This window comes from Coffea arabica, chromosome 11e (assembly GCF_036785885.1).
Source record: "Coffea arabica cultivar ET-39 chromosome 11e, Coffea Arabica ET-39 HiFi, whole genome shotgun sequence".
Classification (NCBI taxonomy): domain Eukaryota; kingdom Viridiplantae; phylum Streptophyta; class Magnoliopsida; order Gentianales; family Rubiaceae; genus Coffea; species Coffea arabica.
The window spans coordinates 47,730,883-47,802,971 of record NC_092331.1 but is presented as its reverse complement, the minus strand read 5'-3'; the positions used below and the strand labels follow the sequence as shown (position 1 = coordinate 47,802,971).

Sequence of the window (72,089 nt, the reverse complement as noted above, 5' to 3'; positions counted from 1 at the left end):
TATCTGGCATTTTAGCTGGAATCAGATTGATGACAAGAAGTCAACAAATAGTTCAGATTGATGACAAGACGTCAACAACTACTATAGTGAAATCATTCTTCTTATTATGTTTCCGGACAAGGTATCTGTTCATGTAGTTGGAACTGGAAACAGTATAATGTGATATAACAGCGCCCGGAGTTTTGCAGGAAATGGATTCTTCATGCTAGGATGTGGTATCGGACTGGGAAACTTTGCTGTGTAAACAAGGACAATCTGGGATTGGATAATTGTTGATCCAGTTATTCTGAACCACGTACAATGTTGTTAATAAATTGTAACTTATCATGGATAACTTATGGAACTTTGTAACTGTAAGGTGCAAATCATGTATGTTTACGATGAATAGTATTTGCTGAGTCTAGATTTACACTATGAGATTCCAACTCCATATGAAATGGATTTTGTAATTTTGTTTTCTATGTTTTGATCTTATCATTTGTGAAGATGAAAGAACAAGAAGCAAAATAGAAAGCTAATATGGAAGCAAAGGAGAAAAAGATATTGTGGTGTGGAATACGAAGAAGGTTTTAGTCGGAGCAGGGGCATGGGCTTTATTTTATCGAACTTCGCTGTATAATGTTGTTAGGAATAAAGTCCAGGCCGAATTTTGGCAGTGGGATTGGATTGATGAGGTATACTATATGCAAATTTTTGTAGAATTATTTTCTATCATTTTATTTATTACGTTTATAGCTTTGATTGTTTGTTTTGAATGTTGTCACCAGCTAGTCTCCAATGGGTATTTTAGCACTGGCAATTTGCATATCTAGGGGTTGAAATGTTTTTGCTGTTTATAATGTGTAAATGACCAAAAAATAGGGAATATTCAAGCATTGCATTGTTCTGGAAATTTGGGAAGATTATTTTGAGGGATAACTAACCATGTATTTGAACCACGAGTGATAAAGCTGGTTCGGGACAAGTTTACAAAAAGCTGGTTAGATAGGAAATTCATGTTATTGGCGTATGCTGTTTTGTTAATAATCTGATCATCAACAGCTTGTCATGACTCTTAACGGTGCCGAATTGCTAGACTGGCCGTGGTCTCTGAGTTAAAGAGTATGATTTTTTTTTTTCCTCAACCAAGCAATGATAGATATTAGTATCCTGTTAATTTGACATAGAATGGATGCTATACTGGGATGCCTTTTAATGAATGTTGTGAAAAGTATAATTTCTGTTTAGCAAACTGAAGTCCTTTTATTTTAGTTTGTCTTGTTAGCTGCAGTTCCATTCAGGTCTGATGTCAGTCAGCTAAAGGATCTTGGCGTTGGTGCAGTTTTCACTCTTAATGAGCCATACGAAACTCTGGTCCCAACATCTCTGTCTCAGGTATGTTCCTGTAGACTTCCTACATAGAGTCTGCATCTTGACTTTGTTTTCATTTCAATTAAATGGTAGTGAATTAGAATCGTTCTTCCAAGCCGACGACCATTTTGTTTTGTTTGCTAGCTTGATTCTTGATGGATTCACACTAGTGTTTTTAGACTTCTGACATGTTCCGGAAGAATTTTACTCTCTGCACTTACTTTCATGCTGTTGCTGTTGTCCTCTTCTAGGCACTTGACTTTATGTTACTGAATTTAAAATAAGTGGCTATAGATTGGGTCACAGTTTTTAGTCGATATATTTTCAGTTCTAAGAATGAAACACTAGTTTGCTAAGCCTTTGAAAGCTGCTTCTACAGTTCTAAGGGTTTAAGTGCCTTTGTTTTTTACTTGTTTCTTCCCCCTCTTGTGTCTGTGTCAAGGAGTCTCAGCTTTGAAGTCTAGTTGAGTATTACTAGTTCTGTTGATTTTCTCGAGTGAATGGTGGTACTATTACTCGGGTGCATTATGCATCACTGCTTGCAGTATCCCTGTCCTCATGAGGTTTTGGTCTTTTGATGATTGTGTATTTTGCAGGCTCATGGAATTCACCATTTTGGTCTTTCTACATGAGATTACCTCTTTGCGCCATCACTCAATGACATTTGCTGAGCTGTAGATTTTGTTCATGGCGAGTGTTTTGTCATAATAGGATGCGTATTTGACCAAGTGTAAGCAAACTTCCCAAATTCTTTTAAGTGCATATTTCATTATTGGATTAATCAGATTATTGGTGTTGTTTCAACTGGGAAGACATACTTGCAATTTTATTCACGTCCTTAATCTTAATTACGGTGTTTCTGATAGTGTTTAATTAGCTCGCATTTATTCATTTCATGCCCAGGATATCTAATGGACCTTCTTCACCTTTGGTCCTCTATAGCAATTGGGTGTGGAGAAAGAATCACTGGACATGTGAAAAACAGAACAAACTTGTCAACCTTGTATTTAAAATGACTATTTTACACTAATTCTGTCCTTGTTATGAGACATGACTGACTGCTTTATACAACTCAAATATTGTCATCTAATCCTTCTTTTCTTGCTTTTAATTGGTGAAAATGCATCGTGTGGATAAAGCACTTGTGTCCATTGTAAGGCTGGTCAAGGTCACAGCACAACCATCGTTATTTGATAATGTGACTTTTCTGGTCACTGCTGATTACATATATTCTTACTTCTCTTCCCCATTATGCTTGGTATTTTGTATTTTAGGTTAAGTTTAAGCAGATGATGTGCCTGATGTTGCCTATAATTATGTGAAGTCAATACGGCCGACGGTACTCTTAACCTCCCAGTGGCAGGTTTGTCAAGATCATAATGGATTTACTTACAATCCAAATTGTGGACTAATCATGTAAATTACTCTAGTTAACTTTGTTTGCTGCTGATTGCAGGCTGTTCAGGAATTTCAGTATAGGCAGGTCAGGAATTCCTGTGCCTCAAGCCCCCTGACAAGTCTGGTTTTGACAAGCTCTAAGTTGTTTTCTGTCTGAGATCTTTTAGCATTTTATGATGGTTCTGTAGTTGTAATAACCAGAGCTGATCTGATCTTGATGGATATGATCCAAGCCAAGAGCCTACTGCTGTAAGAAATGAGATTTGGGTAGATGTGAGTTTCATCTATAGAGTTAAAGTGGCTGGTGAGATAGCTTTGACGAAACTTTCTTGATTGTGGCTTAGATGTGTCACGCTCGACAGAGAGTTTTAGATGAGGAGTTGAGAGGAGAGAGCAGCTGCTTGCTTAAAGCAAAACCATTGGGAGACATTACTGTGGACATCCATGTCTACTCTTCATAGATTCATCAAACTTTGCACATATTTTTCAATCGTGTAGAAAATGTCTGTCTTTCTTTAGTGATCAGTTAAAGCAAAACCATTGGGAGACGTTAGGATTTGTCTTTCTTTGGTGGTTAGTAGTCAATTCGAATTTGAAACCTTTGGTTAATTAGGACAAGTGATCCCCAACTCATAATTGCACCTCACAAACTCTAAAACAGCAGGCAAATCCATATGGATTGTGAAATTAGTACCATATATTTCAAGGTTGCGGAAAAGAACTTTTGGTCTTTTGCTTCTCCAAGGATATGATAAACATGCATACGGGAACCTGCTGACCTGAAGTCCTGAGGGCACAAGAAGAATGGAATCAAGAGTAAAATGGGGCTCTATCCCTGGTATCACTACGATACCTAAGTTAGCTCCTAAGGCTCCTAAGATGTTAAGGAGTCCGGTAGTAAAGGAGGTGAGGATTTTTCTAGTTACCCGTCATAGGAAAGAAGAAAGATGAAGTTACTACTCATGGGGGTACGAGTCTCTATGTTGATCTCATAGGATACTGTAATTCGGCGCTACTTATTATCCTAGTGTGTCAGACTGAATCAAGTCACATCAATCTTGTCATTTTTATTTGATCGCCTTGGATCCACCTCCGGTGATTCCTATTAGGCTTGCTGCCTAGACTGTTCCGAGTGCTGAGCCGAGGTCAAGGTTATTGCCAAGATCGCAGCTCGGGTCCCACAATAAGTCTCAAAATTGCTTCTCATACCTGATGCTTTTATCATTGGTAGAATGGTTGTATTATGCAAAGAATCATTTGTATCTCTGGTTCAAGTTAGTTCCAGGGACTTTGTACGGCAAGATTTTGCTATACATATCTTGCTATTATCTTCTCTTCTATATATACCTGCTTTATCATTTATGTATCTACATTAAGATAAAACACCATGTGTAACCAAATCAACCTATAAAAATTCACATTGAAATGCGACCTCTTCGTATAAGGTTTTGTCTCGGTCTTTGGTTATACAGAGAAAGTTGGCCAACTGAAGTATCATAGTAAATAATGAATTTGTATAATAAATAATGAATCGGCCAACTAAAATGTCATAGCAAAACAATGAATCGTGGAACCCACTAGATTCATGTGTAACAATAGATAGGTCGACTAAAGTTTGGTTACATGTGTAATCAAAACAATGAAACAACGGTGTGACTTGACCGAAAACATAAAGACAACATTGAGCATCCACATCAATGTATAATGGGGGGATAATTCCCCCCATTACACCGCTCCATGACATGGTCTCCCATTAGAGTCGTGTCATGGAGATTACACGCATAATACTGATGATGCGCGTCATGGAAGATGTGTGGGATTCAAATGGCATGACAACACCAGAAAACATCCAAATAGCCAAAATGAGACAGCATAATGGGAGACCGTATCATGGAAATTACACGCACAATACTGATGATGCGTGTCATGGAAGATGCTGTGGGACTCAAACGGCATGACAACACCAGCAAACGTCCAAATAGCCAAAATGAGACAGCATTTTACTTGGTCAATTTTTGAAACATTTTACAACGGTCATTTTTGGAACCAACCATTTTACAACTGCTATATTTTAGAAACGGATAATTTAATTTACTTCCTATAAATACACAAAGTAATTTTTTTATTTCACCTCACAATATTCTACTCCATTATCTCTCCTACTCCCTTATGTCGTGGAGTTAAATTCAGTAGATAGGGTATTATTAATTAATAATGGGGATTATTATGATATTTTCACATTTGAGGTGTCTCATCAATAATTTATTTTTAAAAATAACCATTTTTAAAATAATAAATTTATTTATTTATGGGTTATGAGTTGTGCATTATTAAAATAAAAGAGGGGAAAGAGTATAATAAAAGAGAAGATAGTGGAAAGCTGATGTGCCATGTGGACCCATATTATTATACTCTGTGAGTGTAATCCATTATGCATGAGTGTAATAAAAAGAGGAAATAGTGGAATGCTGATGTGGGATAGTGAAATGCTGATATGACATGTGGATTACACCCTGAAGGGTGTAAACCACTGTGGATGCTCTTAGAACCACAATTCATGAATTTCACATATTCACATAACAATCATATATTTAAGAAAACAATGAGTCTGCTGCCAGCGACCGTGAAAACAAAATCAAAAGTAATTGCAGTTCTTCATTAAAAGCTTGAAAACTACGAATTACTAAATCTAAATTATTTTCCAATAATCAACTATAACCTGCTCTGAAACCACTTGTTAGTGTTTGTTTATATTAACTCTTGGTAAAAACAATCACCTATTAACCCAGAATATTTTGGATTCATATTGATTGACTGATACTTGAATTTCTAGAGATTCATGATTTTTTGCGAACATTGTCTATTATATTATGACAAGAATTATCTCTTAGGCAAGATTGTCTATTTTGTCTCATGTTATCTCCTCCTTACTGATTATTTGTTACTCTTTTAAGCAACAATGAGGTGCTCATGTAACATTCAAAATAAACAGAAGGTAGCACAATATTGACTAACTAAGATTTAAACTTTTTTTAAAGAGAAAAAGAGGCTTAATAAGTGTCAAAGTAAACAGAAGGTAGCACAATATTGACTAAGATTTAAACTTTTTTTAAAAGAGAAAAAGAGGCTTAATAAGTGATAAGATATTTGTTTCTATCTAATAAATGAATATTTAATGTATTGGCTTCTATCTAAAATAATTTTTGCTTGTTTTCATCTTAATAGAAACTTAAGCTGCCACCTTGGATCTGTTTGATAGCCTCTCCTTGCTGGTAATGCTTAGTAAGACGGAATCCTAAGAACTTCGAAGAGCCGTAGAATAACTTGATGATTACCGTAACGGAACATCTGTTGTAGTATATCAGAATTGTGCTAAAAAAAAATCTATATGCCATTGGGTAGACTTGATAGGTCGAAATTTTGTCATTTATTTTACATTTAATTCCCTCTTAATATCTTACCAAATGTGCGTTAATTAGTGGATTTTATTCACTTCTGGATTTTTATGTTAATCACAGGGAATTGGAACAAAGAATGATAAAAATGTGTAAATTCCTCGCTACATTTGCTGTTTGGCGTGGTCACGTCAACTTAGGGGTTAGTCTGTCCAGGCAACTCGAGAATAACGCGTGATGTCCAACTGACAATTAAAACTACGTGGGACCCCGAATATTCCATTATTGTTTGATTTGAATTGACAAAAGTAGTTTAGCGAGAATAGGAAACTTACCAATTAGTAGATTCCTTTCTTTTTGGTTGTGGCTGATTAGTATAGGTAGAAGTCGACTGAGACTAGGACCCTTGTTTTTCTTCTGGACTTAACCTTTAGAAAAGCCAGCCGCAGGAGTTTTTGGAAAGAGGGAGGACGTTGGACGACTTGGCTTTTGTCTTCTTCTTTTCTTATTTCCATCGATTTCATCATCCCAAATAGAGGATGATGTATGCATTCAATAATTGTTCCTGCAATTTTGCGTGAAATTATTTCAATGGAGATGAACTAAATCTCTTTTTCTAATCAAGGAACAACGGAGGATTTGGTTCAATTTAAATTGTGAGATCGAACTAATATTTCTTTTTCCTATTATTTTTTGGTATTCGTATAATTCCTGTTTTATGTTCTTATGGTTGTTATATTATTCAATTATCCTGGACCCAGATTTTAGATTAATCCGATAACCTAAAACCAATTAAAATAATTAAATACGTAATTATTTAATCATTCTAAATTAGTGGTAACTAGCATGATTGGGTTCGTGTCAGGGAAATATACGGACTAATTTGAAACAATCCTCGTAGCATGTTGTTTGGTTAGAACAGGATTTCTCTAATTCGTAAGGCAATTGGGAAATTGAACTCTACGGTCGTACCTAGAATTATTTCGCAATTAGGGTAATAACTAACGGTCGTACCTTGGCTATCAATAATTAAGGAGAAATTGACTGTCATCGCTTGTTTGGCAGTTATAACTTATTTATCAGTTTATAAGTAGAATTATTCTTGCATCGATAATCAATTAGGAGAACCATTTCCGAAGTTGCTTTTTGGCTAGAGCTTGTCTAATATTATTTGAGTCTTTATAATTTGTCATTTAATTTTTATCTATTTGTTACATTCAAGTAGCATAGTTTATTGTCAGTTTTTATAAAACCCCCATATCTTGAACTCTAGAAGAAATTAATTTCACCCAGTTCTTGAGGATTGGACCCTGCTTACCAATAGACACAAAATTTGTATTTAATTTGAGCAGGAATTTATTATTGCACAGACTCGACACCTGTCAAGAGCCTAAGCTATAAGCACTAAATCCATATCCATCGCCACTAAGGCAGAAACCCAGAGCCTGATACAAACCTTAATGATTTTGGACGAAATAGGATACTTGGCATAAACATAGAAGTGGCATTGAGTTGTCATCGGAAAAGTATCACTCAACATCTCATGTGATGTTTACAATTTTTTGAATAAACTTTGAAAATTAACTAAACTTCTCGCCGCTGCAGGTTGAATCATTCCAATCCTCATTTGCTGTTACGTGCTTTGGCTTAATGACATTATCATGCGTATGTCTCAAAATCGATGCATTCTTGTTGACTTGAGAGGCTGCTCTAGGAAACATCTTCCTACTTAGCCGTGTAGGGTCGATCTTTTTCTCTTGTTTATGGTGATTTCTTGTTGATAGCAGTTGTTATTTGCATCACTTGATAGTGCTCTTATTTTTTCTACTTTGCTGCATTGGTGGCTTCAGATACTGTTACTACGTTTTGTCTATAGGTCTACAGTTTTTTAATGTTGCTCCAAATTTTACAATATGGTTACACTAGTGCAACTTTAGGACAGTTTTGAGGTTCTGTTCTACATTTCAATAAAAAAGTTGTTACCCTAGAAAATCAGCTCCTGAATTTCGTATGCAATGTCATGAAACATGTAATACATCTGTATAGATGTTTGATTATGTTAGTGTTGTGTACTAGATACAGTTGTGCGGTTTAATAAACTTGGAAATGTATAATACATCTGTGTAGATGTTTGATTATGATAGTGTTTTAAGATATGAGATTTTCCTTGAATGCTATGAGTTTCTATCTTGGCCTTTTGTGTATATTTTGACGAATTTACTCAGCATTTGTTGCATATTGGTGGTTATTTACTTCTTTTATAACTTACTTCTTATACACATTTGATTCTGGAATTCTCAACAAGTCTTTGCTAGTCCCTTGATAGAGCCTTTTTTTATGACGATTTTTTTTGTTGTCTACAATAATATTTTTTTATTTCATTGCAACAAATAATAAATTCCTCTTACATACGTCTAATTTTCCGAACAGAAGGCATTCCTAATCTATCCAGTCTAATTGCCCCGCGAACCAGCCTCGAGAACATATGAAAGCAGTCATAGACCTTGACCTGCTGCTCAGGATGAGATATGCCCACATTGGACAATAAATCAGCAACTTTATTAGCCTCCCTGAAGCAATGTGAGAATCGAGCAGGATCCTTGACTAACTGCCAAATCTACCGGACTTCTCTTCGGATCTGCCACGGGCATTGAATGCACCGCTGAGAACCCCAACTAAGACCAATGAGTCCGATTGCGCCCATAGATTACTAAAGCCCCGATGAACACACGTTTGAAGGCCAGTCAGAAGGGCCAACGTCTCCGCACGAAGACAAGTAGTTTTCCCAAAGAAAGCTGAAAACGCAACCAGAGACAGCTCAGTTGAATCCCAAAGAACCCCACCGCCTCCACCCACTCCTGGATTACCTTTAGAACAACCATCCGTATTAAGCACCAGCCTCCCCATCTCCTTCACCTCCCAGCGAACAAGTTTAAAGTCAAAGACACTGGTAGTCAAATTTGACCAATTAAACAACTGACAGATTGTGTGCACCCCAAGCTTTTGTCTGAAATGGATCTCCACAATGGGTTTGATTTCCGAGAAGATGGATTGACAAATGACAGTAGACCGCATCTGTTCACCCTCAAACATTGTTTTTTTATAGCCTTCCAAATATGCCAACAGATAAAATTTGGAAGGATAAGGCAAATAAAACGCCGAGTCGTAGGCTCTTATGGCCGCAACCACCAGTCAACTATGCGAGCTCGCAGTGAAGAGCCTGAGGAATTCAAACCGCACAAACCTACAAAATAAGACCAGACCTCCGTCGCTATGTGACCACTGGCAAACACATGCTTAATAGATTCCTCAGACGCACCTTGACAGCAAAAACATTTAGAAGGCAAATGGAACCCAAGTCTACATAAAGTATCCGGCAGCGGCAGCCTTCCCATCAATAGCCGCAACATAAAGAATGACACTTTCAAAGGGAGCCGAGGATGCCAAACCTTAGAGAAAACAACCAACGTGTTACGGGCCTGTCGAACGTCCCGAAAAGCAGATGCTAATGTGAATGTTCCAAACGTCGATGGCAACCAAATGACTTCATCTGCACACCCCCCGTCAGGGACCGGGTGCTGTAAGATGGAGGGAACAATATCCCCTGGCAAGGTTCGAAACAAAAGATTTGCGTCCCAGTGCCCATTGGTAATAAAATTACAAAACGAGAGAGACGGATCAACTGGTGCTCTAAGAAATAAAGCGCCACTGCCTAGCCAGTTGTCGTACCAGAAGTGACATGACCCGTCATTGACTAACCATACCATAGAAAGTTCCACGTGTCGGCTCACGTTCAACATATGCCTCCAGACTGTCGAAACCGTCAATCTCATTTCTGCTTGACAAGGGTGGATCAGTCTGCAATACTTAGCATGCATGAAAGCAGCCCACAGTGACGTTTCCGTTCGGAAACTCCACCATAGTTTACACGAGAAGGCTGTGTAGACGTCCCTTAACCTCCAAAACCCCACTTCACCCTCCTTAACCGGGTAGCACAGTTGAGTCCACCGTATCCAGTGAAACTTCGACTCTTCGGGCGTTGACCCCCACAGAAAATTCAAACAAACCTGCTCTATAGTGTTAAACACCGAGCTAGGGATCACAGCAGCGGACAACAAATGTACTGGCATAGACGACAACACATGCTTGATTAATACCATCTTGCTCCCCGCAGACAAAAACTTTGATTTCCATGACAAGACCCGTCCAAGAATAGACTGACACACTTCACCATAATATGAAGATTTACACCTCCCGAAGTAAAGCGGAAACCCTAGATAGCGGGTAGGGAAAGGCTGCCAGGTAAATCTCGTGACATGTTCAATCACCCTTCTTCTAGCCGGGGACAATGACGGGTGAACCAAGTAGCCACTTTTTTGAGCACTTATCAGCTGGCCCGAGCACAGTTGATACATCTCCAACACCTGCATAATGTCCTTCAGAGAGGAGGAGGACCCATTCGCAAATATAAGCACATCATTCGCGAACGCCAAATGAGTTATAGAGGGGCAGCCATATGGGACTTTAAACCCCAAGAAACCAGATTGCACCATGAGGGCGTTTAAGCCTCTCGACAAGACCTCGGCCCCTATAATAAATAATGCCGGCGACAATGGGTCACCCTGACGTAACCCTCTCATAGATTTAAAAAATCCGTGCGAAGACCCATAGATAATTACCGAGAACCAAACATTAGACAATAACCGCCATACCAGATCTATGAAACGCTCCCCGAAGCCAAACCTCCGCAAGACACCAATAATATGCAACCAAGATACCCTGTCATAAGCCTTGGACATGCCTAACTTCAAAATAACATTGCCACCCCTAGCTTTTTTTCCAATACCCGACACCACTTCCTGAGCTAGGAGGTAATTCTCCGATATATTGCGGCGCTTAACAAACCCTGACTGCTGGGGGGAAATAATCCTTGGCAAGACACCAGCCACTCTATCAGCCAAGATTCTGGATAACAATTTGTTAAAGAAGTTACACAGGCTAATCGGTCTAAATTGAGAGAGATCCTGTGGATTCGAGACCTTAGGAAGCAGCATGATCGAAGTAGATGTGATGAAGCGAGGAAGTTCTGCCCCACAGAAAAAGCTGAGTACCGCATTATAAACATCTTGAGCAATAACCTCCCATGTAGGAATGGCAATGGGGGCTAATGGGGAGGGGGTTGGGGCGGGGACGGAGGGAATTTTTTTCCCCCCGCTTAGAAACGATGCCCCCGCCCCGCCACCCACTTTAAAAAAATAAATATATAAAATATATATGTATATAATTATATATAATATATAATTTAATTAGTTACAAACTTATGATAATGATATTATTAGTTATATGTATTATATAATGTCTATTAGTATATATAATATAATTGATATTATTAATTATACTAATAATTATATATGTGTACTAATACAAATTATTAATTGGTTATACTAAATTTACTAATACATTTATACTAAATCCCTAATTACACTTAATACAATAACATTTTTTTCTTAAAAAAAGCACAAGCACAATAATGAATTAGTGATTGTATTTGTGCCAAAAGTGAAAACTTGACTACTTTAGTTATATTTATTTCTTCATGTTGGATTGTATTCAAATAATTTTTATTTGATTGTTTTTATAAGTTTCAATTGTAAAATTACAATGAATAATAATTTGATGATGTGTTTATATTTTAGTACTTGATTATTTGCTAAAATTTAACCATAATAAAATTATATAACAATTTTTTATTAGCCCCGTAGGGACACCCGCGGGCAGGGCGGGGCGGGGCGGGGGACGGGGGATGGGGCGGGAACGGGGGGAGTTTGTAGGCAGCGGGGCGGGGGATGGGGGAGGGGTCCCCCGCCCCATTGCCATCCCTACTCCCATGCAAAGGTGTAAAATTTACTCGTGAATCGATCGGGGCCAGCTGCACTGTCCCCATCCATTGCCCTTACCACTTGATGAACCTCCTCTATAGAAGGAACCGCCTCAAACATGCGATTGTCCTCCCCTGTAATCAAGGGTGGAATGAGGTGCAACATATCGAAAGCAGACTCCAACGGTCCAGCAAAAAGATCAGAAAAGTACGTTATTGCCTCACTTGCTATCTCAGCATCCGTATCCACCCAATCTGAGCACTCCAATTGATTGCATCTCAATAATATTGGTAATTATAATTAAAAATTGCCCATTAAAAACTATTTCCTATCCTTGGACTTCATCTCCAATTATTATATGTATCAAAATTTCTTAATCGAAGCATGAAAATTTTCTCATTAGCCATTATTATTAATGTCAAAGTATATATACTCTCTGGAAAAAAGAGAAAGATACAAGGGGAAAAGAGCCCTTATTCATTTGTTTATCTTCATACAAATAGCATGAGCAAATTTCACAATTATGCACTTTTTACTGATACGAAAAAAAAAAAAAAAAAGCAAAATAGAAAACCCAATTATTTCAATCAAATGAATTTTCACTGACAACTAAATAACCAATCTAAAATGATTGAGTAATGTGAATCATCTGCATTCTTTATTAACAACAAAAACACTTAAATAAAATGCAAATAGTCCAAATTCAATGAATATTACGCTTTACTTTATCTCATTCAAATTCCTATAAAAATTGAAAAGTTGAACAACTAAAAATACATAAAAGAAAGCACTTAAATATTCATGTAGCTAACAAGCATGCAAACAATTTAGTTTTAATTGAAATGACAATTCATGTAACCTAAATCCAAGCAAACAACAAAATATTTTCTTATAGTTAACCTATTATCAACTAACTGATTTTGATATCATAATTAGAGTTTTTCGTCTAAGACAAAAAGGAAAGAACATCTATGGATTAATTTAAATGTATCCATATTGAACATGCCATTTATCAAATTAGTAGGAAAAAGGAATAGTTGTTGTTTGTGCTTTATGTTGCATTGTCTTCAAACAAAATTATAAAAACAATAGAAGAAAAACGAAAAAGAGAATATCCAACCACCTCTATCAATGAAATCTTAATTGATGACAATGAACATTCACACATAAATAATTAAATATGATGGATTAAAAATTTCCTTGTGAATTAAACAATTACATAGAGTTCGTATACAATAAGTATGTCCGTAAACAATTTATAACTGGTGCCAAAAAATTAAAAAAAAAATAGTGCAGCTCACTTCATACTGAAGAACTTCATCAAAAGCTAACTCATTCAACTCATATAACATGATAAATAATAATTGTCTACCGTACAAAGAATTAGGTTTTATACAAAATGAAAATTATAGAAAACTTGAATCTAATGAAAAAAAAAAGAAATATCATTCATGTACTTTATTCTTAAATAATCAACCGATTGTAATTTTACAATTAAATAATTAGTATTCATAAGTATTGATATTACAAATGCTAATTAGGAAGTGTTTAATAACTTAACCAAATCTTAGTTTTTTAATTATTAAAATCTGATAATTTAACTAGAAAGTCCATCATAGATTTTTTTAATTCTAAAAAGACATCTGAACCCTAACTGATAAATGAGCTTGACTGTGCAAAAAAGTGCAATTTTATAACTTAAGGGTAATCACAATACATTTGGTAAAACATGATACTATTAACAATTGTTATAAAGTGCAATCCAAATTTAATCAATAAAAGCTCAAAAAAATTTCTAGTAGCTTTAAGTCAAAGAGTTCAAATTAGAATAATGTTTGTAGCCAAATTTGATTAAAAAAATTGAATTATACTATGAGGTAGATAACCAAAACTTCACAACAAATTTTAGTAACTACAAAAATATTATATTTGGATTATTATATTCACGTAATTATATTATGAGGTAGATAATCAAAACTTCACAATAAGTTTCAATAGCTACAAAAATATTATATTTGGATTATTATACTCACGTGTAAAGCACATGCTATATTTACTAGTAACATTAATGGGACAAAGATGATCTAAGGAAGAAGGCAAATTAACAACTAAGTTGACCAATAATGATGGGAAAATAAGATTAAAATTGAAATTTAGATTGGTAAGACAAAATATTAAAGTTTGGACAATGTGATCAAAGTTTCATTTTGTTTCTATTCACCTTTTAATTTAGTTGACATGAAACAACTTTTGAATATTTCAATGTTTCTTAATCTGTTTCGAAATTTTTTTGCCAACTGTTACACAAATTTTGATTATGCGGAAAGGAACTGACATAAACGCAGTCAATATTTTCTCCACTGAAGATTCAAATACATGTATGGTAATAATCTAGGGGAAGTAGAATTGGATTCCATTAGCCAATAACGAATAAAATTTGCAACTAAGTAATTTTTATATGTTACTATCGCTTTCTTGTTTCATTCTTTGTTTGTCCCTCAAATGAAAACTTTCAAGATTCTAACAAAGCCTTTCTAATTAACTAAGTCAAAATTCCATTTTTTGCTCGTTAATTAGTTGATACACAACCACAGTGACACAGTTGCCTAAGTGGGACAAACACATATCTCTAAATTCCAAAGTTACTTAATGGTCTTTCTTTAGTGCAAAAACTAACTTTAAGTGAGTCTGAGACACATTCGAAGGTGCAAAAACGTCAATGTCCGTAGCACATTCGAAGGGAGGTCAGACAAATTTGGAAGCTCTTGCAGGATCCTGTTCTTGTTTCACACTGCTATCAAGAACAGTTGCTGATGCATTGTTTAATGTGGGTGTATCTCACCCATAGAAACAAGTCAAGGTATATGACAGCTTTAGTACGTTACCAAGGGAACCTCGTGGGGCAATTCGCCTTGACAGAATAGGGTTGCCTTCAATTCGAAAAATTAGACGTATGTAAGAGGAGTTTATGTTTTGTATATCTTTTCATTAATAAAAAAAGCTATTTAAAAAAAAAAGTGAGTCTGAGACAATTGTTTACACGGTAAGGGACCATTCTTCCAGTCATACACCTAATACATAGCATTAAATAGCAAAAGATAATACTACTCACACACACACAAATACATATTATATATATATATATAGACACACACACACACAAGCTCGTATTGTAATTGATCATTGTTTTCTCTCCTAGATAGCATACCTAATTAAAGAGAATTAATCGGACAATGGATATTTGTATTTTATGCATTTTCCATAGCTAACTCTCTAATTAATTTTACTTATAATTTCTCCCTCTTCTAACAACTTTTATCTCTTTTAATAAATTTAAATTATTCTTTGTATCCAAATATGGTGACTTTGCTTAGTGTGAATTTAATTGTTACATTAGTAAATTTATTAACTTTGGTACAAAGTAATAAATCATTCATGTAAAAATAAACTACTGCTTTTTTTGTTTGTCTTGGACTGAAATGAACATGAGTACGTGTATAATTGTATTCATAAGAAAATTTTAATAACTATTTCAAAGAATACTTGTTGTTTCTTTCTTAATGCATTATACTATTTAATGAATATTTTCACATTATGATAAATTTACGTATAAAAGTTTTCAAAAACTAATATGGTAGTTATATGTTTGAAATACAATAATTTTCTAATGTAAATATCAATAATATGTAAAAATATTGTTGATTAGTTATTTCTGTCTGTGCATCGATATGTAACTATTATAATACAAAAAGAAAATATTCCATACTAATGCATGGGCTAATTACTAATAAGAACACAATACTCTTAATGAAAAATACAAAAGGATAGACTCTGTTCAATTAAAATATTCCACTTCTCTCTCTCTTTCTTTTTCCTAAGCCATCTTCGAGTTTTCTATCATCCAATCTAACACCTTTCCAAACTTCAGAAATCAGCCACAATAGCCACAACCTGTGAAGTAGAAAAAAATAAAAAATAAGCACAATCAAATTTACAGAAAACTAATTTTTTCTTTTTTGGTGATAGAGTAACATTTCTACATGTCCTCAACTTATATACTTTCACTGCCAGTGGAAATTGGCCATCAATCAAAGCTTAGCATCTCACTAATGTGCTCCTCGAACTAGTGTTTAAAAGGTGATTTTGGTGCGACTCTTGAGAAAAAGTGAGGTCCAAATATCCCTAACAATTGAATGGGGCACAAGTATTGTTTGACATTCGCTCTAGTGTTAGGTTTTCAACTTTGATTTTGCTAATTTTTTCTTCTCATCTTTGTTTTCTATCCTTATTATTATTTAATAATTTGGAAGGAGGATTTCATTTATATTTTCTTTAAAGGAGGGTTCCATTTATTTTCTCTTTGAGAATATATGGGTAAAAATACAAAGTAGATCATCCATATCTTTGTTACCTATAAATTTTTTTCCTTTTTGGTGATGCCAAGACATGCTTATCTTTTGCCAACATGACTCTAGATGGGAAATATACGGGTTAGAGTTTTGTATGCATTATGACTTGCCGAAAAACAATAGTGCTTTTGTATTTTTTTTCTTAACATTATCAATTTTTTGTAGTTATTTGTAATTTATATATTCATATTATGTAATTTTTATAGTATTACTATGTTATTTATTTTTTAAAATATATTTAAAAAATCAAACTTTTTGGAGCTCACGCCCCATGCTTCTTCAAGGCGTTTGCCTTGTCCTGCCCAACGCCTCCACGTATCAAAACATTGCCTAGCCACGAGAAAAGTAAACTCAATTTTTGTCCATGCTGCAGCTGCCTCATATAGAATACTTAAAAGACATCATTCTTCATAATCAGAATACAAATCCTTGGTTAGATTTAATGTCATGCCCCATTGCCTTAACCCATCTTTAGTACATATATAGGTACTTTTGTCTTTGAAAAATAAATAATAAATAAAGAAAGAATGCAGTTTTAGAATTTTGTCTTGTTAAACAAATGCTGCCTTGCTTAACCGTTGATGGGTTACTTAAATTTTATCCCCTGAAACTGAATTTGATGCAAATTGATTTTCTACAATTGGCCTAGGTAAAATAGAACGTGTGCTTTTTTTTTGCATGATGACTGGAGGGGCTAAATTCACACCCCTTTATTTTAAATTTACGTTTAGTTTGATCTATTGATTAGCGTTGACAGCTGATATCTTTTGAAATAAACTTGAAAAGGGTGCGGATTTAGGATAGAGGTATATAAAATGAGTCTCTCTCTATTTTTTATTAGGGGACTTATCAAAACTTTGCCGTGCCTTGATCATGTTAAGCTTATTGAGGTTGTTGGGTGAAAAAATTTGAGTCCGAAAATAAAAAAGTACCCTAACTGGAGAGATGTATACATATATATATATATATATAGTCGGTGAGACTTCTTGAATAGGCCACACAAGTAAGGTTTGACCACATTTCAAGACAGCAAGTGGCATTCTAGTGTATATATGTATGTGTATGTGTACATATATATTTATATATATATAACTGCTTTGCAAGGAGGGTTTTATGATGTTTAAATTAGAATGCTTCTAACTTCTCATTCTTTTGTTTTTTAATAGAATTTTGAATTTTTTTAAAGTGTTATATATCTTTCCATGTCTTTTGAAATTAAAAAATAAGAAGTGGCTCTACTTTTATAGGAATTTGATTTGAAATTTATTAATGTGAGGTAAATAAAGAGGAAAGATCACCAAACTTACTAAAAGTAAAAGGTAAATCAGGATATTTTACCTTTCAACTTAGTAATCCTAACTAAAAGGACAAATTGTATGGAAAACAAAAAGAAAATAATATTCATTGGTCGGGGATTAAAAAATTAGGAATGGCACCATTCGTGAACCCTAGATTACGAAATCACTAAATAAAAAACAAAGTACTACTAGCATTTCAACATGAAAATTTTTATTTGAAATCTCTATTTTTGATGAATAATAATAATAATAATAACAACATCAATTTTACTAAAAATTAAAAAATAACAATGCAATTTACAGAAAAGATATAGAAATTTTGACCCTAAAATATATCTATTTAATTTGTATATATTTGATCCAAAATTGACCTTAAGTGAATTTGAATAAGAGTGCAAAACTCAAACACTAAGAATAGTCTTGGATATTATTGGTTATTTTATGTATTCTTATGGTTTTCTTCATATGTAAATCTGCAATTGCTATGTCATTTTTAAATATTGTTTTTGTAATAGTTAGGGTTTTGTAAGATATTATCAATTTTTCGTTTGCATTTTTAAATGCCAGTACTTGCAATCATTGTGATCAATCTTCAGTTTTATACGCTTTTAATATTATGGGAGGTGAAGTTAAATATATTGTAAAAATGTTAAATCAAATTGCAATTTATGGTTTTCTTATTTTCTTTTGCTTCAAATTTTATCTTTTCAAATTTATTTTGAAAGTACGAATATAAGTATATTTTAAATTGTAAAACCAAACAGAAAATTATGAAATTTTTTCTTCAAATTTTAACTCTTCAATTTGGAGGTTGAATATAAATTCAACGATAATGTTTCTCCTTTGAAAATTTGAAATCATTCAATTCAAAATTGATATGCAAATTAACTAAATTTGTTGTTTTTATACTTTTGTATTGAATTTTCATATTTATATTTTACTAGCCAAATTCACTTTATAATAGTGTAACATAAACATATGTTAAGTTATATTTTGAATAAATAAAAGAGAAATAAAATAGAGAAATATTGGGTGGCAAGGATAGAAAACTAGAGGCCAATTATAGGCAAGGAAAAGGGAATAATGAGGAGTTATAGAGTGGCAAAAAGAGTTGAAAAAAAACGTGAACTACTATAAGGTTGGACGAAAAGATGAGAGAAAAAGGAAGGGAATTGCAAGGATATGACAGGGAGGGCAATACTATAGTAAGAGGTCTAAAAATTGTAGAAGACAACGAATAGCTAGTTAGTAAGTAAGAGAGGATGGAAAGAATGACAATTCTTAATAATTTTGAAAATTTTAAAAACACATCTTATAAAGATTTTTTTTTAAATATATGTTAAAGTTTATGAAGAACACCATTGTGTAAGCATTCAACAATTTTAGGATTACAACATGGGAGAAAAAAATCTCTAAAATTGAGGAAAATGTATTAGCTAACATTTATATTTTTAATATTAAAAATTTTGATATATGGGTATCACATGATATATTGATAAATAGCTTTATAATTGCTCTATCATGTAAATCGTTATAAATTAAATTATTTTATTCAAATTGTTATCATATATTGACAAACAATAGGTAAACAAATTTTGGTTTCAATTTATTTAAGATATTAAAATTAAGAAATTCCATTTTGTACTTACGAAATAAACTTTTTTTAACACGTTAAGTATACACTTTTTTTATTTTTTTTTATCTTTTTCATATACTTTATCCTAAACTATAATATAGAAGTATATATTTATATATATTATTGTTTTAAATTGAAATATAAATCCCTATAATATATAAGCATATATATTAGTATTGTTTTGAATTGAAATATAAACCCATGCATAGCATGAGTTAGAATGCTAGTAAAGAGATAAGCTTTGATAGTAATTCAAGTCATACACTGAGTAAATTACTTGGACATATACTAAAAGATATAGCTAAAGATGCCCTAGTGAATCAAATCATATGATGTTTCTAACAAAAATGCTATACTAAATCACAACAATTCAGGAATTCACAAATAAAATTTCAATCGTTCTCATTGTGATAGCTGAAGTTGTATAATACATCGATGCACGTGTACAAGCTTGACGAGGGCTAGGTGAAATCTAGCCTCCAAACAAACCATACCAAAATCTGCACGATTAGTGTTCTATACATATGTATATTCGATACATATGTAACGGTTACTTCATGACCAAAATCTGCACGATTCTTTTGGAGGGTTCTGAGCTAGGTATGCTTCATCACACCAAGCTTGCTTCTCCAAAGTATATCCGGTCCAAAAAACTTTCTTTGCAACCCAAGAGTTAGAAATGAGATTTGTTTTGTCACCAAAAAAAAAAAAATCGAATAGAATAGTTTGAGAGCAAATTGTTCATAATCAGTGAGAGTCAAAACAATTTAGAAGTCTTTGATCTTTGCTGAATCTCAAAAGAATTCACAAGCTTATCACCTTGCGACAATCATATAGGTAGTTTCTCAAACTCTAAATTCCCTTGATTTTCTATTATTCTTTGGTTCAATTCGAGTTTAGAAGTAAGAATTAGAAGGTTAGAGTTTGAACTTTGAAGACGTGTTACATTTGAATTATCTTTATTATCTTTATTATTTTATCCTCTCACCCCTCTCACCCCTTCCACGTATCCTTTCAATCTAAATGTCAGCTATCAGTCACATCACATGATTCAAATTCTGAACTTGACAGTAAGGATGACTTTGAAAGCCCTTCTCTGACCACTGGTATTAAATTTGAATTATCAAATTATATGTTGGTTCATTGCCTTGGGATTTAGGGCTCGACCATTTGGTGAATATTAATAATCGATTATGAAATTGGATGTAGAGATGAGATAACATTAATGATGTGCATATCAAAATTCACAAGTGGATGGTCAAAAACCCGGATATTTTTTTTTTTTTGTCAAAAACCCGGATATGGACATGTAACAAAGATAAAGTGCATCTCTCTCTCTCTCTCTCTCTCTCTCTCTCTCTCTCTCTCTCTCTCTTACACGTATTTGCTCGTTAGTCACATATATATATATATATATATATCAAATTTTGCATCCTGACCACTATTGCTATTGCGGCTAATCCTAAATTGAAGTCAAACTGTACATTGCTGTCTGGGCTCAAATCTTTTTGATATAAATTTTTTAGGGGCATATAAACTTTGGAATTGATATAGTTTTTTTTTTTTTTAAGTTTTTGTAGACATAAAAGTTTCAATCTATAAATGACATTTTGTGAAAATTTTAAACCTTTTAAGGTGGGAAAACATAAATTTGGAGGACTTGCAAGCAATGGCCCCTCGTCTCTCCCCCTACCCCCCCCCCCCCCTCCAACACAACAAAAACCCAGTTCCATCCTTGATATGAATTTTTTGAGGCTTTAATCTTTAATAGCTATATATATATATATATATATATTTATTTATATACATACATACATATATGTGTGTGTCTATATATTAAAATTTAATTTCTTTTTAGAAGAGTGTGCCATGTCCTGAATAATGAAATAAAAGACTGATTACCCGATGCTTTTTTGTCGATTTTGTATGTTTTCTCCCATCTTACTACTTGACTTAAAAGTCAACTAAAACTAAACTGAAAAGTGTAAATTGTATATACACCATCATTGTGTACACTATTACAATTGGATGGATGACATATGAACAAATTTTGTATTTCAAATTCAAATTTTGCACATATGTTATAAATCTAATGGTAATAGTGTATACATTGACAGTATATATAAGATTAATCCAACTAGAAAGAATAAATCTTATGTACACCGTCAGTGTATATACTATCACAATTGAATGGATGACACATAAGCAAATTTTAAATTTCACATATAGCATCTAATGATTTTGTATGAAATATTAATTTTGTAAAACCTGTGGTTGGAAACCAATGTTCTGATTTTTATTTTTATTTTTTTTAAGAATGCCAACTGAATTTCAAATGTATCAAAACAAAATTTGGCCATTGAAGTTGCAAAAACAAAAATCAAGGAAGTCATGTTGGAGTAGTAATTTTCAGGGACACTTGGGAATTACAAATTACAATTTTTTGATAAAAAAGAAATTTCATTAATAGATTGTTGAAAATCGTCCAACATGATTTGATTATCATTGCCCCAATGGCAGATGTTACAAATTAAGGTTGATGTTGCTTTGGAATGAATGAAAACTAAAAATCCTCAAGTACATAAAGAGATATACAAACAAGGTACTAATTAATTACTGTACTTGGCCCAAATTTACCATATCGCTGTTAATTTATAATTTATTCATGGAATTATATTCTGGTCAAACTGATGACTAGGTTAATCACATTAGACTCGGTTAGGAAGGTGAAAGAAATCACTTCTAATATATGAAAAATGACAGCCCAACAGACTGGCCATCCATGTCAAAAATTTAGGATGATTCTTGGGGATTTTTGCTTTACTGTCAAACGGTAACGTTACTTTGAAAGTGTAGTGTAAAACTTTTTCTAACTATAAATGCTGAAAACTTGTGGGAAAAAAAAAATTTTCAGACAAAGGTACAGTATGAATGTTTTCAAACATTTCATCCAATTTGGAACCAAAAAAAAAAGGCTTACATTTGGAGATGATTCTTAAAGTTTGAAAAAGTAAAAAAGAATTCCCTAATTCTTGAAGAAGCAAAAACTAATGTTCTGTATATAAGTAAAGCTAGAAAGAATATTTTCATTTCAATTTTTCTTCTTTTAACTGAAAAACTAGAGTATTTTAATTTCTCATTAATGTCCATGTAGGGGGTATATTTATAGGAGAACATGGTAAGTTGATAACTAAGCAAAGCATGGATGTAGCTAGGTTGAAAGTGCCCACATATATAGAGCAAGAGTAAGAAAAAAGGTGGGGGAAGATAAACACAAAGGGAGGCATTCTTCTAAAAACACTGAAAAAAATTAATCTATTCAGAAATTACCTATGGTATCCATTACCATAGTGGAATGCAGTAGTAATCTACATTCTGCAAAATCTATTGCCAATTAATTTATTGCAGCTCTTTTGCTTTTCAAAAACACTATTACCCTTTTATTCCATCAGAAATGCTCCAAGGTGAGGTAAGGTTATTGGCATATCTAAATCTTTGACTGGGAAATATTTTCTCCCTGGGGGATATAAGAATTCTCATCCCATCTGGATGCCAAACTAATTCCTCCCCCTTTTTTTTTTCTAATGCTAATCAACATAGAAAAATAAATAAATAAATAACTATGAAAAACAACGCAAGAAATTTCCCAAAACTTGGGTCCCAAAATCTTTAATAAAATAGAAAAGCATGTCTCAAGTATTTTTTTGCTTAAGCTTAAGAAAAAAATCCTTCAGAACGTCAAACTAAAATAATTAAACTTAAAGCAAATTTTGCGTTTTAAGATAAAGAACTTCCAGACAATCAACTCTTCAAACGACAGCTGCTCTTGGAGTTGTATGAGAAGAGGCAAAAAGCTACATCCATCTTCAATGATGCTAGAGTTCCTGCCAACTAATGAAACAAAAAACAAAAAAAAAAAAAAAAAGTCATCATGTAACTGAAAGAGCTGAACAAGTTCAAATTTTCAGATGAAATGAAGTATCTAAAAAATCATTATTTATATGGGATGGTTCACTATGATGATAGTGCAAAAGATTGTAAAATGATACCAGTGAAACTTACAGTATTTCCATAAAGAAGCTGCAAGAAGACCAAAATCAAGCAAGGTAGTTAAATTACAACAATTTTTGAGGCTAATACTTTGTCATATGGATGAGCAATTCTTGGTTAAACCTCTCCTCACAAAACCCTAAGTCAGCATTTTGAAGGTATATTTTGTGTAGATTAATAAGTACAGAATGGCATTTATGCAGTAAGTAATAGTTTGCTGAAGGAAAATAGAGAATATCTCAATAAGCTAAAAGGCTAAGCAAAATGAATATAGAGAAGAGCATGATATTTAGCAGAAACGCATTCACTTGTCTTAATCCATAACATAATAATAAGAGTCCCAAAATTTTTTTAAAGAATATGTAATAATTGGTTGTCAAAAAAGACTTTAGAATTAAAGTAAGAAAAAAAATGAAAAATGATGGAAAGTTTAAAAAGCAAAAAAATGGGGATTGAACCCCCTTGGGTAAAAGTTTGAAACTTGGAAACTTTTTATTTGTAATTTCAACAACGATGCAACCAAGATTAACATGAGGATATGATATGTGAATACTGCTTCGATTAGAAAAATGTACAACCCAATTATTCTAGCAGAGACTCAATATTTGGGGGCCTATCATTCTTATGTAGGGTACTGGCCTATTCCAAACTAACCTTTAATATCTAAAATGAAAAATGCCAAGGTTTTCTAAATCCCAATTTCAGAGCGTGTGAATTGGCACATACAGATGAAAAGAGAAGGACGATATCTATGCTAAATTTATAACGTCGGATTGCTAATTTCTTGATTTTACTTTTACTTTGTACTTTTTCCCTAAGTATGTCAACTCGTCCTTCTAGATTATGTCAACAAAAAATGTGTCTATTGAAGGGCTGTTTCCGAATCCCCCAGGTTAACGACACTTTATTAAGTATCTATACACAATTAATGCCACCTCGACTGGCACCAAGAGCAAAAACAACATAAACATTTGTTGCTTTAATCAAGACAAGGAGAGAATACTAGTAAAAACTGTAAATTAGTGCGCAATAAAGCAAAATCGGTTTCAAATGTTATACATCCACCAAACATGACGAAATGACAAATATAGATGCATTTTGTGTTTGTAGATGTGTGTTGTATGGTTTATATATATATATATACATATATACACACACATGCCTATTAGACCAAAATAGTTCTGTTTGACCTTGTATAAACCAAAAAGATTTATCTTGCAATAGGATTTCATGACACAAGATTCAAAAATCTTGTGGAATGCTTGTAGCCTGAAAACATTCAAGTGGCACCCAAAGTATATATCCCAAAGTAAAGGACACTATAAATTGTTCCCAGAGAGAGAGAGAGAGAGAGAAGTTTTATTGCAATGATAAAAGAGGCAGGAAAATAAACAACATTTAAACCACAATATCCCTGAGAAGTGCCACTGAATCCCAATTTCTAAGTAATTAAGGACAACTTTTTCCCAAGTAAGAAAACCATATAACATTCTCAAACAATAATGTTTTCTCAGTAATTCACACGTACCTGTAGTTTTTGCCACCATTTTCTAACTTCAACGAAAATTCACCCCTCCCCCAAAAGGAGGGCTTTCGGGAGCAGTCTTTCTCTCTGAATCCAATGGCTTAATCTCCACTCCATGCTCCCTCTGCCCAAACCCTCCTCCACTCATGCTTCTCACAAGCTCTCCAGCAGGTCCAACCCCAAGAAAGTCTCTTGTTAGCCCTTGATCGGCTCCTCCAAACCTAACCCCAAGATTCTGCTGCATTTTACTAGCTTGTTCCAGGTTGGAGAAACTTGGGCTTCTGTGTCTCAGAGATTGTTCACCAAAGTTGAGCTTAGTAGCACTATATCCATAGTCATGCTCATGTGGAGCTCCACCAAATGGTCTGAAAATGGAGGACCTCGGACCGGTAATGGAACTCATGAACTCATAGATATGGTTTCCAGTGTTGTAATCGCCAAATATGCCTCCAAATTGAGTTGAACTAATAGGGTCTGGATCAGGTTTTGTGCCACTAGAGGACGCCCCGCTTGTGAAGGATTTTAGGAAAGCCACGGTAGAGTTGCTCGTTGTTGAGCTCAGTTGAGCAGCCTTTTGAAGCAGGGCAGTTGCTGACATATATGGGCTAATGCTATTGCTTTGAATCGAAGTGCTGTAGTGAGAAGGGATGGAGGCAGAGCTCAGGTGCTGGCGAACAAGATGATCAGAGAATAAGCTCGACCCTCCATTGCTACTTCCACTTGCATGATGATGGTGGCTGCTGTTGCATAAGTTTGAAAACAGGAAGCTCGAAGATATGTTGCTGGTGCTGTTGGGACTGTTGTTGCCTAAGTTACCAGCATTGCTGCTGCTTGGGAAAATGCTAAGGTTAAAAATACTCGACCCAGCCGAAGCGCTTGAATTGTTCTGAAGATCAGAAAATTGCATCAGGCCATGATGAAGAGTTTTGTTAGAGAAAAACTCATGTTGAGAATGATTCTCCAGATGATAATCTTCCTGATCAGTTTCTGGCAAGAAGTAGCTAGAAGAAGCCATGGATTTTGACGGGCGAAGAGCCGAACCCATTGATGATCCGATTAGGTTATCAAATTGCCCAGTGACCCCAGTCCTTGCACTTCCTAGGCGTAGTATATCAGCCTTTGGCTGGTTCTGATGATCATGATCTTGCCCTGCAGACATTTGGGAACCAATTTGAGACATGTCCATGCTCATGGTGCTGCTGTTGCTACTGCTACCAAATAGTTGGCTCGCACCAATTCCCAATGGGGGTGGGTTCCTTGCACTTTCTTGAGCAAGTGCATCACAAAAAGCTCTGTGAGTGATGAAACTGTCCCGCCTGCAAAAATTATCAGGCACCAAACGATTAGTTAAGCTCCCCACAATAAAAGAAAATTGGTGTTTTGTTTTGTGCATGCTTCTTAAAATTTATCTGAACTGCGGAAGTCTTGAAAACTGAAAAGAATTCTGTGTTTTCATGTGAAATTGTTGTTGATATAGTCCTTTTCATATGTTGAAAAAACACGTCCGTTAAAAAGGGTGCCTGCACCATCTTCAGGTGCATATTTCAGTTAGATGTTTTAGTTGAATTCTTCCTGATAAAATGGTATTCTGGTCCCACATGAAGATTAATTGTTTTTCATTACTAAGATAACTCTAGAAAGTCATTTAATCTATTGGAATTGAAGTAAACAAAAATTTGACGGAAAAGGTAAAATGGTAATTTAACAAGAGACAAGAAAATTTGTCATGATGATCAAACAATGAAAGGTAGTCTACAATTGTAGAATGACATAATGGTTGAAAATTTAGTTGGCAGAGTAACAGTGCCTGAGATTTCTGAAGTAGGCCTTGTATATAAATTTGGAAAAAGACAGGAACTATTGTAGATGGTAGGTGAAAAAGTTGCTAAAATCGAGAATGAATGCATCAACAAAAAGCTAACCATTTCTAGTATTGCCTCCAAACTGAAATCTAATAGAGGAATTGACATGAATATGAAATTAAAATTGAATTCTCAATCATAAAGGCTCCATTGCCTTGAATTGAAAGATCTCATTCGATGAAAGATCCTTTGACACAAGAATGAAACATCCAAATATACACTTGAATTAATATAAATTAATATTAAGAGGAAAATCTAGAAGGCTATGCAAAAGGGTACCTGAAAGAGTATAGAAACGGATCACATCTAGCCAACTTAGGAGAGAACAAACCTCACAACTGAGATTATTCTTTTCCGCAGAAAATGCACCCCGTGAATGAGAAAAAGAAAAAAGGGTAAAGGGTGTGGGAAAATATAGAACGGTGGTTCCAAGAAGGGTGAGGAATAGAGATAAAGATGAACTATTTTTCTCTTTGTTTCTTAGAAAAGTTTCTCAACTACTGAATAATTCACGTGCAGGCATATTTTTCCTGTTTTGTTGCCACTCAATTGCTAGCAAGCATCCAAAGAATAAAACAAACCAACACGAAAACAAACATGAAGAGAGAAACAAAATTTAATTTAGAGAGAGAGAGAGAGAGATTCACTTAATTCATTAGAATTCCTAAAAATGTAGTGGAGAAATTTGAGGAAAATTTTCATTAGGCCTTAATTAGTTAGTTTCTGGTCCAACATCGATCAGAAAATTAATGTGCAAAATGCCCAAATTTGACTAAAATTCAATGATGAAAACTCCCTAAATTTGAGATGGATCTATGTTTTTTTCACCTTGAGAAAAGAGTTCCACAGTCACATTTGTACTCCCTAGTACCACAGGTTTTTGTGTGGGCTTTCCAGTCAGAGTGAACAGCATACTTCTTTGCGCACTTGTTACACTTGTACTTCTTCTCACCATGTTTTCTTGAGTAGTGTTTCTTGATTCCTGTGAGGTCACCAAGAGCCCTTGAAGGGTGATGGTGCACGCAAGTCGGCTCGGGACACAGATACACCTTGCGCTTCACTTCTTTTGTAGTCTTCTGCTTAAGCTTCCAAGGGAGGTTATGTCCTCTTCTGTGCAGTTGAAGATTTTGTTCCCTTTGGAACCCCTTGTTGCACACCTCACATACAAACCTGTTTGTTGCCATTAGGGTGTTGGGAGATAGTGCTATGACATCTGCTTCTGGATCTACTCATGAAAAACGCCAAACCATAAATTATTAGAAAATTCACATAAGACATTCCCAAACTAAATTTTCAAGAGTAATAAAAGGAACCCTCGTTTTTTTTTCTTTTTATTTTTTTTGGATTTATTTACAAAAGCAACTTTTGACAATTAGGGTTCCCTTTATTTAAATGTCTTTGAATAGAAACACAGAAAAAAAGGAAGGGGAGTTTTTGAAATTCTTGTAAAGGGCTTATCATGTGTGGTTAGATTAAACATTTCTTGATAAAATTGGTTCGATACTTGCTTGGGGTTCCTGGCTGGTTTCTTTTCCTCCTTTGTTGTTGGTCAGGTGGTGGTGGTGCTGCTGATGATGAAGATGGTCCTGCAGAATGGTGTTGTTTGCTTTTGATGTGATCTTCTCCATTCCTCATTGCTAGAAAAAGTGCTGATGAAGATGCCGCCATGGTTTCACTTTCTTTCTTGTTCCTCATCTCCAGCTGATGATAATAGTCTTTCATTCAATCCAAAATCTGCAAAAGTCACCAACCCCACATGCAATTCGAGCTCTTATCAGAAGCTACTTAGCTCAAGACTCAGAAACTAAATCTCTTGAGCTCTTCCTCTATATCCACATGTAATGAAAATTCAAGAGAAAAGAAAATAGAGCTGCAAAAAATCATGGAAAAGGAGAAAGAAGAAAAGGCTGTAAGAGCAAGAAACAAGAGTGCTTAACCATGGCTAACTAGCTGGCTACAACCCTTCTTGCTTCTTCCCCACTATTTATCTTCTGCTTTGATCGAGAAAATCAATTAAAAAAAGAAAAAAAAAGAAATGCTTATGCTAGCTAGCTAGCTTCTTAGGTTTTGTCAAATGATTTGGTGTCGTGCATAGACACAAGCACATAAGAATAGAATTTATTTCCTTCCCTTGTGGCAATTTCTTCCCGTTGCTAAAAATTTTTTTTGCCAAAAAAAAGTCTTTATTATCTAAATTATTTTTAAAAATATATATATAGAAAAAGAAATTTTGTTTTGGGAGAGGGGGGGGGGGGGGATGCTTCTCCTACTCTTCGTGTTAGGCTTACATCCCCTAACGTGTCCATATTTGGCGTGGCATTGGCCCCATTGACCCCCTCCATGCCCCTCTCCCCAACACCCTTCTGTGTCTCTCTTGTTTCATAGTTACTTCTACTCAGTTTGAGATAAAATGCTTTCGTCACTTGCTCTCTAGCTGCCACAAAAAAAGAATTAAAATAAAATCATAATATAGACTAGTAGTCAAAATTATATCTCAAATTCCTAGTATATAATACAAAATAATTTGTCTTTGTGTAAAATATATTGGCCTTAAACCATTAGACCACATGACCATTTATTTCGTGAGCAGTATTTGGGGAACTTGCTGCATAAAGATCAAGCATAGCCAACATTCGAGTATTTGACTCGAGAATGGGTACTAAGTTTGTGGTAGATGATTTGGTAAAGAAAAATCCAACAAATAGTATTGATAGATGTGTGTAATTCTATCGATGACTCAATTTTGAATTAATTGATAGGGTTTGATTTATTGTAAATATAATTAATGGGTTGAGTTTGTACTTAAATAAACATAGTATATAATAGATTAAAAAAAAAACAAAATTCTGCACATTTTACCACAATGCTCATGCAAAAGGACTTTCACGTAATTATTTGCATTTGAGCAACATATAATTACATTCAAAATGATCATACAATCATGCTATGCAAGACCTTTTTCCTTGTGCAATGTGATTGCTAATATTTCACTATCTATTCACAAATGCAAAACCTACAAGCAACCAAATTCACATCTAATTAGACAGCAATTGAACTTGAGGATATCACAACCATTATTGCTTTCCGACAAATACAGAAGAAGTACCATACTTAACATGAAGTGAAAATTACAATTAACTGAACCCAAAAGAAGGAGGGAGTGATGGATCTGACGGTTCGGGATAGGGAAAAAATACTAAATCAGAAAGGATAAGTCCCAAAAAAAAAAATTTAGGAGTTCTAGACACATCAATTCATATTGATTTGGGAATATGAAAACGGTAATTCAAGACAAAGAAATAGTCCTAAATCGAGAGCGAGGACGAGGACACATATATGCACCACCAAGAAATGAAAAGGTAATTTTGTAGTTAAAGACAAAAAGTTATTTTCAACCGCTACCCCAAAAATGATCTAATCCAACTACTGAGGAAAAAGTACTGTGTTACACTGAAATTTAGGTACCAAATAGCGGTTAAAGTTCGAATGACATCAACCTGCACAATTCCAAGAACTGTCACACGTTCTTTATTGCTTTCTAGACAAAGAAAATTGTCTTTGGCATATATCTAAAAACTTTTTAATGTAATATGGATAACTTACTTGGAAAATTAATTAGATACCGTTCCAACCCATAATTCATTTCAACTACTACTATTCATGAGTCCTGTAAAAAGTAGGGACAATTCTTTATTATGTATACCGTGATTTTAAGAATAACCTTTATTTTTAGAGTAATTTTTATATGCACCATCATCGTTTGATGCATAATACATGAGCAAATTTTAAATCTCAAATTCAAATTGACATATGTGTCATTTATCTAATGATAATAGTATACACACTGACAGTATATATAAAATTAATTTTTATTTTTATGTAAAACAAGAAAAGTTGGTGAAAGTTCACTAGTGCAAGTTCCTATTTATGCCAATATTTATCTATATGTGTGTACTTAGAGAAAGAGAAATGGGAACTGTGTGTGCTATGCGTGTCTGAGTGTGTGCAGACTAAAGACATTTAAGGTTATTATCCAAAAAAAAAAGGACATTTAAGGTTTCAGTTACGGCTGATTTGTCTACACTCTCACAGAACAACGACTTTCTTTGCGGTCGCCAGGTGAGAAAGTGAGATGTGCTAAGCGTGAGACCTTGCTTGACAGCGCAACGATGTGTTGTTGCCAAGGGAGCGGGGCTGGAACATTTGTCCCCGAGCGACGTTATATTTTTACAATTTGAACTCTTATACATTTGGATTTGGGAGATGTTATATTTGGATATTGTTTACATGGACTCTTATACACTCGTCGTGTCAAAATGATGTGGCGTTATCTCATCTGTACACTGTCAGTGTCATAATAACGTAATGTTATATTTGAATATTGTTTACATGGACTGTTATACATTTGTCGTGTCATAATAAATTTTTCTATACATTGATAATTTATGTATAATATTTTTTTATACTAACAGATTTAGATCATTGTCACATAATATAAATATCAAATCATGCACATTTGATATGTATTCGTAACTGTTAATGTAAAAAATTCACTATATTATTAGTGTATAAAAAGTTAATTCTTTAAGTATTAATTTTGATCTATTTATTATTTAGAATGGTTGTTTCTAATAATCGTTCCTGTCCCATTTGTCCTATTGAAAAACCAAAACACTATATGGTCTAAGTATATACATTGACTGAATTGCTTTATTTCGACAACGGCGGCTGACTAATAAGTCTCTCTTTCTTGGGATCACTACTTTCACATGTATGAAGATATTGATTCCAATAATTGCCCTTTCTAGACAAAATTTGTTATGGATTTGATCTATCTGAATTGTGTTTTGCAGAAGATGTGGATCCTATAGATAGTGTTCAATGTGAACTTCAAGTGCTACATGAGAACCTCCTCTCCCTAATTATCTAGAGATATTGTCATAATGGATGATAAAATTATGACAAATTTTTTTAAAAAAAAAAGATTATGACAAATTACGACTCTAAATAATTAATAAGTGGTTAGGATTTATGTTATACTCTCAAACACATAAATATACAACTTAAGGATGACATGGTAATACACTGTACAAAAGAAAAAGTAAACACTTGGCAAAATAATACATGCATATATCTCTTTTATGACGCTCCTTTGCTTTAAAGAATTTATGAGAGATAAAGAAAAAACAAAAGGAAATAAAGAGGGGAAAAGTTTCATCTTGAATTTTAAAATTAAAATCAATAAAAAGATAAGATCAGCCAATTGTGGACACAAGGTCGAACGGTTATTAAGAAAAATATTCGGGTCGATTTTGTGCAAAATGTTTGTATGCACACGGTATAATTTACTTTCAACAACGTATAACTACAGAACGAAATTTTACGGATCCCACATATAGTGTGAAAAACGATGTACAAGATGTAATATGGACCTTTTTTTTTTTTTTTGGTCAAATCTTGGCCATGAACCTTCGGTTGCTTCCTGCGTTCCTGCCCCTCCTCCTCCAATTGTAAGTTGGAAGAAATTTACTGCAGATTTGGTAATTAATTAACTTTCCATTTACGATTAGCTTATAATTTTATTCTCTTAACATATAAAACCAAATTAAAATCGTTTGTGTCACCTTTTTGTTCTTTTCCTTGCTAAATTTCGTGCTAGCAAAGCTAGAAATTTATTTTAGTGACTTCCCTTTCTCGTGTAGCTGGTGGGAGCAACTTTCTTACTTACCATATAAAACTTCCACTAGTTTTGGTTTTTAGAATAGGACAAACACTAATTCAAACAATAGAATCTTTCATTACTGAACGGTTACAAACAATGAGTCGGATTGCAGACCATTCACGGGTGTATGCAAAAACTTACAAATATAGACCAGACAAATGTATGTATGAATTTATCTAGTTTTTTTTTCTTTTTTCTTTGTAAAAAGACTTTTTTTTTTTTTTTTTAATCTTTCCCACCCTTAACTGTGAGACCCAGAATTCGGATTTTGAACGTAGCAATAGGAAAAATTCTAGAAGCTCTCCCTTAACTATTAGGCTAAAGTGTATGGTTTTATCTAAATGCATACAGTTAACTTTGATAGACAAGGACAAAGTTAGATGAAAGACCAATTTAATCAATGAATGGTTGGCAGCTCAAAATAATTTTCTTAGTAGCATCCAAATTTTGGTCACCCGTGAAAATGGTTTCTTAGCAAAACCAAATTTCTAAAACTATTGATCAACATGTGAGTACTTTGAGAATTGTTCATTAACTTGTATGATTCACAAAATTTGACAGATTGAAGACATAAATATGTACATTATGGTGCAAATAGTACCAGGTGCAATCAGAATTACCAACCATATTGATCGACCTTGGTCAAATTTAAAAATGCAAAGAGTTTTACTATTATTTTTTTCAAGTTTCTTTAACAAAAATGAAAAGATATTAGGTTTGTGTGATCTGAAATGGAGATGTCCATATATATAAGTCGTACAAATTCTATGTGTATATCCTAAAACTATTGTTTGGAAATTAAGTTTTCAAAACAAAGTATGAAGAGGAGCAACTGTCTATTGATTCTTCTTGGGATCGCCAAACTTCATTATATGTGGTGCATTGAAAATCACGTTAAAGTTCTACTAATAAAAACTATCATATGATTTTAAAAAGTGAAAGAAAATAGTAGTAGTCACAAAAATCACAGTTTAGTGAATTGTCTCTAATAATACCCATGTGATTTTCAAAAGAAGAAAAAGATTAGTTTTTGTTTACAAAAATACACTTCATATCGATCGAGTACTTTATTTCTCTATGGATTTCGTCAATATGTTGTAACAAGCGACAAAAGCACAGTTACATTTGAACCTTCGTGCATATCAAATTTATACAAGACTTTGGTGGAATAATTAAAAAATTAAAGTAGGAATTCATAAAGGACTTGCTCATTATGTTTCTACTAGTGGCCCGTATTTTCACCATGTTAGTTGTGGAAATGGCTAAACTACTTAGTCCGTATGACAGCCTATCAACACGAATTGATAAATCTAACTAGGCCGTAGAACCAAACCTAAACCTGCCTGGCACCGCAATCCAAGATTCAAAAATACAATCTAGATATATTAGGTAACCAAAGCAACTATGTTAAATCTATTTTTAAATAAAAATAGTGTAATTTTAATTCATTTTCACTCCAGACTCTATATTCTTCTTTTCTAAATAAATTTGGCAAGGTTTTTCCTTAATTCCAAATTTTAAAAATCTAGATACCCTATTTTTTTACAAGTATACAGATCGTTTATTGAGTACAGAGAATATTGAATGTCGATTACACAGGGTAAGGTGATTAATTACTAGTATTACTTGAATTTCTTTATTATTTAAACTATCACAAATGCAAATATATATATATATATTTATCTACACTACAAACATATAATAAAAAGGAGGTAAAAATAACAATAAAAAGGCTCATAGGGTTATGGAATACCTAATTACTTTTGAAAGTGAAAATACCGGTTAAATGATTGTTATTATCTTGGCTACGTTTTAGTGTAATTTTCTAATATATGTAAAACCTATTCTTATAGTGAATTAACTATACTTATACTTAATCTGTACCTACTCTCGTAATTATGAAATTAACTATAATTTTATCAAATTCTATGAAATTATATGGAATAAACCACCAAAATCAACAATTGTGCATTTCTATTCTCGCGAGTATACTCCCGAGGATTAACACTTCCTTGAACTAGTGTTAAATTCCAATTCTCATTGCAAATTTAATACTTAAGATTTTTATAATTAACACCAATTAATCATCATTATAAAAGCAAAAGTACTAAATAACTAGTTGAAAACAATAGCAACAAATAACTAAGTAAATATCACAAATAATCATAAAAAGTTCATCCATACCCAAGGCATAAACTTAACGAAACATAAAGGAAACACAATCAACAACAAAACTTGTATTATGAAACTTGACGTGCGCGGAGTATACATATACAATTAAGCTCATCCTAATCAAGTTTTACATTTATAAACTCCTAAATACCCCACACGCGATTTATCGCAAGTATACGAATCGTGAGCGAGTATAGGGTATTAAGGGTCGATCCCACAAGGAAGATTGCAATTACCGGTACTACTAAAGCTTCTCTATTATTTAGACTATCAATGAATTATAACAAATTAAACCTACTGAAATTATACAAAATAACAAATGAAAGCTCCTTGGGTTGTGGTATCCCTAACTACTCATGCAAGTGCTATATTTGGATCATTGAATACTACATCTAGGCTAATTATGGTGTAATTTCCTTATGCATTTGAATCCTACTTTCGTAGTGAATCAATTATACTCATAACTAATCCATACCTATTTTCATGGTTATGAAATTAGCTACAAGTTCATTTCTTCAATGAAATTACATGAAATGAATCACTAAAAATCACATAAGTGCACCTCTACTTTCGTGAGTGTACTCCCTATGTTTAGCACTTCTTGAACTAGTGTTAAATCTCAATTTTCATTGCAGAAACAACACCTTAGATAATCACAATTAATGGTACCAGATTAATCATGATTTCAAGAGCTAAAGTGCTAAATAACTTGCTCAAATCATAGCAGTCAAATAACCAAATAATAAACACTAACAATTATAGAAAGTTCAACCAAACCCAAGGTATAAACTTTAGAAACACATAATGAACACAAAATCCAGAACTTATATATTAACTAAACTTGGAATCAAATACAAAAGATAAAGAGTTTGGAAGGAATACAACCCTTGTCACATGAGCTTTCTTCCTTGCCTTCTTCATCCTCCATCTTCATCCTAATCTAGATAATAAACAAGAATGGAAAAGCTACACTACTCTATACTAAGCTAAACTAACACTAGGGAGATGAAAGAGTTACATTTCTGCAGCTTCAAGCTTTCTCCCGTAGCTCACTCTATTTTCTGCTATGAACTCCCCATCTCTCCAATCTCCTTTTTGCAATGAATTTGGCTATTTAATGATGAAAGGTGGTCAAGAAATGAGGATTACATCTCCCTTTTACAGCTGGGAATGTTTCTCACATGTATAGCATCCAATGTGAGTTGGTGGAGGTGAAATTGAGTTTTACGCGTACAGAGCAGCCTTTTCTGACCTGTGATCCGAGCTGCTACAGTACCTCGGATCCGTATGGATCCGAGCTCGGTTCCACTAACCCAGAAACAACCGAGGGTTCGGATGAATAGTGGATCCGAGTGTGGATCACTTGCTCTGTTTTTGGCCCAACTTCAACCAATCTTTTCTTGATGTTAGAGGCTGAACCAGCTCATGTCTAAAACACCAAAGTTGTAGCCTTTTGAGTTATCTTTCTAATGCATCAAGAATCACCTCATTTGGATCTGTGTAGGCTGAGATATGACTGAAATACCCTTGCCTGCTCATTGCCCTGTTCCAGTTTCGACCAGTAGAAATTTGCTATTGTAATTCGGCATTTTGACCTGTAAAACCTTCAAACTGGATTTAGATGTCTTCACCAAAGTTGTAGATCTATCTCTTATCTTCAAATTGGTTCAAGAATCATCTTAATCCGATCATTGTAGCTCAAGTTATAGCCGAAATACGAAAATGTGTCAAAACTGTCAAAATACACAAAATCCAAGTAAAAAAATGATAAAAACCTCATTTAATCACTTAAAAGCATTTTTTACCAATTATAGCCCAAAATGATTCATATTCTTCCAATAATATAACCAAAGTGACTAAAAATAATATAAAATGTCATACAATTATTACGTAAATTAGTCACTTATCAAGGGTTATGGAATACCTAATTACTTTTGAAAGTGAAAATACCGGTTAAATGATTGTTATTATCTTGGCTACGTTTTAGTGTAATTTTCTAATATATGTAAAACCTATTCTTATAGTGAATTAACTATACTTATACTTAATCTGTACCTACTCTCGTAATTATGAAATTAACTATAATTTTATCAAATTCTATGAAATTATATGGAATAAACCACCAAAATCAACAATTGTGCATTTCTATTCTCGCGAGTATACTCCCGAGGATTAACACTTCCTTGAACTAGTGTTAAATTCCAATTCTCATTGCAAATTTAATACTTAAGATTTTTATAATTAACACCAATTAATCATCATTATAAAAGCAAAAGTACTAAATAACTAGTTGAAAACAATAGCAACAAATAACTAAGTAAATATCACAAATAATCATAAAAAGTTCATCCATACCCAAGGCATAAACTTAACGAAACATAAAGGAAACACAATCAACAACAAAACTTGTATTATGACTAAACATAAGATTCAATACAATAAATAAAGTGATAGGAGAGAAGTCATCCTTATCACATGAGATTCCAAAACTCTCCAATCTTCATCCTCTACCTTATTCATGTCTAGTTATATACAAAGATTGGATACAATTATGGTAACCTACACTAAGCTAATAAATTAAGGAATTCTAGTGAAAGACTACATTTTGGTGTAGTTTCTCTAGCCTCCAAATTTATGAAAATAACTTACAAGAGGCCTATGTATAAAAAATTTTGCTCCAAATAATCATGTTTCAAATTGTGCAAAATTGGTCTTGAGATTCTCCAAATTTTCAAAAAGCTTCTTGCACTTTCCAGCTGAAATCCGTTCACAAAATTGGTAAAAAAAAAGTAGTAGGAAAGAGTTGCAAGTTGAACTGCAACTGGTCCTAGTTGTGAAGCCGCCAAAATATGAATACATGGGGTGAAAATGCAGGTGGAGGTCTCGTTTTGGTCTGCGTTTTGTCCTTCCATGCAAGTTTGCACTTTTATGATGAATCTTAGAAATTATCCTATTTTTGCACCAACTCGAGCTGCAAATTTGTCAATAATGGAAGTTTAACTAGCTTTTGCACAGAACATGAAAGTTGTAGATAATTGAGTAGCTTTTTAACATATCAAGAATCATGTCATTTAGAATTTTTGTAGGTTGAGAATTAATCAAAATACCCTCAACTAGTCAGAACCCTATTTTAGATCTTGGTATTAGAAAAACATAACTATATTTCAGCTTTTTGACCCTCAAAATGTGTGAATTATACTTTGACATCTCACATGTAGCCCTGGATCTTATCTTTAAAGTGCTTTAAAAATCATGCCAATCCAACACTTGTAACTCAAGTTATAGACAAAATATCACAATGTGTCAAAGTTGCCAATCTTTTCTTCATTTGAACTTGATTGTATTTTATCATTTGAATATCTTGCACTTCACGGCACTTGAAATCACTTCAAATCATGAAGAATCATCCCAATATCTTCTCATTTTACTCCAATTAATGATTGAGTCCTTAAAACCTACAAAAAATATGAAATTTTAACCCCTTAAATCCATAAAAATACAATATTTCTCACTTAAACCACAAAATGCAACTAGAAACCTAGTTTTGTAACACTTAGGGGGTGCTTGTTTCACAGATTGGAATCGAAAATGGAAATGGAATCATAGACTCTGGTTTTGGAATTAAACTTTTCATTCCAATATCTAACCTGGTTCACACATTGGAATTAGCATCATTCCAATTCCTGATGCTTGGTTTGATGAGTGTTTCGGAATTAAATGCAATTAAATTCCAAATTTACCCCTGATATAACAATTCTTATAAAACAAAAGAATTACACATACGACAAGCCATGGCTCTTTATTAAATAGCGCATAACATACCAGCTCTTTATAGGAAATTGGCAAGTTTTGTAGTATGTTTTGTACCAACTCTTTATAGGAAACATACCAGCTCTTTATGGGAAAAATTGGTTAAATAGCGTCCAAAGGAAAACTAGTATGTTTTGTATTTAACATAAATTAAATATGTGAAAGTTAAAAAAAAAGGTTGAAATTGCCCATAACATACCAGCTCTTTATAGGAAACTGGTAGGTTTTGTATTTAATGCGCTATTTAACCAATTTTTCATATTTAAACAAATTTACGAAAATTAAAATAATGTATTTGAAAGTTGCGTTTTTATTTGAAAGAACGCATTCTTTGGGTGCGTTTTTTACCCTTTGGAAAGAGTCATACCAAGAAAGATTGAGGTGGATGAGACCACAAGAAATGGCATCCCTCCAGCCACTACAAACCCCAGAAGCCAGAATCACAATCCTATCATCATCAACAAGTGAAACAATCCCCAACAACAATTCCACGGGAATATCCTTCCACTCAATGATCTCTGTTCCAGCAGCTCCACCCATATTACCATTATTACAATTTCCTCCTCCGAAAACCATCAGCTTCTCAAAACACAAGTTCAGACTATTCTCACCTATCATCTCAATCAACCCTTCAGCCTTTACCACCTTCCCATTATGAAGTTGGAATCTTTATGTACACATTGCCCAATAAATGCCTGTCAAAACAAAAATATGGAAACAGGTAAATCTACAAAAGGAGGAGATAAGCTTCCGCAGAATACCCACTGCTCTTTGTCGTTGTCCAATCGGTCATTGCTTCTTACCGAATTTCTATCCCTAACTTGAAATCTACTCCTCTTTATCGCTGAAGATATTTGCCCATTCCTATCCCATTTAGATCTACTTTAGATTTTTTTTCAAGAAATTTTGGATAAGAAATGAAGACTATATGATGAAGAAGAAGATATAGAAAATTTGATGGAAAAGAAGAACAGAAGGTGCAGCGTGTGATGGAGAGAAAGAGAGGGTAAGTCTGTCATAAATGTTGTATGAGGGAATAAGTTGAGGGTTTTGTCCAAAACCTCACAATTTGCTCGGGAATGGGATAAGTCCGATTTTTTAAAAATGATTCCAAAAATTGCATTCCAATAAGTTTAACCCAAGCAACAAATAAGAGGTTCATTCTATTCTGTGATTCCCAAACCCTTTAACCAAACAGCCCCTTAAATTGACTAAAACACACCAAAATTAAGTAATAAAAAATACTAGAAATATGCAAAATAAACACTTATAAAAATTCATCATATTAATAATGTTTGTGTTCTTAATAGCAAACTCGTATTAATGCCTAAATTACAAAATATAAGAACCAATTATTTTTATTTAAAAAATAATTAGACAACGTAATTGAATACCAAAGCAAAATATTACTCGAGAACCCAAAGCAATCAGGGTGAATGATTGGGCGCAATTGAATTAGTTTTTTTTTTTTTTAAAAACGATAACAAAATTTTCGGTTCGGAATTGACTACATTTATTAGTTCGGCATTGAGAGGGTGTATGCGTATGTGAGAATGAGGAGAGAAAGTGAACCAATACCGTATTTGGAGTCATTTATTATTCCTAGAATACACCAAATTCTGATTAGAATTGAGATAATATATAAGTTTTTTCAAGATCAAAAGAATGTAAAGATCATTTCAGCCATACAAAGCAACCATACCTCATTATATAGCCATTATCTGTTTGGTTTTTGTAAACTAGATTGCAAAAAAAAATTTGAATTATGACCTATAATAGTAGTTTAACTCGAGAAGGTAAATGTTAATTGCTGATGTGTGGCAAAAAAACGTAAATATGATGTGGCAAATTTAGTTTATAATAACTACTAATTTAAGTAAAATCATAATTTTGTAACAAATTTCTGCAAGAAATATTTAGAAAACAGTTCATTAAAAGTGTCAGAATTATGATTACATAAGAAATTCTATTGACGTTGTAATAATGCACAATCATGTTTGAAAAGTGCCAAGTTTAAATAGTCAATGATGATTTGGAAATTAATTGTTTTAAATAAGAAATTTCTCAAACAAATTGCTGTTCACAATTTTCATATAAACATTTTGGTATATGATTTACAAAGATATATCTTTAATACTCCTTTGGAGTGAATTTTTATATTTTATATCTAAATTTATTTGCGACAGAGAATTGTTCAACTATACTCATTAGATCTTGTTATTCTACAAAGTAGCTAAACCTTTGGCCTAATTCACGATTCTTTTATGTTAATTTAAGAGCCTCATTAGCAATAATGGATCCAAAATTGAATTTCAGATAGTAATCTATGTCAACATATTAAAAAAAACTATTAGGGAACTAATAAACTACAAAAACTTTTATGAGTACAATTATAGTGATTCAAGAGGATAGATGTTTAAAATTGGATTCAATGCTACTTTGTTGGACTATTGAATTGTTACTAAAGTTGAAACATATAAAAGCCATCTAGAGTGCAATATTTGGGTGCGTTTCTGAACCACCCTATACAGCATATGGTGGATACTAATTAACATAATAGGAATGAGAATGCACAAAAATGATCGCTACTCCATATATGATAGAGCTATCATTCTAATTTTTGAATATGGTGTGTGTGAAGGATAAAATATTTTACATATAACTTGTGTAGTTTGACACAAATTTTAGCAAGAAATCTGTAATACACTCATTAAACTATTTTCTTGAAAGCTTCCCAACTTCAACCTTATCTAAGTAGTCTTATAATAGCAAAATAATGCCATATATTCAAGAAATGGTTAAACTACCTTAAAAACAATTTGTTCATAATGTCATCCAAAATTTGACTAGTTTGTATCAGTCTAAAATTTGAGAAACAAATCTATTGAACTAGCAGATTTTAATCCAGTGTATTAGTATAATATATGCTATAACTATCCCTAAACTCTAAATTATTAAAATCATCTTGAAAATGAGTGTACTCTTTAATTATTCTATTCTATTTAAATATTTCACTAGCATCGTGTCAAAGGAGAATCAATTAGCTCGCTTGGTTAGTTTATCTTAAGCAAGGCCAAAATGTATCTTGATGCCCATTTATTATTTTCTTTAGAACAAAATAGAGAAGATATAATTTATTAATAAATATGTAAGTTACAATGATTCAAGAAATTTTATAGAAATTGTAATAATGTATGGTTGTATTCCTAAAAGCTATCAAGTTTAAAAGTTGAACTAGTCAGTGATGACTACTACATTTATTGGAGATAAGTTTGAAATTTCTAGACAACTTATATGTTACAGTAATCTTATTCATGTAAAATTTTTGGTATATGATTTACTAAACTAAATTTGCGGTCCCACTTTGAAGTGAAATTTTATATTTTAGATCTAAAATTATGTAGGATAGAGAATTTCTCAACCCTATACATTAGAGTTTGTTATCCTCAAAGTGGCTAAATTTTTGGGTAAATTCATACTTCTTCTATGTTAATTCAAGAAATAATAGATGCACCAACAAATTAAGACATATTGAGGACCCTATAAACTTCAAAATTGATCCAACGCCATTTTGTTTGATCATCAAGTCTAAAACCTTTAAAAGTTTTGTGTGTGCAATACTCAAGTTGACTTGGTTTTAATATTCAAGATACAGCAGAAGTAAGCTCAAAGAGTAAATTTTCACTTTTAATATTTGAATTATAATGTTTATACAAGTAATTGTCAGCTTGCACTACTTTTGGAGATATAGGCATTAGTTTTTATTCAGAGCCATGTTTATTCTAAGATATGTTTCTTTAGCTCGATGCCATTATAAATCTACAAAACATTGTGCTATTATCTAAATAAAAATCTAATTTTGCAAGAGATATAATGATTGTAAAAAAAATGAGTTTCTGACAATAAAGTGTAATCTAATTGGTAAAATGCTTCACCTGTAATTGATAGGTCACAGGTTCAAGTCATCAAAAGGATAAGTGGAGAATCACTGTTGATCTTCTTTTAAAAAAAAAAAATTCAAATGTCCTAATCAAAGGGGCAAACTGTTTCCTGTTCCTTATAGAGCTTTGCCTAGCAATCTATCGAGGTAAAGCTCTATATCCACGTATTTTATATTAATTACTTTTACTTTATTTTGATGTTTACTGTATTCTGAACCCTTACTAATACGTTTTTGTGTCTGATAACAATGCGCAATCAATTATTCTTCAAGCATCATAACGTTCTGAATCTCATGGATGTTTATAAGGATTTGTAATTTATCCAACTCAAAAGAATGAGAAATTTTCTCAGTATGAAGCATAAAAAACACTGAACCAATAAAAGTAAAGTTTAATGGTATTATCACTCCAGTTTTGGAACTATAATACATATTCTTAGTTGCAAAGTCTTTTCTTGCATTATCCAATTTGCACCAACCAATAAGTAGACATTGATCTTTCAATGTACACTGGACCTGGGAAGTTTGGTGCCATTATCTTCTTTAATTCCTTTTGTAATCCATTTTTCAAAGACCCGGCGCGGCCAAGTCCTCAGCTATACAGGAGTTACTGATGTTCCTTGTGATTTGCACGTTATGGCTGAGAATTAAGAGATTGCTTCCTTGCAAGTTTGGTTGATACCAGGATTTAGCCCTTCTTTTCTTTAATTTTCATTTTGCTGCTCTCAGACTGATTACTTTCATAAAGAAATTGCGAAAATTTTTAGACTATGCTGAATTTTTTTTCTTTAAATTGCTTTAAACTTGTGAATTCCCTATTACTTTTGTGAAGTTTTGTTATTTATACATCGAAATTTTGGTGCTGATTCAAAATCTAAAATGGAGTTTCGAGTTTTCTTGAAAATCATTATAGAAGAATTTTAACTAGCTCACCGCATTGTTCAGGAGATGGTGCTTGAGGAATCGAGTTCTATTTCATTTACATCACAGCTAGACGTTCTCGAATGCATGGCTTTTTCCTCTATCCTTCCTATTTGTCTATACAATATATATATAGTAGGGTTTTAATGATATTCATTTTGCTAATCATGTTCAAGTCTTCGTTTGCTTGTTTTCAGACATGTTTCTTCTGTTGAGGTTTTGTATAACGTTCTTTTGATCGTCACCAATTGATCGATCTGTTTCAAGAGGATTGCAGTTTCTTTTCTTTCTGTTAATTCCTGGAATTGTTTATTAGTTCTCCTTCTTATTTGTCCAGTAATTCCAATGTGTCTTCCTGCTCAATATGAGGATGCAATGAGGTGATAATCAGACACAAGAGCTTAATCAATTATAGCACTATTGGAGAGTCTAATCTAACCAGTTTAATCAGAGCAAAACTGAGGTTTTGTTTTGAACAATTTTTTTCAAGCTTTTGTAGTTAGCAAACATCTTGACTTAATGATGATTTTATAATTTTTTTTTTGGCTTCTATATTTTTTTTTCACTTAGGGGGTGTCCCAACTTTTTTTTTTTTTTTTTGGCCAGATTAATCCCCCTAAAGCCAGTAAAGTCCTGTCCAAGAATGCCAGCAATTTTACCACAACGGGAATCAAACACGGGACCTTATCGTAAAGACGGACTTACCGGTCCCTGCCGAGCTATCCGTTGGGGAGCTTTTTGGCTTCTATTGATAGTGCATTTTACGATACATCTTGCATGTTGGTCTTATTAGAAGTAAAGCTGTGCTTGTGTTAAAAATGCTACAACAGATTTCTTTTCATTGCATTTAGGACATAAACCAGTGGGGAAAAATCTTCAACGAATTGAAGAAATATACAAGGTGAACAATTGAATATGGATGGGGCTTTTTCAGATTTAGAGATTGGGATGCAATATTTATCTTTGAAATTGGATAGGAATGGTGATGACAATAATGGCCCAAGAGCTGGTGACACTCGCCGGAGAACTGCCTAATATAATTGGTTAATGCTTGCTAAAGATATTCATTTTATCGCATAGGCCATTTTATATTTTCTAAAGTTTATCTCTTTCTTTTTTTTTTTAACGAATATTGATATCAAAGAACTAAAATACTAAATAAAAAATTAAAGTTAAACCCAACAAAGAATAGTTAAAAATAGGGTATTCAGTTTTGCTTACTGTAATTACTGGGGCAATATATGGTAATTACGAAATTAAGGAAAAGAGGGTGGGAAAAGGATGAGATTGATTGTTATTAAACAAATAAAACACGAAAAATAGAGCAAATAAATTGTGAAATATGTACACATGATAAAAAGATAGGGCTTTTATTAGGTATAGTGTAAGAGTAGCTAAGTCAATTTACTATATAGAGAACTGAGTAGTGAATTATTATATGATACATATGATATATGATAAATGATATGACATGATAGATTCATTGAAATTTATGATAAATGTATTGAACTTTAGAAAGACTAAAAATTATTCAAATTTTAGTAATAGGAACTTATAATCAAACCAAATAATAAGGATAGAAAACTTGGTTGGAAAAAATTAAAAAATTAAAAAATATAAGCTAATTGAAAAAAAGGTTTACAAAGGCATAATTAATACGAACTTATACAAAGTATGAAATTAAAAGATTGATTGAAAGTTGCTATAGTTAAGGAAGTGCAAAAAAAAAAAAGGAAACGAGAATAAGTGGATGATAAAATAAAGATAGAATTGATTATTACCAAAAATAGAATACTTAAAAGTTTTGAAAGTTGCTATAGTTAAGGAAGTGAAAAATAAAAAGAGAATAAGCAGATGAACAAATAAAAGATAGTACTTACCCACAAATAAAAGATAGAATTAATCATTATAAAAATTAAAATACTTGAAATCTAATCAAATAAAAAATTAAACTTGGCCACATGTTGAAAAATTAATCAATCCATCGCGGATTGTTCTAAAACATGCAACTACTTTTAATGTATCTTTTGCTTTGTCAAATGTTTCTCATGCTTGATTTGAGACTTTTAGTGGTTCTATAACCGTTTTAGATTTTAGCAATGAAAATTATGATAATACATGTATCAGGAAATTCATGTGATTAAAGTAAAAAATTGATAGAGATGGAACATCATTCTTGTAGGTATAAAAATAAATATGAGAAGTAGGTATGTTGAATGGAGAAAATACTGCCGTTCTAATAGGAATTAGATGTTTTGAATTCAAATCTACCCGCTTTTCACTTCTTAAATCACACCCTTCCTAAATTGAATTTTTTTAAAAAGAAAGTATCTTTGACCTACTATCATGTATACTTTTGACGGTGCTAATGAAATATATATATATATATATATCTAGGGCTTGTTCTCGGTTGATTATTTTAATTGATTATAGATCTTAAATTTAGATAATCAGTTTTTGTGACGTTCTCAATTGCTTTTGTATTTTTTTTTTGTCAAAGGTCAACTTCTATATATAATTACTTTTGTATTCGGATTATAGATTTTTCTAATGACAAGATAAAATCTATAATCACCAATTGAGTAGCTATTGTTGATTCTTTTTTTTTAATATATAAAAAGCAAATTTCATTAACAAATTGCTGAAAATCATTTAGCATAAATTGATCACTATCACTACCCTAATGATAGGTTAAACGTACACTAGACATTACAGATCTGCAATTTAACAAATACAATAGATCTGAAAAATTATGAACAGATCTAAAAATTATAAGAAATTTCTACATTATTTTCTAATAGATAAATTGTTGTAGCTCCGTTCTGTGCATGTTGCAATTGCCATATCTACTAATCAACGGTCTTAAAATTTTCAGATTTGACAACTAGATCTAAAATAACAACAAAAAGGAAAAAAAAACAAAAATTTCAATAGGAATCCTTAGGAGAATAAAAAATTCTCATTAGAAATCTCTAGGAGAAACAAAAAACTCTCAAGGGTGCGTTTGATAAAACTAAAATCTAAACATTGAAATTTGAAATTTGAAGTCTAAATCTATTAAGTTATAAAATTGTTAAGTATTAAATCTAATACATTTGAGTGCATATCACATTTAGTAACAAGTGAATAACTTATCACTTATTTTTGGGAGTAAGTTTTGTTTAGAAAATTCGGTGTCACTTAATTAATTCAGATATTCAATTTTTAGTTATCAAACACGTCCAAACATGTTAAGATTTGAATATATTAATTTTAAATATTAAATTGGATTATCAAACAGTGATTAAGAAAACTTACGATAAACTTTATTGAAAAAATAAAATAAAATAAAATGAAACGAAGTTCATGAAGGGTATAAAGTCAAAAAAACAAAAGTGGCAAGGGCATTATAGTCTCTTACTAAAAAAGACGAGACAATGGGAGTCCAGATAATAAGAACAGGCAAGTGGTTCGCTGAGTAGCTTGGATTCCAGTTCGCGAGTAGTTTGGTTAATTTACACCGCCAAGAATCAAACAGCCAATTACATGGGTTCGGCAAAATGGCAAACAAAATCATGAAGTACCAAATAGCCATTGTATAGTGGTCCTATCGTCCTGCTGAACTCTCTGTCTTTCCAAATCCTTCAAATCCCTGTACGATGGCATTTCACATCCCAAAATCCATCCCTTCTTCACCAACTCCCTGCACATTTCCCCATCCTTCATTCTTGCCTCACAATCTTCATTACTCTCACTATTACTACCGCACCAGATTCACTCCCATTTCCTGCCGCAAGCTCCTCCGACCACAGCTGCATATTTCCAACAGTTCCAAAAGCGCGAACTCCATTTCCGACGAGGATAGTAAGAACAATAGGCAGGATAGTGTTGAATATGTGGAGGTGTTCGGAATCGGGAGTAGGAAGGATGCCATCCTCGATTTTTGCTTGAATTCTCCATTTCTTTCCCCAGCTCTGCGTTTCTGGTAATATATTTTTCTTCAACTGATTAATTCACTTTTTTCATTTATGCAAATGTATGAAGAAGGCGCTTTCATTGCAGCATGGTGTACAATACTTGATGCAGTAATTTTAATTAAGAGTTGTGTTGTTCTGTTGATGCAGGAATATTGTTGTGAAGGATTCCACAAAGGTTCAATTGCAACAAAGGCTTTCCAACCAAGGTCTGTTCTTTGAACTTAGTGGTCCACTTACTTTAATACATATGCATATAAATTACAGGGAATTTTTTGACTTTTTCGACTCATTGGAAATGATAGAATAACTCCTATTACTTTGTCTTTATTCAATTTTGTGGAAAGGGAGTGAGTGTAAATTCAATGGAAGATAAGGGTTGTTTTGTATGATTTACATCTTTAAAGAAGTTAAGGGAGTTATCTTATATTTGTTAATCTTAATTGGCAGTCTACTCAGGCTGATGATATATGATCTTTGGAGACAAATACACCCCTATCATTCATTCCTGCACTGGACTTTTTGATAATCTAATCATGATAATACCCTGTCTTTCATTCTGATTACAACATTGGATGGGAAAACAGGGTGAATGTAATGTTGTTGAAACATTGGGTAGTTTTACTATATAGTTATGATTATTTAATTCGTGGGGAAGCTGAATTTCTGAAAATGCAGTTGCAGTTAGGGAGCTGATATTGGTGCTCCAATTGGCCATGGCACTTCCCTGGGATTTTCTAATCATATTAAGAGACAGAAAAATTATAATATTGGATTGGTTGAACTTTGAAGTTGTTTTCTTGCATTATTGGAAAGAGTCAGGAAGAGTGCAATTAACACTTGGCAAGTGTGAATATTTAGTCCGTGGCAGCTAATTAGATTATTGGTTAACTTTATCTGCTAATATATATTTATAGTGAATTCGCTGTTCATGATGGCTTGATCCATTGGATTGGCTACATAAATTTACTCTAGACATCTAGCATTTTGTTTGACCTGCTAATGCAAAAGAAAGGTAACAGATAGTGAGTGATGAGACCTTATATTAGTGCTATATCAGCCTCTATAATCGCAGAAGAGCTGAATGACAATAACTTCTGCATGTGAGTTAATTTTCTTTATTCCAAATACTGTTGGAGCTATCCCTACTTGGTTGAATGTGATTCCTAGTTGGGTGTTATTGGCACCATATTTGGCTTTGTAATTTCCTCAGTCTGTAATTTTGTAGATGAACAATGCTATTCCATTGCCACTCAATTAGGTTATAGTTTATGATATGAAAAGTAAACTTATCTTTTATACCAAAAGATTCCTAGAAATGAAATAAGTGGATATTCAACCAAAATGTCATTTCACCTATCTGTTTACTGTCTAGTTTGTTCCACTTTTTTTCTTCAAACAGTTGCAAGTTGGCAGTTTTATTTTCAAATTGTGTTTTCATCAATATAGCTGCTTAAAGAACTATTTTCCAAGTGTTGGCCTATCTCCAAATCCAGCTACCTGCATCACTCCATAAATAGTCTTCAATAAATATTATTACTGGTGTACAGGAACTCTATACCTACTTTCTAAGACTGTTTAGGAAATGTTGATTTGTATGTCTGATTACTGTGGTACACTTCTCATTGTATGACTAATTGAAGTAGTGGATTGCCCAAGCAAAAAGGGGAGCATTAGTAGTATTGTCCTATTTGCTTGTTTGGAGCTTTAAAAATAGAAAGGCCCTTGGTCAGTTAAGAATCAAAGAGTACAGTTGCTGTTTGGTTCGTTGTACTTTGGGTCAATTCAAGAATTACTCCTTGCTGGTTTATTTCACCTATATGCAACGGATTGCAGCTTTTTTTTTTGTTTTTTTCTTTTTAATACGGGAAGTTTGTCCACGTCATATTGCAGTCTTCCTTTCAGAGTGAAAAAGTTCAAATATAAAGAATGGAAAATGCATCTGTTAGGTCTGGTGCTAGGAAATTGACCAACGAGAATAATAGGGTTCTTGACAACTCAATGGAGACAATAACAAAGCAAATAAAATTAACGGAAAAATATAAAATTTTACATGGTTTAGTCGAATTGACCTACGTCCATTGGCGAAGGAGTAGCAGATTTACTATAACAAAAGGAGAGTACAAAAGAGACAGTGCGAAACCTAGAAAAAAATTCAAAAGTTCAACGGCACCTAAAAGTGAAAACACAAAAGAGTCTAAATAACACAAAATGTTTAATGGTTCAAAGTCCGATGACTTGCCCTTTTGGTTTGATACCTAACCAAAACTCCTTTTAGATTGGGACATGGGCTGCCTAAAACTCTCTTGGGCTAGTGCCTATGGCACTTGGTTGGTAAACTCACTTAAATTTACTATATTTATAGCCACCAAGAGGAGAGACTTCTTTGTAAAATTTCTAATGTGAGATACAAAGATAAACTCAACTAATTTCACCTTGGTGTGTATTAGCAAACAAGGTCCACATTCTCCATAAAAATTTCAACGGATCCCAACAGACCACAAAAATTCCAACATATCTCAATAAGTCACCAACGAACCAAGATGCAAAAGGATAACGAATTCCAGTGGACCAAAACTCACAAAAGGTTCAACAGATCCCAACAAGCTAAAAATACGAACATAATAATCTTGCTCCATCTTCTCCTCAAGACCCTCAATGAGCTCGAATGGGTCAAACAGCTCTTCTTCACAAAAAATCCAACTAAACTTCAATGGCTCTTCCTCCACTTTCTGTAGTGCTAAACCGACATGGAATTGATATTAATAGTTTGTTATCGTCATCAAAAACTTAGAGCCTGAAACTTTGATATCGGTTTGTTAGGAATGGTCCCAGAAAATTAACCAATGAGAACAACATGGTTCTTGGCAACTCAATAACGACAATAACAAAGCAAATAAAATAAATAGAAAAGCACAAAATTTTATGGTCCAATTGACCTACGTCCACGGACGAAAAGGTAGCAGATTTACTATAACAAAAACAAAGTACAAAAGAGAGTACGATACCCAACGATACCCTAGGAAATAATTCCAAGGCTCAACGTCATCTAAAACTGAAAACACAAAAGAGTCTAGATAGCACAAAATGCTTGATGGCCCAAAGGCTGATAGCTTGCTCTTTTGGTTTGATGCCAAACTAAAACTCCTTTTAGACTGGGACATGGGTCTTTTAAAACTCTCTTGAGCTGGTGCTCTTAGTACACTTAAACTCACTTAAATCCACCATATTTATAACCTCCTCTGTCGACTATATTTATAACCACCAAGAGGAGAGACTTCTTTATAAAACTCCCGACGTGGGATACAAAGACAAACTCAACAGCATCACATGGAGGATGTGACTTCTAGCTCCCAAGATATTCGTTGGTGGTGTTTTTAGAATTGATTATAAGCTTTAGCCACAACTGACAACATAAGAATTGTATTCAAATCAAGACAGTTATTGCTAACTGAGGAAAATTTCCATCCCCAAATTAATGTCTTCACAAACTCAAAACTAGTATTGCACCATCACAAATTATATCTTAACTAAACAAAGGGCCTGGTCCCATTGCCTTAAAGGAAGCTGTTTCACGATTCTCCTCCTTTTTCCATTTCCATTTCTACCTGCACTTCATCTTTTTTTTTTTCTTTTCATGAAATTTGTGTTGTTGGTGTATTGATTTTTGCTTAGCTCATCTTTAGCAGAACAAAAATGGTCTTTTGTTTTTCAAAAGCTTAAGATAGCATTTTCATGTTATGAGTATCTACTATATTGGACAGAAGAAAATGGGCTTTAGATAACCAACTGCAAAGCTTTCTTGCAAGCCAACAACAAGGTAACAAATAAATAAACTTATCTGAAGGCTTACTGATTGGGCCACCATCTAGAATTAAGTGCCTTATTTGAGCAGTCTGACTTGTAACAATGGTAATTACGACCACTGTCCTATCACTTTTTGCTTATAGAATGGGAATCAAATCGAGTGCATGCAAACTCTGTTTTATAATGCTGCATTCATGCTACAGTAACCTGTTCACCACTGTCCATATCATGTTCTGGTTGCAACCCAGTTAGTCTCTTCTTAATTCACATCCTAGTAATATATGTGTGTGTGTGTGTGTGATGAAGATTAGAGTTAAAGGTTATATTAGCAGAAGCTGAACAGTTTTGTCCTGTATAATCATGTAATAGAGGGCACATACTAATAACACCAAAGTTCACCAAACTGGTAATGGGAAATGCTACACGAATCTAGATGTCTGGAACCCAGAATGGGATCATCATATGCATGTGGATTTCTCCTTAATGAAGGTTTCAATTCCTCTTCTACTTTTTTTCTCCTCCTTTAATTCCCTGACCAAAACATCCCCCCCCAAAGCTTCTCTCTCATGGGCATTCTTTTACACCTTTGCAGATATAAATCCATTAGTGGAGGCTCCAGCCCAATTGCGGCAATGTTCAAAAGCGGTTATACTTGTTTGTACATCCTTTATTCTCATGCTTTTGACTGTTTTGGTATTCACCTTTTATGTCAGTTTGCATATCTGGGCAAACACTTAATTAAATAGGCAAATGAATCCCAACAAAATGCTTGGCTAGATGAGCAATGGCAGTTTCCAATTGTTGTGACGAAATGTCATAATAGCTAAATAGTACAAAACCAATGAGATCTTTAATAGATGAGTCAGAATGGCAAAAAAGTAGAGCTAAATATTTGAATTAGTAAAGAAATAAGTCTGAAGAAGAAAAACAGAAGGTTAAAAATGAGATCATTATGTTGGAAAGGCGATAATTTTTTTCAGAAGTTGTGATGTTCAAATATAGGACAACTGCCTCCAAATCATGCTGTGCTTTACATTTTGGTGGTGCGAAGAAACTTTTCTTTCGAGTCTTCATTGTATTTGAGAATAACGGCAAACTTTACCACACTATGACTAACTTGATCGCCTTCTCTTCTAATAAAGGAGGCACAATCAGAAAAGGAGTTTTCCAGTCTAAAAATATCATCCAAAAGAACATCAAGTAGACAAATGTCTCTATACCTCTTCTGGATCCTGTTTATGATACTCTTGCAGCCAGATTGCAAAATGACATTCTTCCACCATTCTTCAGCTGCCTCATGCTATGCTATCCTCAAGGCCCAAGCTTCTGCAATCTCACCTTTCATTTTCTGATCTAAACAGACTGTCCTTGTATCCACTATCATCCCTGTGAGTTCCTTGCAACTATCACCATGCTTATCTTGTTCTTTGTGGAACTAGTTACGGTGTCTGTGTTGATGTCGATATATCCTGGAGATGGAGTTTGCCAAGTTTTTACTTCATTCCTTGTTGCCTCTGTAGTGTTCACCTGCTGATCTTCATTTTTCTGAGCTTCTGAAAGTTCCCTCAATTCTCCAATTGTTTTGTTGACCAGGATTGGTCCAGTTATTATCTTCAAACTTCATTTCTTGCCTTCCAAATCTGTGAGAGAAAATTTACTGTTAATTGAATATGCTCCATGGCATTAGTTCTTTCTCAGCTTGCTCAAGTTTTTTCAACCACCCAAAAAGCTCCATCTGTAATTTCCATAGGCCAATCCCATTAGATGAGAAAGATTTTCCAAGCCACATGTACATCATTCCTTCAAAAGAAGAGCATATGCTCAGCAGTCTCCACTTGTTCTCTACATCAATTACAAATTCTCTCATATTTACCAGTTCTCTTTCATTGCAGTATTTGGAAATATATTTTTTAAGCATTTCCACAGGAAGTGCTTGAATTCATGCTTCAAGTTCTGGCTACACACAAACTTCCACACGTTAGCTTCTTGTTGGTTGTCGCTGCTCTCACCTTTCACCTGATGTCTTATTGTCTGGTGATGCTGTTGTTGGTTTCCCAAGTAGTGTCTTCTTCCCAGAGTGTACTGGGCCAAGGGGCAGAAGTTCCAGTAAGGACTGTTCCTTCCTCTGAATATGCTTAGTGGTAACTGCTTAATCTATTACATTCCACCTCAGAGAATAGCTCTCCTAACAGTTTGGCATTCAAATTCCTTTTATTAATCGGATCCTTAACAAACACATGGGGACTGTTTGTGGTTGTTGGCAATCTTAATTTGCCTTCATTTTGTTTAGGTAACCACCTGTCTTCCCAAAGTTTAATGCTGCAATTGTCTCCTACCTTTTTCCTTTAGTCCGTTCTCAAACAGACTGATTGAACTGCACTGACTTTGCCAATCTAAGAGGAGGCATTGGGGTTTGCCTTACTTCCAAAGAAGATGGAGTTGGGAGCTATCTTGCTTTTATGACCTTACTGACAAGCAAGTTAGGATTTGTAATAACTTTCCAAACTATTCTATTATGAGAGTACTAAACTGTTGGATGCCCCTGAACCCAATGGTTCTGTGTGCAAGTAAGCATTCAAAGGACTACTACAAGAATTAAAAGGTGACTGATTGGAAACTAAGGATTTTGGTGGTTAGTGACCTCTAGATTGGCATTAAAAAGGATAACGTTTTAAGATTTGAAAAAAGAACTGAAATATTATGACTCTTGAATGGAGATGTGCATACAGTATGAGACAGAAATGCAGTAAGAGATTGTAGCAAATGGTAATGTGAGAAGATTTGGAAATATTACTAGAAAAGGAGGCACTTGAGGATTGACTTTTGAAGAAAATCTGGTCTGTTGGCAGTTTTGCATTTTGGATTTAGTGTAGGTCTCTTTTCTGTTTTAAGTTTGTTTGATAATTAAGGGTAGTTTTGCTTTGTAAATCGGGTCTAACTAGTAGATTAAGATGATAATAAGGTGCTCTGTGCCCTTAAATTATCAGGGGTTGGCTGCAGTAGCTCATTGACAGCAATTATGCAAGGCAAGACTTTAATTGGTGATGTCATTCTGTCCTGTAAAAGTTGTAGCCTGTGCTGCATAGATTCAGGTGTAGGATCTGGTTAAGTTGATTGTACAAGCATCAGTCTTTAACACGTAAAATTTTAGATTGAGGAATATGGATACAAAATTGCTCTAAAATGGATAATGCTACAAGAAGCAACTTAAAGATTTTCTGCAAGTTGATTTATACACCTTTTTCTTGAATCCTCATGTGTAGATCTAGTATCAATAAAAATTCCTTTTTGCCGAATGTCCAATGCAGCAATAGTGCTGAATTTAGATTCCCTACAAAAATCTAAGTCCATTACATGAAAGATTGATGAGGAAAACTCAGAAAGTAAGAGTCCTTTTTGCCAGGGCTTTGGTAAGCAATTTTATTTTCTATTTTTGGCTGTAATTTGATTGAAGTTGATCTATTAATTGTTTTAATCAGAGTAAATTCAGAGCTATTTCCTGAATTTAATGATGTAAAAACTTCAGAGAGTTCTTTAGCATTTGGCTCTGCTGTAGTTTTTAAGCATCCCTGAGTAAGAGCTGGTCTAGTTTTGGGCAGTCTGACAAAGAAACATGTTGAACTTATGATGGAGGAATACTTGATGTAGTTTCTTGATCAGAAGCTGCTTGCAAAATGATCGCACGGATTTCCAGAATGCATTTGTTAAGAAGAAGTTTGCTGCTGCAGCCAGACTTTTGAAGTTTTATTGATTAACATAAATTAAAATAGTAGTCCATCTTGCGACGGAACAATATTTTTTCAGGCATCGTGTCATGTAAATTATTTTTCATTCACCCCTTAGCAACTGATATTTTCATTTTTCATCAATCTTGTTAAAGTTGACATTTGTGAAGAAGCATTATGACGAAAAAGAGAGTTTTATTCACATACTCTCGAGGATGCATTATGTTAGAGAAGTAGTTTTCATACATCTAGTCCTATCGTTCTTCATCTTCTCGATGTTAACCTTAGCAAAGAAGCATCCCACTTTTTCTTAAACATTATGACTATGTGCCTCAACTGCTTAAAACTGGCTCATTTGTGGCATTATTTTCATTTTAGTTGGTTGTTTCCTTGATCCTAGGTGGCTAGTGCTGCTTATGGCACTGAGGATACTGTTGCTCTTGAGATTCTTGGGACAACAAAGTCTGAGAATGGTTTAGTTGTTGGCATTATTTTGAGACCTTTCAGCTTTGAAGGACAGAGACGCCAAGCGGAGGTATAATTTTATTGGTATAATTACTAGTGATCCATATAATGGGATATTGAAGCTTTCAAAGTTTGTAAATAGAATGCTAACTAAGAATGGCTGAAGCAAAAGTTTGCTTTACTTTCTTTTCATTCTTTTGTTGGTCAGAGACACTGTAACATAATTTAGTTAAGACACTGTAACATATTATTTGTATCTAATTCAATTTTGCTCTTTCTGTTACCAGCTTCCATTCTATTGAATAGGGCATATTTTTTTATTTTCTAAAATGCATCTCAGGTGAATCATTTGGTGGGCAAACTTCAAGAGCATGCAAACTTTTACATTGGTAAGCTGTGACCTTTGTGTCATTCACTGACTGTTGGTGGCATTCTGGGTTTTAAACCATAAAAGTTGTATAGACTCTTTATTTATGCCTGTTGATCATAATGGTTGTCACCATTAAATATAACTAATTTCACATTACCCAAACTATATTGTTTGCTTTGCTGAAAAGTTTCTTTGAACACCTAAATATTGTCTTCTGGAGAAATTGTTTTGCTGTTGCTCTCTACTGACTATGTATCATATTGGCCATGGAACTGAAGGTTTTTGTTGAACGTTCTGATTTTATTGAAGGTTCTGATTTTGACTTGTCGTAAACTGAAATTTCCAGTTTTCTTTGCTGCTAATCACCTGCTAAATTTCTTGAGGGCTATTAGGTTGTTTGTCTTGACATGCAGTGATTGACACTGATGCACTTCTAGAAAAGGATTTGGTGACTTTGGATGAAGCTTTAAAGACTTCGAACGACGCGGTTTTAATGGCCATAAATGCCATAACCATTCTCATAGCTGTGAGAAAAACTACTGACTTCTCTTATCTTCAAAACTTCTGCACTGTGCAGGACTTTTGGTGGTTTCGTTATTTACTGATCAATTTGGTTCTACTTATTTTGCATCATTTGACAGGAAAAGAATCTAAAGCTTCAAGAGGTGGCACGTAATGATGCTAAAGAAGTTAAAGTTCAAGAACTTCAAAGGGTGAGTTACCTGAATATCTGCTTTGATCAGTGTAGTTCATTGCCCTTACCCTGCCTAGGCTAGTAAGCTGTGTGATTTATGTTTATGTTTCCTTTTCATACACATGCTACTTTGCCCTGGCAATCCCACTTTTTATCCTTGCTCTGCAAGCCAGATGCTTTCAAGACCTTAATGAGCAAAACAGAAGCTAGAATATAGTCTTATTTCATGGAGATTTTCATTTTGCACTTCTAATTCAAGTTTTAGTTGTCGCCCAAAAAGCTAATGAGACGTTTTGCAGATTTTTGAGGCCTGCCGTGAAGCGAAAATTGGATTTGGAAATGGTTTTAATATCAAGACTTCAGTTCTCAGGGCTGTTTTTGACTGCCCCTTCCTTGGTGTAGGCGTAAAGGTTAGAGCGGACTACATATTCTGCAATCTGAATTGCTTTTTTGTGCATTATTTAGCACTTTTCTGGAGTTCAGTGGCATAGCTGTTAGACATGGCTTAGACGTGTTCCTGGTGCAGGGGCTAAATAAATGAGATGACAAGTTAATCAGTGTATTAATTGGTGGAAGGATTAGTATTAAATTACACATTTCGTTTGATACAAGTTAAATTATTATTCATTTATGAATCATTTAGAAATATGATGATGACTCAAGTTATGCCTCTCTTTGGTTAAGGAAAATTTTCTTTCCCTCTATTCTGAGGGTATATTAAAACAGGCAAATACTCTCCAAATATCACTTGGGAATACCAGGCTAAGAGCAAAGTAGATTCAAATGCAAGATTAATTTTTGAGACAGTTTCAAATTTTCCTTAATTTTGTTGTCTCATATGAGCAGCTAAAGGCATTGTTAGATCAAATAACATGTTTCAAGATGGTAATCTTTGGTTGTGTAGATATAGGACTATTTTAAATGTTTGTTCTGAGCCATTTCCACCATGAAGTGGGAAAGATGAGAAAGTACGTCTAAATTGATCAGAACTTGGCTTCCAAAGTCCCACACACCTGATAACCATTCAGATTCTAGTGGAAAAGGACAATCTTTGGTACGTGTCAGCACCCAAGAGCCGAGGAAAGATGAAGATGCTAAAAGTGGCTAGATAGGTTAATGCTGATTAAGTTTAAGATTATCCTGTTTGATGAGGCTAGTCTGATAGTTTCATCTTGTTTCTGAGCCTGTTGCTATGCTTTTTTTTTTTTGCATTTAAAGCCTGGTTCACCTTGTTAACCTTTGCTTGGGTTATTAGAAATATTTTCCCTCTGCAATTTACTTGATGACATTGCATGTTTGAAGTTTGATTCTTAAGCTTTTTTAAGACAATGCTTTACATCTTCTTTTTATACTTACATGGTATATTAATGCTCAGGATTCCAGTGGCACAATCATCTGCATTCTTGCAAGCTCAGGTGTCATCAGTAACAATGATGCTGGTGCCATTTTCCAAAGTGTTCGTCTAACTACTGAGTGCAAGGGGGAAATTATAATGTCTATAGTCCATGACTCCAAACTCGAGTCCAATTTAATTAGAACTACAATAATAGCATTTGGGTAAGGTTTCTTTCCCAGTTTTTTGCCCTAGTGCAATGGTGAACTCTTTGCATTCTAATTATGGATCTATTCATTTAATCTACTTTCTTTTTTAACTGAAGTTGTCACTGGTCCAGGAACTCAGTTTGATGCATCACTCTCATTCCCCTTTCTCCACTCCTCATGTTGCACATCCTGTTGTTAAGCGTTGTTCAAGCCAATTTTCTATGTCAAGCATAATTGCAAAGAGATGTTTTGAGATTCTATGCTTTGGAAGGACCAGATTTTAGAGTATTTTTCTCTTTCAGTTATTAAAGTCGTTACTAGTGTCCTTTTCCGAAGTAGTTATATGGTGTCAAGCATACAGAGGTTCTTCTAAATATAGTTTTTTCTTCTAGTCTTCTCGTATTTCCCCAACTAGGCAAATCAGCCTTTGGGTTTTTGGGAAAATCCTGCTTTCCACATAAGAAGCCAATCAACGAGTCATAATGTAGTCTTGAGTAGGATTGCTGTTCCAATGAAATAGCATTGGGGGCTATTCTTAAATCATCTGCTCACATCTTTGACATAAACATTCATATGATTGAATGCTTACACCTCTAAATGAACTTACTTGTACTGTGGTGAAGTTTTTGAACATTTTAAGGTTGAAGTGACTAATTGTGGATTTTATACTTCTTTGCATACCACTGATGTGCTTTTATGACCAAATCTTGCCAAATTTTTTAAAATATTATTTATTGTTTGCTGTGGGTATTTTCATTGTTCTTTCATTCCTTATTTGAAATAATGCCTCATTTCCTCTTCAAAATTTGTGATGGTCAAATACTGTTGTACAGTTGGAATGGACATGACATTGTTGTTTGATAACAAGAAGTCTTGGCACCCAATACTATTCATATCTCTTCCAATTAGAAGTCTTATGTCATCTATGTTATTGGTGTTTTCAAGCTGAGTATCTTCTTGTTACAGTTGTACTGGACATCAATCCACTAAGAAGATGGGATTTTTATCAAGACTGGCCCAACAGTTTCCTTTCATCTTCAATATCTTGAAGAACCAATCACCAGAACCTCAGAGAACCACTGAAGCCAATTTATCCGAGCCTCAGCATTTTTCTGGAGTGACATTTTCTCAAGAGCATGATTATATGCTAGATAAAGGTTCCCTTGATGATACTTCTGATGCTTCAAGTGCCTACAGAAGAGAAGTTGAACCATCGTTTAATAGTAGTGATAGAGATTCATCTTCTTTAAGGTATTTTCACTTCCTCATCCTTGCTTTGATCACATTTATATGCTTGCATTATGTCACTGACATTTATACAAATGTTCCAAGTTTTCTTTCCAGGAACTACAATCTCTCTCATGAACAAGTTGGTGTTGAATTTGCTGATTCTGACTCATTTTCTCTTGCAAACATGCCAGATGCTGAAGGTAGGTTATTTGCTTCTCATTGTCTTACATCACAACGTGCTTTTCATTATGTTTTGTAATCTCACTCTGTAAAAATCATTGAAATAACCAGTGTGGTTACAACAAGCATATATGAGCATCCAATCTTTACTAGAGTTGAAGTAATAGTGGTGTTGATGCACTTACACAGGAGCGCCTACTTTTAGGGAGGAGCTGCTTATTAGATACCGCCTGGGGGCAGATGATCAGAAGACACAAGAGTGGACCCAAGAGTTGGCTGGAGATACAGAAACCACTCTAACAGTTGATAGTGTCAGCGTCTTCAGACTTCCTGTTGGTGTTAAACATTTGGAACAGGCAGAAGAATATCCAGCACACACTAAGCATCTGAAAAGATGGACAAGGGAGGACAGCAGGAAAGCTCAGGTTGATACTGCTACAAGTGTGTCTCGGGATGCGATGGGTGACAGGGGCTTCGAAGCTACAATAAACTTCAATAATTTCTCAAAAACTAGAAAAGGAAATTCGACCAATGATTCCAATAAGCCAGGAGTTCTTTCCAATCGGGCAGCATCAATGCTGGTAAAATCCAAAGACTTATAGCAGTTTAACATACTTTATAAGAAGCCATAGTCATAGAAAGTCTTATTTGTGTTTTTGTGCTCCTAAGATTAATGTGGAGTTATTTTATCTTCAACTTGTATGACTGGGAAAAATGCTACTTGGTTAATTTGCATTTTCTTTCCTTGTTAGGAAAAACAAGATTGTTGGTTTTTGTTAGGAAAAACAAGAACTTGTACATACTGCATTACTGGCTTCCAGTTTTATGAGTGATTATTGGCAATACCTTTCTATGAAGAAGATCTACCCCACTGGTTTATGTTCTTTCCCCTTTGACTATAAGACTTCTTTTTAACCAAGTGCACTTCAAAGAATTACCCAGCCAAAATGTTAATCTACCTAGTTCAAGCATTATTAAGTACAAAACAAGTTTTTTTTTTTTCCATTTCTATTCATTCAAGTAAAATGTTCTCTACATTCGTGCATGTGGTTTCTGCCAATTGACTCGTACAGTAGGAAAATCTTTATTGTCTAGATGAAGCATGAAAGGAGCGTCACAAGGCATTAATTAGAAGTTTCTGTTGAAAGAAACGATAGTTTTTTGTTCTTGTTCTTGACTAACAACTGCTGCAGAATCAAATCAAATCTTAATATTTTTTTTTTATTGTTTAGTTTGTCTTCAGTTAAAAATGTGTTGTGTAGCTGGTGTACATGTGCTAGGCATGTGGCCCACTAAGAATATTTTGGTCATTTTTGCCACTTCAGGACAACCATGTCTTTGGGGCCCTATATGTAGACATCTTATGTACTGCAGCGAGCAGTTTTTGATATCGAATATTTCCTAAAGTTTTATCAGCTTTCTCGGGCTTCATACAAGCCTAGAAGCTTTTCTCCTTCAATTTGTGATTTCCCTTCATTAATTCCTTGTGTTTTAGGGCTGCTACCTAAATTTCCTCTTAGCTTTATGCATCAAATACATAACGTTGCTTTTCTTCATGAGACACTGAATTTAAAGATGTATAAAATATGATATGCAGCATTCTGCATAATGAATACGGTAAAATGGATGTCAAGTGAATATTGTGTCAAAGGTTATGTGCAAAGACTTGTGTTTGTGAAGATACAATCCAGCTTCAATGCAGTGAATATGTGTTTAGAGTGCTTACCCTTCAAAAGTCTTATGTTTTGTCCATGTAATGCTGGACTTTTGTATATCCTACACATGCATTTTAGTTCTCTGCCTATAACAGCTAAATCAGCTACTTGAGAATTTTGAAAGTTCCTTACTTTCACATCGAGAAGATTTTTCTTCTGATATACTGCAATCAAATGTGATAAGAATCATCCTGATGTAAGGTCCATCTTAGTAAGATGGAGGGATGTCTGGAATTATAGAGAGATGGGACCATAATGTGGGTTGGGTTTTTGGTCAAACCACATTGGATTACTGCAGTATAAGTTCTCTTCTTTGTGTGTTTTTCTTGTTTAATTGACACAGTTGTTTTTGGGATTTTCCTTTTTGTACTCAATTACAAACCGAATAAAACAAAGAATCTGCTACTTTACCCCTCCCCTCACCGCCCCCACCCCTCCAAAAATAAATTGACGTAAAATGGAATCAAAACTTCTGCTTTTTGGGTTGAATAAGATGACTTTAGATGCAACAGTGAGATTCAAGAGGACAGAAATAACCTTCAGGCATAGGCAGGAGCAATGCAGAATTTGCTGGAAGAATCCTCAATCCTGGTCCGTCTTTTGGGGCCTTTTGCATGCCTTTGACCTTTAGTGTTAAATACTAAAATGGCTTCTATAATAGCAAAATGGCTTCTGTAGGATGTTTTTTGAGGCAGAATTTGAAATTTTGATTTGTTTATTTGGGGTAAGTTCAGAAAGTAAGTTGATATAGCTTGACAATTTGGGAGATTGACATTGTTAAACATCTAAAAGTAGCAAGTGTGACAATGATAGCGAGACGAGGAAATGTTGTGCCTAAACCAATGATTCAAGATTGAAAGATTGGTCTAGTAGAAGAGTTTCGGTGACCATTATGCTGGTGCAGATTTATGGAGAAACAGACTTTAGAAGTAGAGAATAATGCTGAAATCAGAAGGAAAGAGGAAGAAGTAGAAGATAAGACAGGAGTTAACTTGTAGAAGTATTACTTAACATATAAGCTGCCCAAATGAACTGATGATGAGGGGAGGTCTGTTGTGAGAGGTTCTTCTCTCTTCCTGCTGCTGGTCCTAGCCTTTCCTGGAAACTCCATAAGTTTTCTACTTTTATCCTTAGCATGTTCCTTACCAAGGTTCTCCTACTTTAAGTAGAACTAGATGCCTAAAGGTTAACCTGGAGTCTGAAAATTTCACTTGAACAGCCTGGGAATAAAACCCACAAGCGTAACTACTACAGTTCCTTAAAAGAAAAGGAAAAATAACCCTTTGGCTAAATCCTATTTTTATAGAGTAGAATCTTGCCAACATGGAGAGAACCAGAACGGTTACTTTGAGGGGGCGAATTTCACACACATAAACTTTGATGCCGGTACAAAATTTTTTAAACTTTTTTGAGGCAGCAAACGTTTCAATTTACAAAAGAATATCTTAAAATATTTCATGGAGGGGGGAAACATTAATTTGGAGAATTTGGGGCAGTGTCCCTTCCTGCCCCCCATTCCCTCTAGTTCTGTCTGTGCCTTTCAAATTCAAGTTTCTTCTCTTAAAACTGGTCAGTCTCCTTGTTTTCTGTCAGTTCAACAGGGAATAAGCTTATTTCTACTCAACCGTCTATTCTCCATGTTTTTATTCAAGTGCATGGATCACCATTTTTGTACTAGTGTACAACAGACCATCCAGCAAAGTGCATGGTTTATTAGCAGAGTTGGCAAATTACCTTTGGGTTAATGCATCTTATTCAATTTGGGATGATGCAATATACTAATAAAGCTGGTACTGCAGGATAGTTCCTTGGTTGGCAAATTACCTTTTTAGTTTTTTCTTTTTCTTCCCTAGTTCTTTTGGACTGAAAGTAATCTTTTTTAAGTAGGTCCTTCGAGTGGTGGAGGGGATAGAATCTTAGTGACTGTTGAGCTTCTATCTCATTTTTCACTTTTCTTACTGTCTGACTTTGAATAGGAAGCAGAACGAGATTTACCAAACAAGAAGTGGAATCCTGTACTGCAAATGAAATATAGAGGAGGAATATACCATGGCCGCATCCAAGGAGGACTTCCAGAAGGAAAGGTACTCGACAATTCTTTGAAGGGCTAGAAAATCTCCTTTCAGAGATACTCGTTCTATTAAAATGACAGAATTGCAAATGTAAATTTTCAGGGCCGTCTTTCTCTTGGAGATGGAAGCATATATGAAGGCATGTGGCGTTATGGTAAGAGATCTGGTCCAGGTACATTCTACTTCAAAAATGGTGACATTTACCAAGGATCATGGAGGGATGATGTCATGCATGGAAAGGTATGAGCGTTACTATTCTGTCCTTCATTGAATTTTTACTTGTCATTTAATGTCATAGAGCTAGCCTAAGTCTTTGTATTGCTTGCTGGGATATTGTTTCGTCTTCTGTTCTGGTTTTTTCTTGAGTGTATTCTTGTAAATTGTCCAAGTATTGTGTTGTCCTGAGAGAAGAATACTATTCTCGAGCTCTATTATTAGAGCACATGCATGAGCATGTGTCTATTATCACACTGAAGCTTTTGGAAAAAGCACTTTGACTTTTTTTCCTATGTTTTAACGAAGACAACTACTTCTGTCACTTTGACCTTGAGATCATTGTATTACTGTAGGGTTGGTTCTATTTCCGCACCGGGGACCGATGGTTTGTAAATTTCTGGAAGGGTAAGGCAAATGGGGAAGGGCGATTCTACTCAAAGCTCGGTGATGTGTTCTTTGGTCACTTCAAAGATGGATGGCGACATGGCCACTTTCTTTGTATTGGCATAGATGGAACAAGGTCTGTTTTATTCAAACTGCTGTAGTGCACACTCTATGTTGTCTGTTACATGCTTTGGTTGTACTCCATGCGTCTTTCAATATTTCTAAAATATTCAAGAGCAATGAAAACTTTATGTGGTTAATACAGAAAGTGGGAATGTTGTTCTGAAAATCTCTGCAATGATACTAAGATCTTAGCATACACATGGTGGTGATTTTTATCTTGAATTACCTGAAGAATATGCACCTTTTGGTTCAAATCTATGTGGTGTGGTCGCAAGAATTTCACTGCCTGCTTTTCTAAGGGATACCTTATAAAATGTTCTAAATAATATCTATTATATGTAGATCACATTGAAAAGTGAGCACTCAGGTTTGTAACATTTTAACATTGCAATCACAGATTAGCAGATTCAATGCTACATTTGCAAGTGAGTTTTATAGAATGCAATAGAGATGCCATATTAACTTACATGTCTTTCATGACCCCAACCTAAAAAAAGACATCAAGAAAATAAGGATTCAAATGAGACCCAACTGGATGGATAAACTATAATTTCTTCTAGCTTCCTGCTATATATGTGGTTTAGGGATTATGACTGTGGATGACAGCAACTCTTCATGATCAATTTTTAGAGTTAAGAGATACAATTGTTGATATTTTCTTCATCAGGTGTGCAGTCATCAATTGTTTCTTGTGGAAACCCATATTTTTCACGTGAAGCATCTAGAGATTTGTATCGTAAAACGTTAAAGGATTCTTCTTTCAATCTATGACAGCTAAAATCTTATCGGAGAATGCATTTTTTGGGTCTAAAAGTACAGAGGAATGCCTAAAGGAATAAACACTTTGAGAACCTTCAATTGAACTCTACTAGCATAACTTGAGCTTGTGACTTCTCTTTCCTTATCTATTCCTCCGCATTTGTCATGCGGTAAATACACATTTGTATCAAGCTAGACTCTTCATTAGCTTACAATGATGTTTATGATACCTTCAAAAATTCCCTTCCTCGTCCATATGACTTCTGTTATTATGTTAATGAATGCCAATTTGCCTTTGAGCAAAGAATGCTTTTTTATTTTCACTGTTTCCAATCTTAGTGAACTTCTTTTGATGAGGAAAAAGAAAATTTCAATAGTGAATGACACAATAATCTATTGAGTTTAGATTCACCGGTTGTTGAAATTCATAGATTTTGAACTATTGTGCTTCAAAATAATTGGAATCATACTTCAAGATATGGCTTTTCTAGATTTCATTGATTTATTCATAATACACACAATCTGTGCAGATCTCGTGAGGTTTGGGAACAAGGTGTTCTTGGAAGCCGTGAGCAGTTGGATTCTGATGCTGATGTTGCTTAAGCTCTTTAGAGATGTAATTCAAGTTTGTATTATTCAGCCAAAGGTTTTTCTCTTTGACTCTCCTGAAAGCTCAATATGGTAAAACAATAGAGGATGCCGGACCAGCCTTTCAGTTAGAGCAAATACTGGGACCAGCTGCCTTGTAAATGTTGCACAGATCTTGTTTAGTTTCTTAGCCTGTCTTGCCAACATGTATAGGTGTCCCATTCAATTGTCAACCATTTGTATATATATATATACCTCTGACAGTATGCAAAAGGAAAATTTAGCGTTTCATGGGGATGCATTTTTAACGTATGTTGTGATGATTTCAACCTAGAGAGAACATTGGTGCACTCGTGCAGATTTTGAAGTTGGGTCATTGTTGCAGATAGTACCTTGCTTCAGCTCTGCTTCCTTTATTTTGTTGGAAATCTATTGTTGCATTCTTAGATGAAGGATTATCAATTAGGGCTCCCTAGGATTAGGAATTTTTGCATTTGCTTCAAGGTCCACTACCGTATTAATTTCCCCAGGTTTCTCGTCAGTGTTTGAACTGTTGCCACCCGTATTATCTGTGTTTGAAACTGCTCGAGTTGTTGTATTATGTTCCCTTTAATCAAGACTAATTTCTTTAGACAAAGTGTGAATCATATGGTTTCGATTGCAATTTAATTTAGATAAAAGCATATATACTACTGAGAAGAAGCAATACTAAATTGTTGTTGGCTGATCTTGAAAATTTACTGGTAGCAGAAATCCAGAATTGCATGGTTCCGTCAACTATTTTGGCATCACATTTGAAGTGGATATAATCTTTCGTCGGTAATGCATAGAAAAATTGCTTATATGATAGATAATCAAGGAATCTTTGTTCGGCCGAGCATGATTTTCGAATTTAAAAGCTTTTTTTGTTTCTGAATTATGGTACAACTTTTTCATTTTTTTTTTTCCCTTCAACATGACAAGAACGAAGTTTGTATCACACAGCTTACAAAAGTAGAAACCAATTTTTAGCTTAATCAGATTACTTCACTCTCCCAATTACGAGACCGTCTCTCTAAATTGATGGGCGCATCTCCTGTGTAAGAGGTTTCAAATTTCAAACGTCATCCCAAACACCCGCCTGCTCTAATCAAATCCAAAACCCACGAGAATAACCAAAAATTCTACAAAATGATATGTTTTGTACCATTTTGGTATAAAGGCAAAATTAATGGTTAGGAGGAAGACAGCACAACAAACACTCAATTATAGGTCGTTTTTGAGGAGAGATGAATCCCAGTTGAAGAAAGAAATTGGTACAAGTAAACAAACAAACAGGGTCTGCTTATAAAAGTTGCCTTGTCTTATACAATGCTATTGAATAATCTAGGCCCACTTGTAAAAATAGTCTTATCTAATACAATACTCGTTAACCTACGTTGTTAATGAGTTACAAAAAAGAAAGCATGAAATTATTTTTTTATTATAAGAAAAGCATAAAAAATATGTGTATATGCATTAACCATTAAAAATTAATATTACAAAATAATGGAAGGCCAAATAAAATAAAATGTTTTGGCTATTAAGAAAATGGCCAAAATTTAGATAGATCCGATCTTTAAAAATTCAATAACCCACATTGTGTCACACCATTTGATGAGATAATATGGCACAATTTGGACTATTAAATCTTTAAAAATTGGGTCTAACCCGGTATGAGTCTAAAGAAAGGAAAGGTGAACTTTATAAAGGGTCAATCTAATGAGGAGTGCCCAAATAAGATGTAATTCAAGTATTAAATTTCATGAAAAGTAAAATTTATTAGAAAAAGTACTTAAATGCGAAAGAGCATAATAATGGTTAACATACATTCACATAGCAAGTTGAGTGTGATTGAAGTGTTTAACAAGTGTTATTAGCAAAATCCATTTATAAATAATTATTAGGTTTTACATATATAGTGAAGCATTTATAAATTAATAACATTTAATAAATAATAATTTTTCGATCCCGACTTGAACTAATCAACTAAATTAATAATTTTATTGAAAACCTTATATAACCCTTTGATCCCATTCATATCATAAATTAATAATGCACTAAAATTACATCTCATTTTTCTGAAACATAAGTCTATTGCTGTTTGTTTTATCCTGAAATTTAAATCTATCCAAACCTCATTCCTAATTTTCCTTATTGTATCTAAATGTTTTGGACATGAATTCTTATATTGCAATAAATTATGAAGAGTTAATAATGCTTTAAGTGCTTCTTTTTTTGTAATAGGCTCCATAGTTACTGTATCATCTCTAACTTTCATCATTAGCATGATTTTGAGTAATGTCAGCAATAATATCTTTTAAACTGGAGACCTCTAAACTTGTTTCATTTTCATCATCTGGATAATCAATAGGTAATTTACATATTTAGACTTTGAACATCTTTTTATTACTAGAATAATTCATATTTTTATAAAAATAAATTAAAACTTTAGTCGATTAAATGAGTGTTTATTTGAATTGTAAGCACACTCAATAAATTAATAAATTATTAAATTATCAATTAATTTTAAATTAATAGAATTTGTATAACTCCGAAATTGTTAATTTATAGAGGTTTTACTGTAATTTGTATTAAGGAAACTACATAGCTTTCATTAAATTGAGAAATTAGTACATTCATTCAATAACTTCAAGGCTAATTAACCATGTAGCTATAATTATTGCTAGCTATGACTTCATAAAAAGAAGAAGAAGAAAGTATCATACCCAATAATGCTGCACAAATATAGTACTGATGTATACATGCTTAAATTTAAAAACTGGTATTGGTTAAACTATCATGACACAGTTAAGAACAATTTTTAGTAGGGACGAATACAAGAGGATAACTTTGCATCTTGGAAAATTAGAAATGAATAGATAATTTACATTTCTTTTATGATTCAAAAAGCATTGCAAATATATGATAAAATTAATCGAACAAGATATTGTAAGGAAATGATCATGTATAAGAGCTAACTTTTCCTTTTCTAATGTATTGCTGCTTATCACGTGACTTCATCCTATAGTATCAGGTATGGTTGCAAACAAAAGGACCAAGAATAATTGCAAAGAAAATCAAATATTGTGCAGGAATTGCGAAAGTGTTAACAATAATTGGTAAGAATAATTACACATTCATGGATTCAATTTGTAGTTTTGTGAAGTAGAGAGAAAGAACTCTTTTCATGATTCATGAATCATGAAGTATGAACTCTTTTCATGATTCATGATCTAATTGCTTGAGTATACAATAAAAAAGGGCTAAGAATAATTGAAATTAATCTTGTTTTCAAATTTATGAATTATAAATTGTAAGAATTGTGAAAGTATTAAGAATAATTGGTAAGAATAATTACAAAGAGAAACAAATATTATTTTAGGATTCATTTTGTAGTTGTGTGAAATAGAAAGAAAGAACCTGTTTCATGATTCATGAATCATAAAGTATGATTTAATTGTTTTTCATAAATGAGAATGAGATGCTGAGGCATGTATGTAGTATATGTTATAGAAGGACTAAGAAAATTGACCAAAGAAAAATTAATCTTCTTTTCATGATGCATGAAGCATAAAACAAAGTATAATTCATTTGCAATTGAAAGTGAACAATGAACTGAATTAACAATATATAAATTTAAATATATAACTTAAATTAAAATAGAAAAGTTAAATAAATTTATTATATCTAAAATTGAATAAATTTAGATTATTTTAATTATCTAAATTTAGACAAGCGTAGATAGTTTAGATAATTTAAATTTAGATAATTTGAATCAACAGAGGCAATTTTAATACACCATTCACGCGACTTCTATCTCTGTAGACCTGGTTATCCGGTAACCAGTTATTTTGCTCTTTATTCAATTTAATTTTATGCACTTTTTGATTTCTTTATGCGAACTTGGCCCCACAAGTTCAACCTTCTCAGCTGCTATAATTGTGTACGAATCGAATTGACATTGGACTGAATACTTGGGTGTCAATCTAATACCAATGAAATGGTACAAACCGTTGTACCATTTTGAAGATGCTTCGCAAGAAGAACCCTAGATTATTGATTCTTCCCAAAATTACCCAATATTTCTACCCAATCACCTTCTCAATCTCCTTTATTACTAGAATTGAAGGCATGAATAGACAAAAACCATTAGTTCCATAGGTTAATGATTGAGGGCAGCTCCTATGCCTTTCCTCACAAAACCACCTCTCCTCTTTATCTAGCTTATGTCGTTCACATCCTTTGTCTGTTGAATTTCAACTAACTTTTCTGCTTTTGGCTTTGTTATCACCAGGTTTACTTAGTAGGTCGAATCATGACTTGGATTAACAGGGGACACCAGCTGATACATAGACAATGGTGGACAAACTAGTAGCAGCATTCCAAAAATTCAACTTGTCATTGGAGCAAATAGAAGGTATGGATCTAAACCCAACTGATATTGAACCAAGTGTGGAAGAGCGCAGGCTTAGTTTAGTAGGGAAAGTTGTAGGGAAGAAGATAGTAAACTTCATGGGTATGAAGAACTTTACTAGCCATGTTTAGGGATACTCAAGGAGTTTCAAAGTGACTGAAGTGAAGGCTAATCTTTTTCAATTCCACTTTGAATCCAAAGAAGATAGAAATAAAGCCCTGTAGGAAAGGCCATGGGTCCTAGATAATTAGTTATTGGTCCTTAGGAGGTGGAATCCATACGTAGAAAATGACCCCAGTTTCTTCAATGTTTCCTTTATGTGGATACAAGTTTGGCATCTCCCAGTACATTGGATGAGTAAACTACAGGATTTAGGTTAGGGCAGGTTTTTAAAGCAGTCAAAGAAGTCTAATTCCTTCAAGAAGGGGAAAGAAGGGTAGACACATGAAAATTTTGGCTCAAATTGACATTTTGAAACCTTTCCTACGAGGCACTGTTATTAAAATGAGTGGGGACATGTCACTGGACTAAGTTAAGGCATCCAGATTTTTACTATCGATGTGGGATCACTCGGCATGGAGATAGGAATTGTATGGCGGAACTAGGCAAAGACCCAAATCAAAGGAAAGGGTAATACGAGGCATGGATGAGAGTTGGGAATATTATGGCATCTCCATTAGGTTATAGGGCTGCTTAGACTCAAGTGATAAAGAAGAGCGAATAAATAAATGGCACAACAGAAGAAGAAAGGAAATCCAACAATGACAAAAGTTCTCTGGTGAGGAAAGCAGTACTCCAACACCAAATGAACAGATATGTTGAGAGACTAGAGACTATGTGTGCACCTTTAAGTACCGTACAAGCTGACAAAGGTGAAAAGAGGGAAAAGGATGGGAAGGAATACGGAACCAATGAACCCCAAGTACTACCAAAATCCCAAGGGAATGGTGATGTAGAGGCACTAAGGGATATCGATGTTGAAATAGAAAACCAAAAGAAAGGAAATGAGTCACCTTGGCTCATGATCCAGTGTATCAGCAATACCAACACGACATTATAGGAAAAGAAAACACTATAGTGTCTACCAATAAGCAGTAGAAAAGAGGCGGTCCAAAAGGAACAAGAATCGCACTTAGTGTCATGAATACATGACAGGAAGAATACATACTGTTGGGGAAAAAGAAGTTTTGTCTGAAAAATGTAGATGAGGAAATGATCGCTGGGTAGCCTAAACATGGACAAGAAAATAAGATAGCCGAACTGAACTAGAATGACACTAGAAGCAGAGAGGAGATAGAGGCAGCCCCACCAATGCCTCCACCGTGCAAATGATATCTACGGTATGGAACTGCCAAGACGCTAGGAGCTCCTTGGTAGTTCTCTAACTCAAAGAGATAATGCATCTCCATTCCCTAAACTTGACTTTCTTATGCAATATATATATATATATATATGGAAAAAGTTAAAAGAAGGCTAGGCTATGAGAATTGCTTTGCAATGAACTCTGTGGGTAGAGCTCGAAGCCTAACTATGTTATGGAATAATGACCTGCAAGTAACTTGTGTGGAAACTACTAACTTCTTAATTGAGGTCCAAATACAAGATGTTGAAAATAATAACACCTTGTGGTTTGTGCATATCTATGCGAGCATTGATGATTGTGTGAGGAAGAAACATGGTACTTAATTGATGAAAGAAAAAAGAGATGGGTATTGGCTGGGGAAGTAGAATTGGAACTAAGAGGACCTTTAGATATTTTAGGGACTTCATTGAAAAAAATAGTCTAATGGACTTGGGATATGAGGGATTCCGTGGACATAATGTAACAAATAGGAAGAGGGAGAGGGCAAAGACTAGACAGATGCCTTGGAAGTCAAGAATGGTGCATGAATTTTAGAACTGCAAAAGTGGAACACATACATAAGGAAGCCTCTGATCACTACTTGTTGTTACTCAACACTAACCCCAACATCAAGAAAATTAAAAAAAAAATATTTTGTTTTGATAAGATATGGATATCAAAGGAGGGGGCTAATGATATTGTAACTAGCGCCTGGGGAGATCAAGAACAGTTAAATATGTATAAGGTAACTAGAAGATCAGAGCATGCAAAATAGCTTTATTGGAGTGGAATAGAAAGGAAAGGAACAATTCCAGGGTGAAAATAAAAGCTTTAAAAGAACAGTTGGCTACTGCAGCATTTGGCAATCAGGGAGCAGAGAAAGAAAAAATGGCAAGGTTGAAACAGCATCGGGAAAAAGCATATAAAGAGAAAGAAATGTTTTGGAAAAAAATCTAGGAATAGGTGGTTGAAAGAGGGAAATAAGAACACCGCCTTTTTTTTATACCAACACAAGTATAAGGAGAAGGATGAACAAAATTTCTAAACTACAAAAACATGATGGTGATTGGACTACCCGTGATCAAGAGTTGGTGGATGAAGTGTGCAATTTCCATTAGAACC

General features: G+C 33.9%; 2 protein-coding genes and 1 pseudogene across 6 annotated transcripts; 2 read left to right on the top strand and 1 right to left on the bottom strand.

The window, feature by feature from the left end:
- Positions 1–4,088, top strand: part of LOC113693053 (pentatricopeptide repeat-containing protein At5g47360-like) — a 7,669-nt pseudogene extending 3,581 nt beyond the window's left edge.
- An 18,919-nt stretch (positions 4,089–23,007) lies between these two features.
- Positions 23,008–28,968, bottom strand: LOC113692507 (protein indeterminate-domain 4, chloroplastic). Its single transcript, XM_027210923.2, has 5 exons — positions 28,740–28,968; positions 28,311–28,536; positions 27,631–28,027; positions 24,944–26,256; positions 23,008–23,256 (listed from the first exon to the last, which is right to left on the bottom strand). Exons 2-4 carry the CDS (start codon positions 28,522–28,524, stop codon positions 24,972–24,974), a joined length of 1,896 nt encoding a protein of 631 aa, XP_027066724.2. The 5' UTR covers positions 28,525–28,536; positions 28,740–28,968; the 3' UTR covers positions 23,008–23,256; positions 24,944–24,971.
- A 17,859-nt stretch (positions 28,969–46,827) lies between these two features.
- Positions 46,828–65,481, top strand: LOC113705070 (protein ACCUMULATION AND REPLICATION OF CHLOROPLASTS 3, chloroplastic). Of its 5 annotated transcripts, none has more exons than XM_072072381.1 (16): positions 46,828–47,331; positions 47,471–47,529; positions 51,720–51,781; positions 55,253–55,387; positions 55,658–55,706; positions 56,125–56,213; positions 56,329–56,400; positions 56,681–56,791; positions 57,757–57,938; positions 58,890–59,174; positions 59,256–59,353; positions 59,523–59,914; positions 63,025–63,132; positions 63,223–63,360; positions 63,690–63,856; positions 65,133–65,481. In XM_072072381.1, exons 1-16 carry the CDS (start codon positions 47,006–47,008, stop codon positions 65,203–65,205), a joined length of 2,346 nt encoding a protein of 781 aa, XP_071928482.1. In that variant the 5' UTR covers positions 46,828–47,005; the 3' UTR covers positions 65,206–65,481. The 5 variants fall into 5 exon arrangements, with proteins under 5 accessions (XP_071928482.1, XP_071928481.1, XP_071928480.1 ...); XM_072072380.1 differs by having other exon boundaries at positions 56,101–56,213; positions 59,268–59,353; XM_072072379.1 differs by having other exon boundaries at positions 56,101–56,213.
- Positions 65,482–72,089: the final 6,608 nt, after the last annotated feature.

Bases quoted from the DNA above. Each gene is read 5' to 3' on its own strand.
- LOC113692507 (XM_027210923.2), bottom strand. From the start codon at position 28,524: ATGAAAGACTATTATCATCAGCTGGAGATGAGGAACAAGAAAGAAAGT. The intron at 28,028-28,310 runs GCAAGTATCGAA...TTTCATGAGTAG, and splicing joins AAACCAGCCAGGAACCCCAA to ATCCAGAAGCAGATGTCATA. The intron at 26,257-27,630 runs GTGAAAAAAACA...TAATTTTTGCAG, and splicing joins TGTGGAACTCTTTTCTCAAG to GCGGGACAGTTTCATCACTC.
- LOC113705070 (XM_072072379.1), top strand. From the start codon at position 47,006: ATGGCATTTCACATCCCAAAATCCATCCCTTCTTCACCAACTCCCTGC. The intron at 51,782-55,252 runs GTTTGTACATCC...CCTTGATCCTAG, and splicing joins GTTCAAAAGCGGTTATACTT to GTGGCTAGTGCTGCTTATGG. The intron at 55,388-55,657 runs GTATAATTTTAT...AATGCATCTCAG, and splicing joins GACAGAGACGCCAAGCGGAG to GTGAATCATTTGGTGGGCAA.